Here is a 60,948-nt window from a genome sequence, read left to right as displayed (position 1 = left end):
TGGGTGTCTTTAGAAGGCTCATGATGCACTACAGTAATGTTATAGGTTGTAATTTCATATATATAGTTATGATGCTGAAAATATGTCCTCATGGCTTAAAATAAGCGCAGACAAAAACTCTCCAAGAGCAGAGAAGCAGTTCACACCTCATCAGGGCAGGTATGAGACAAACCCAGCCCAGCCTCACAGGAACAAAGGATGCTGGCCTAGGCAGCAACAAAAGGATCTGTTAGAGACTGAGTGAGTTACCTCCCTTCCTTTGGTCAGTTTTGGATTGCGATGAGGTAATGCTCACCTGACTCTGAAGGTGTGTGTGTGGGGGGGGGAGGGCAAAGCCAAGAGGGAAGAAAGAACATGATAAAAGGGAGAGATGTTTGCCATTTTCTTCCTCTCTCTTCCACTTCCATCTACAGACATCACCACCAAGTGACTGAAGCGCTGATCAAAGGGGAGAGCGTGGCTGAACCAGCCAGCCTATAGTGAGAAGCATCTAAGTTTGTAAGGGTACTGAAAATGTTAGATCAACTTAGAATGCATTTTGCTTTTATTTCATTAACCAAATCTGACTTCTTGTGCTTTGACTTATAATCACTTAAAATCTACCTTTATAGTTAATAAACCTGTTGGTTTATTCTACCTGAAGCAGTGTGTTTGGTTTGAAGCCTCAGAGACTCCCCTTGGGATATCAATTTTTTGTTAAATTGAAGAACTCATATAAGCTTGCAGCGTCCAGCGGGCATAACCGGACCCTGCAAGACGGAGGTTCTTAGGGTTGTGTTTTGGACCAGAGATATTGGCTAGTGTCATTCGGTTGCACAATCCAAGCAGCTTACCTGCTAGAGGCTGTGCGTGAACAGCCCAGGAGTGGGGGTTCTCCCAGCAGAGCAGGGTAAGGCTGGCTCCCACAGTCAAGGATTGCAGATCACCAGTTGAGATAACATCATAATGTCACAGTGGTGCGGCGAGCAGGGTGTATGTGCAGCTTGTTACTCCAAGTGAAGTTCACACTTTAAGCACTGATATTTGTGATTTTAAGTGAGTCTTAAGTGCAGTGGCTAAGAACAGCCAGGAGGAGGTCACAGTTTTGTTATTTTCTATTTGCTTATTCCGGGAAAGGGAAGTAGGAACAGGAAAACGACTGAAAGCAGTGAAGCGATGGCAAAGTTGGAGCTTTTTAGGCTGCAGGTTGTAGAAAAAGTGAGAGAGCACCAGAGATTATTGCAACTGAAAGAACTGGAGATAAAAGAAAGAGTGAGAGAAAAAAAGAGAGCGAGAGTGCAAAAACACCAACTGGACCTCCTAGAGAAGCAGAACCAGAACCCCCCGACCCCAATGACTCCCATCACTCCAAAAAATCCATAAGTGGGAACATTTACGTCCTGCATACAGCGAGGACGATGATATTGCTGCATATCTGACTACCTTTGAAAGGCTGTGTATAATACATGAAATCCCTGATAAGAGTTCCTACCCTGACTTCGAAATTAACTGGTAACGCTCGAAATGTTTGCAATGGAATGCCTATTGAAGATGCTTTAGGCCAGGGGTCAGCAACCTTTCAGAAGTGGTGTGCAGAGTCCTCATTTATTCACTCTAATTTAAGGTTTCGAGTGCCAGTAATACATTTTAACGTTTTTAGAAGGTCTCTTTCTATAAGTCTATAATACATAACTAAACTATTGTTGTATGTAAAGAAAATAAGATTTTTAAAATGTTTAAGACGCTTCATTTAAAATTAAATTAAAATGTAGAGCCCCCCAGACTGGTGGCCAGGACCCGGGCAGTGTGAGTGCCACTGAAAATCAGCTCGCGTGCCATAGGTTGCCTACCCCTGCTTTAGACTATTGTAAATCAGACTATTTAGACTATTGTAAATGTAAAGATACTGTTTAATTTTCACTGTAAACATTCAGGGAGAAGTCCTGGCTCTCTGAGATCAATGGCAACCCCCCACGGTTTCACTGGGGCCAGGATTTCCACCTTCACCAGATGCAGCTCAAGACTCCAGCGTTGAGACAATTCATGGATCCGAAGGGTGTGGAGGCTGGTGAATTCCCCATGCTCCAGGCTTGTCCCTCTCCTGTCAGAAGCTTCCCAGCAGAATGAACTCGCATCCTCCATGAAGTTTCAGACACAAAGAAACAGTGGAGCCCAGGCAGCTCCAGAGCTCTGGCCAGTGCAGGCTCTGCTCCCACAAGCCCAGCCAACGACTTGGGCTTCTCAGTCCTAGGAAAAGGGAGTGATGTCTGCTGCTGTCGGAGTAGAGCCAGGTCAATAGCCTTCATCAGCCCAGGTGACCGCATAGTCTGGATACTTGTCTTTCAGTATCTTTGTGGACACAGAGTGTTTTGCTCGACCAAAGCCCTGGAAGAGGAAAAAGGCAGCGCTGTGAACTGCGAAGGGCTCAGGAAGAGTCCTGGGGACAGAGCCCTGAGCACTAAGAGAAGCCGAGAGATGATCTGGGTATGGAAGAGGCCACCAGCGCTTTGCCTAAAACTCCCAAATGACCCCCATCTACACCTGGCAACAATCCACACTGAACACACTGCGGCTTGGCACCAGGTGCCCAGAACTGGAGCATCAAGGCAGGGCAGTCCTGGCCCAGCCTTGTCCCTGCTCCCAGAGGAGATTAGAGTTGGGAAGACTCTGGAGAGTGGTGGCATCTTTGGGCCACACAAGGTAGCTCTCTCTTACTGGGTTTATCTAGGGCAGGTCTGGGGCTCTAGAGTGTTTCTGGCAGAGGCAGTGAAGGGAGAAGGTGCAGAATAAGTTGCAAGAGGGAGATTAAACTATTTCCCAGAGCTGGGTGGGACCCATACAGTTCTCTCTGCTCCAAGAACAAACAGTGTCATGTGGTCACTGTTAGCCTTTTGAACTGCTCCTTGGCAACACCTACTGCTCTGTGCCCAGTGTGACGAGCAACAGTCTACGAATTTATTTCAATTCGGCTTCTTTCTTTGCCCGCTTGGCTTTTGCTCTCAAAATGGAAGCAGCCACAAGCACAAGCCTTAATTAGGTGGGTAGAGTTAAAGAAACACAATCCCCCAAGAGGAACACGGTCGCACCGGCATAGATGTGCTTGTACTGGGATAGCTATTCCCAGAGGGAAGGTGAATAAGCTATACAAGGATAAGGCACCTTTATACAGACATTTCTGCATTCACATCAGGGGGATTGTACTGCTTTAACTATACTAATGTAGTTAAAGCAATAAAGGGTGTACAAGCATAACTAGATCAGTAGAAAAGTTACACCCCTAACTGACACAGTTATACTGGTAGAAAAACGGTGTTTAGACCAGGCATTAGACTACAGCAGGTTAACAGGCAGCAGGTTTAACACACACACACACACACACACACACACACACACACACACACACACACACACACACACACACACACACACACACACACACACACACACACACACACACACACACACCTTCTCACAAGGCTCAGACAACCTGTGGAACTTCTTGCCATGGGCTGTGTGTAGTGAAGGCCAAAAGTATAAGTGGGTTCCCAAAAGGAGATAAGTTCATGGAGGATCGGTCCATCAATGCCTGTTGGCCATGACAGTCAGGGATGCAACCCCACACTTTGGATGTTTGTTTTGGTCTTACAGCCCCAGCCTTCAGGAAGGGCTATTGGTTACCAGCCTAACTAATAAGTCAATACCTTTACAGCTTCACTACCTTATACCCATTAGACAGTGGTAAGATGCCAGCTTCCATGTCAAAACTGCACGGGCTATGAGTGGTGGGGGTGGTTCCAGGCTGGTGCTGTTGCTCAGACAGCAAAGATACCAGCATAGGTGAAAAGAACCCCTCTCCACCCACTCCCTTCAAGACTGGTTACAAGTTTCTCAATCAAACCAAGAGCACCCTCCCATGGTCCTTGTTTACCACAGAATATCCATAAACGTGGATCTTCTTCTCCTTGCTCTGGTGGGAGATCCTGCCCCCGCCCAAGCACTCGCAGTCGTAGCCTTGCTTCTCGATTTCTGCCGCAGTCTTGTCATAAATATCAGCTAGGGTGGGAGACATTGTAGGATGAATATAAACAAAAGTCTATTAAAGTTCCTTCCCTGGGGAAATTCTTGGTCCATGTGTAATATATGGAACATAGAATTCACACATGTGCTACCTACCCCACACATACACTTGCAGGTTAAAGACATGCTCCAACTCTACCCACGGTTAAAGGGACCCAGGATTGGTAGGAACCACAATCTGATGGCTCACCACTATGGGTCCCGTTTCATCTCCAGACCCAGTTACTATGGATCCAGAACTGGACAGACTGCTCCTAGGATTTCCAATAGTTGGAAAGAATCCCAGCCCATCAAACTCGAGATGAACTTTCTGCTCGGTTATCAACAACACCATTTGCAACTATTTGTATTCAGCCGCAGTGATGGGGGATCCTCCATACACTAGGCAGGTCCCATTACAAGGCAAATCGTGACCCGTTTGCTGCACTCAGCTCTAAGTGCGGCCCTTTGGGAACCCTCAGCATTGAGCTACATCCCCTGTGCACCTACGTGGGGCCCTGGGGCATCCACTGTCCCCGCGGAGGAGAACACGGCTCATGGCCCGCGCTTGGCACAGCACTGAACGCAGCCTCCCAGGACCCAGGCACTCGCCCCACGTTACCAATGGGAACACAGCGGACAGGAGTGGCGGGAACAGGGCCAAGGGGAGCTCGAGGCGGAGCCAGGCGCGGAACCCAGGAGTCCTGGGTGACGGTGCCAGCTGCCCGCGCTACGCTGAGTGCCCCAGCCCCGGGGCCGGGCAACCGCCAAGCCGCAGCCAGGCTTCGCTAACCCCGAGGGCAGCCCCCAAGCAGGGCCCACCAGCTCCCTGACCGCCCCGCCCCGCCCCTCACCGTGGTACTCGGCCCAGGCGTGGCCCCGCACGATCTCCTTGGCGGGCCCCTGGCCCCCCGCCGGCCGCACGCGGATCAGCACGTACTTGAAGACGCCGTCGGGGTCGATGTCCACGCTAGAGATACCGCTCAACTGCTCCGCCGCCATCTTGCCGGCCCCGCACCCAACCAGCGGCGTCGCCCTGCCTCCGCCCAATGACTACAAGGGGGCGGGGACGGCACAGCGCCATGGCCAATCACGCTGCAGAGCCTTGAATCTCACCCAATTAGAGCAAAGGGCTCTTAAAGGGGACGCGAACAGGGTAATCCTTAAAGGTGAAGGCGGAGGGGTATGATTTTACCGACAGAAAATGCCGGTCGCTGGGCCGATTGGAAGGGGCCGGGCTCGGCGGCAAGGAGAGCGCGGGGAGCAGCCCCGCTCCCCGCCTGTCACCCACCGTGCCTGTCACCCAGCGCTACCTGACACCCGCCCCGCTCCCCGCCTGTCACCCAGCCCGCCTGTCCCCCAGCCCGCTCCCCGCCTGTCACCCAGCGCTACCTGACACCCGCCCCGCTCCTCGCCTGTCACCCAGCCCTGCACCCAGCCTGACACTCACCCCGCTCCCCGCCTGTCCCCCAGCCCGCTCCCCGCCTGTCACCCAGCGCTACCTGACACCCGCCCCGCTCCCCGCCTGTCCCCCAGCCCGCTCCCCGCCTGTCACCCAGCGCTACCTGACACCCGCCCCGCTCCTCGCCTGTCACCCAGCCCTGCACCCAGCCTGACACTCACCCCACTCCCCGCCTGTCCCCCAGCCCGCTCCCCGCCTGTCACCCAGCGCTACCTGACACCCGCCCCGCTCCCCGCCTGTCACCCAGCCCGCCTGTCCCCCAGCCCGCTCCTCGCCTGTCACCCAGCGCTACCTGACACCCGCCCCGCTCCCCGCCTGTCACCCAGCCCGCCTGTCCCCCAGCCCGCTCCCCGCCTGTCACCCAGCGCTACCTGACACCCGCCCCGCTCCCCGCCTGTCACCCACCGTGCCTGTCACCCAGCCCGCCTGTCACCCAGCCCGCTCCCTCCCTGTCACCCACCGTGCCTGTCACCCAGCCCTGCCTGATACCCGCCCCGCTCCCCGCCTGTCACCCACCCCGCTCCTCGCCTGTCACCCAGCCCGCCTGTCCCCCAGCCCGCTCCCCGCCTGTCACCCACCGTGCCTGTCACCCAGCGCTGCCTGACACCCGCCCCGCTCCCCGCCTGTCACCCAGCCCGCCTGTCCCCCAGCCCGCTCCTCGCCTGTCACCCAGCTCTGCCTGACACCCGCCCCGCTCCCTCTCTGTCACCCACCCCGCTCCTCGCCTGTCACCCAGCCCGCTCCCCGCCTGTCACCCAGCGCTACCTGACACCCGCCCCGCTCCCCGCCTGTCACCCACCGTGCCTGTCACCCAGCCCGCCTGTCACCCAGCCCGCTCCCTCCCTGTCACCCACCGTGCCTGTCACCCAGCCCTGCCTGATACCCGCCCCGCTCCCCGCCTGTCACCCACCCCGCTCCTCGCCTGTCACCCAGCCCGCCTGTCACCCAGCCCGCTCCCTCCCTGTCACCCACCGTGCCTATCACCCAGCCCGCTCCCCGCCTATCACCCAGCGCTGCCTGACACCCGCCCCGCTCCCCGCCTGTCACCCAGCCCCGCCTGTCACCCACCCCGCTCCCTGCCTGTCACCCAGTCCTGCCTGTCACCCACCCCGCTCCCCGCCTGCCACCCAGTCCTGCCTATCACCCACCCCACTCTCCGCCTGACACCCACCCCGCCTGTCACCCACTCCGCTCCCTGCCTGTCATCCAGCCCTGCCTGACACCCACCCCGCCTGTCACCCACTCCGCTCCCTGCCTGTCACCCAGCCCTGCGCCCGGTCTGTCACCCAGCCCCACCTGTCACCCAGCCCCGCTCCCTGCCTGTCACCCAGCCCCGCCTGACACCCACTCCGCTCCCTGCCTGACACCCAGCCCTACCTGTCACCCACCCCACTCCCTGCCTGTCACCCACCCCGCTCCCTGCCTGTCACCCAGCCCCGCCTGACACCCACTCTGCTCTCTGCCTGACACCTAGCCCTACCTGTCACCCAGCCCTGCGCCCGGCCTGACACTCACCCCGCTCCCTGCCTGTCACCCAGCCCTCCCTGTCACCCAGCCTTGTGCCCTACCTGTCACCCAGCCCCGCCTGACACCCACCCTGCTCCCGGCCTGACACCCAGCCCTGCTCCCTGACTATCACCCAGCCCCGCCTGACAGCCAGTCTGCTCCCTGCCTGACACCCAGCCCTACGCCCTGCCTGACACCCAGCCCTTCCCCCTGCCTGACACCCAGCCCCATTCCCTGCCTGACACCCAGCCCTGCCACCCTGCCTGACACCCAGCCCCATTCCCTGCCTGACACCCAGCCCTGTCACCCTGCCTGACACCCAGCCCTATGCACTGCCTCACACCCAGCCCCTCTCCCTGCCTGACACCCAGCCCTATGCCCTGCCTGACACCCAGCCCTGTCACCCTACCTGACACCCAGCCCTGCCACCCTGCCTAACACCCAGCCCTGCCACCCTGCCTGACACCCAGCCCCTCTCCCTGCCTCACACCCAGCCCTGCCACCCTGCCTGACACCCAGCCCCTCTCCCTGCCTGACACCCAGCCCCATTCCCTGCCTGACACCCAGCCCTATGCACTGCCTCACACCCAGCCCCTCTCCCTGACATGCAGCCCTGCCGCCTGGGAACTGCTGGTCGTGTTCTCTAGCAAGCTTAGCGGCTGCCTAGTGCCAGTGTCGTGCATCTTTATGTTTTTGCATTAATAACTTGGGCCTATAAAGCAAGTGCAGCCAGTGTAATGCAACCTGCTTCTGGCTGGGGCCTCCTGCTGCTGTCGTTCAAAGAATTAACAACAATCACAGAATGAGAACGAGGGAGCAGCAGGTGGGTGTGTCACATGCCAGGATTAGCTCTTATCATTTTCGTGCCATGGGGGCGGGGGGTCTCGACACTGGCGCCCCTCGCTGCCTCCTATTCACTCCCCGTGGCATAGAATGGTTTTGGATCTTGGGGGCTGTGATACTTTGGTCTAATTTTGGTAGTTGGCAGGGGCATGCACAAGAATTTAAATTTGACCCCTTTTGGGGGGGGCATGGAAGCTCACTGCCCCCCTGGCCCCAGGAGGAGCTCACTGCCCCCACTCCTCCCCTGGGAAGAATTTGCTTTCCCCGCTTCCCACCAGGTCCCGGCAGGAGATCGATCTTCTCTCCCTCCACCCTGCCCCAGCCCCAGCTCCAGCCCTGGCAGGAACTCGATCTTCCCTGCCTTTGCGGCCCCGGGTGGAAGTTCTGTGCCCCTCCCCCCGCGCACGCCTTTGGTAGTTGGGTTTAGTGTGCAGGTGCTGCGTGGTGTCTGTGGCCTGTGATCTTCTGGCCTGAAGCACTATGATAATATGGGAGGCTTGGGACAGCCTGAGAGGGCGAAAGGGTGATCTCAGCCTGGCCCCTTCCTGTTCCCCAGAACAGAGGGTCTGCGCCTCTGCTCAGCTGGGTAGCACAAACCTATTCACGCACTGAGGATGAACATCTCTCCTCTGCAATGGCCAACACATGGTTTGTACATTGCTTAAGCCTTCAGAATAGAACTGACGATGAACCTCCCTACTGGGGCATTTTCTTGACAAGTTCATGCTCTGGGGGGAGGGATAGCTCAGTGGTTTGAGCATTAGCCTGCTAAACCCAGTGTTGTGAGTTCAGTCCTTGAGGGGGCCACTTAGGGATCTGGGGCAAAATCAGTACTTGGTCTTGCTAGTGAAGGCAGGGGGCTGGACTTGATGACTTTTCAGGGTCCCTTCCAGCTCTATGAGATAGGTATATCTCCATAGTCACTGGCATCACCTATAAATGGGTAAGGATTTGGTGCTGTAGTGTACTGGCTTTTGGAGTCTGTATGGTGGATGCTGCCCTCTCGTGGCTGACTACCACTTCTGTCAGCTTTTGAAGTTGCCTCTCACACAAGTAGCAGAGGCTTAGATGTTTGGGGTGGATGGACCAGGGCTCTGATCCCCGCTCCCCAGGCATGTCGCTTATGTCTGCAGCACATCACTTTGTCACACTTACAAAGGGTCACTCACCCATCACTCCTCCAATGTCCCAGAGGTTCTAACAGTTCCTTTTCTTTGCATCTCATTCCATGTAAGTGTTTTTTGGCCCCAGGCGGACTCTGTCTTCATGTTAGCAGGAAAGGTTTCCCCTGCCTCCCTCACAAGATCAGTACCTTCCTCACAAAACTATTGTTGCCCAGTCAAGTCAGTAAAGGCAGATAACAGTGCTGTACATTCAAGTTATACTTTATGGATAGTCAAAGGAAATAGGTCTCTCATAATAAGTTTACCTCAGAAACTTTGCTGTGGGACACCGGCAGGAATGATACAACGAAACATGAGAAAATACAGACCTAGTTCTGCTCTGCACAAGAGGAGATGTGATCCGACTCTTCAATATGATGCATAATTTTAAAAAAGGAAATAAATAGAACATGCATTTATCAAAGAATTCTGTCCCGTTTAAGTAAAACCCTCCAGGGAGCCCAGCTGAGAAGATGCAGTTTCAGTCTTTTTATTTATTGTTTGTTAGATTAGGAGGCTGCAGCTATCAGGATCCACCATTACCTTGAAGTTGTGTAGTTGGAGGAGCTGTTTGGATCTCGGCCATGAAACATGGTTAAAGCATGGACAGGATCCCAGACAGTGCAAAGGAATGCCAAACCAGGACAAAGATGCTCCCAGTTTCCCCTGCTGCCACAAGAGGAGGAAGTCACAGCTCTGCAGGTGAAATGGGGGAGGGAACTTACGATGACTGGGATGGTGTAGAGGAGAAAAGCCCACCTGGCCTTATGATGAAAGGCAGGAAGTCCCACTGACCGCAGTGCTGCTGGGGAGGAACTCAGCTTAGCTGGCTGAGAGGCAGGAGTCCCTCACTTTTGCCCCAACTATTCAGCTTTTACAGAAGATGAACTCGCATCTACTCAGCTAATGGGCACTATCTAGCTGGTGCAGTGGGGCGGTAGCTGCCCACCACAGTGCTGTCATTGAGGGTGCTGCCTCCCAACGGTGGCATGGACACCCCTGGCTGACCCAGGCAGCCTGGCATAGGAACTGATGATTTCCATTCCAGTGCTAGTTAATAACTTCAAGTGTTTTTGACTTGATCCCTTGATGCTGGGCAGGCCCCAAATCACTGCTCGTGGCTCTGGCGCATTCAGATTAGTGCATGGTCCTCACCAAGGAAATGAAGTTCCCTGGCCAACAGGCAAAATCCTAGACTGATGCGCTCAGAGTGGAGAAGGGCGTGAACCAAAACCAGGGATCAGCATGCACAGCTGGATGTCTCTTTATAATGGGCATCACCTGAGCACCCTACCACCTGGGGAGGTTTCCATTCGGCTCTGCACGTGGAACCTCCATCATTGAATCAGGGGCTTGGGTTGCCCTGTTATAGAGATAGGATGTTTGGATCCAGGGATGTAGTTCTGGTCCATCTCTCTAGATGGCAGCAGCACTCGGTGGTTCCCTGTGGTCAAGGACAGAACATTCCCATCATCCTCCATAGCAAGGTCATTTTCTCCCTCTGCTCCCCCTATTGTAAGGTCGGAGGCCTTTTCTGCAGCCACAGTAGGACGGTCGCAGCCATGAGCTAAGACGCAGAGAGTCACATCCTCACATTGCCTCCAAATTACCTCAACACAGTGTCATACGGGGCTGTGAAGAATGTGCTCCTGTCCTAACAGTGGCCACCATCACCACATAACGAAACAGAACTTAAAATGTTTAAAGAAAATGTTGACCGCATTCTGCCTGGCAAGGAACCACTTTTCAACAGTTGTGCTTGTGAAATCTCTACTTCTATTGTTTTGTCTTTACAGACCCCACTTCTCTATTGTTTATCTGTAGGGTCTCTGTCTGGTTCTTTGATCGTTTCGGTCTGTGGCATAACTAATTTTGCAAGATTTAAATCAACTCAGGTGCTGGGGTCTGATTGGGTAAAGAATGGTTTTGTAATGGGCTAGGATGGGTGAAAAATACTGTCTTGCAGCACTTCAGTCTGCAATGGTTGGTGATGGTAGAGCTAAGCAGGACTCAAGTTTCACTACAGACGCTCCCCGACTTACGAAAGCGTTCTGTTCCGGAATGCCTTGCGGAAGTCGAATTTTGCGGAAGTTGGGGGACGTATACCCGACAATTACACACACACGCAAAAAAAAAGCTTACGGAACTTTTTCCGTAAGTGCGGGTTTGTGTAAGTTGGGTTTGCGTAACCCGGGAAGCATCTATATATAAAGTGGGGTCCAAAAGGAAGTTCTTTAGCACAGCACACAGCCCAAGATCAGAGCTGCCAGACCGCAACACCTGCCAATCAGACTGTGCAGAAGCTGGAGCCCCAAACGACCTGATCCTGCCTGGCCACCAGGAAAAGTTCCTCTGCCTTATTGGGAGTGGTGAGCATTGCCTGCTTAGCGAGTGTGTTCTGTTTTGGTAGCTGTTAATAAATAGAGGATATTACTGTGTAAGGCTCCTTCACTGGTAAAAGGCCCTGCAGACCCACAGAAGATTATGCCCTGAGCCCTAAGAACTGGGTAAAGGTGGGTGGGGGTGCCTATGTTACATCTTGAGCCCACGGAAGTGCCTAGAGTGTGTGGGTAACAGAATTGTCAAGGGGGAAAGGTCAGTTCTCAAACTCCCTTCTCCATTTCACATGGCCAGTAACACTTCAGCAAATGGGGCTTATGCCCCCAAGTCTACAACAACACTCCCCATTCACCTCAAGGGAGGCTCCAGACACAGGTCCAAGGCCACCTGTGGCTCCAAGATTCGGGGGTCAAACCCTAACAGCCCCAGCATGAACCCCAGGGAGTTGAAAGGGTCAGAGTCATCAGACTCGGCGGAGTCAAACTTGGCAGCAAAAGAAGGGCTGGTAAAAAATGAGCATTGATGAGATGGCAGAGGACTGGGCGGTCCCAGGAATGACAACAAAATGGACTGGTCTCTAAAGGCTGGCACATTCCCGTGGCAACCCAAACACAACAGCCCTCAGCTAGAGCATGGAAACTGACGCTGACTAGCACCAGGTGTGACACTGACCAGCAGGTTCCACAGCATGGAGAGTGAAAGCTTTATGAGTCCCTCTAGGTCAGCGTTTCTCAAACTGGGGTCCACGAGGGTACTCCAGTGGTCCGCTGGCCCTGCTGATCAACTCCTCCCCTCCTTCTCAGTGCCTCCTGCTGTTCTGTGGCATGGAGGAGGGCCTGGGAGGGAGGGGGAGGAGAGAGGGTGGAAAGGGGCAGGGAAGCGGAGGGGCGGGAGAGGAGCGGGGTTGGGAAGAGGTGGGGTGGGGCCTTGGGAGAAGGGGTGGAGTGGAGGTGGGGCCTGGGGCTGAGTGGGCGGTTTGGGGGGAGGGGTCCATAAAATTTTTTAAATCAAAATTGGGGCCCTTGGTTTGCTAAAGACTGGGAACCACTGCCTAGGTAAAACTCCCCACTGTGCCCTGTAACACAGTAGTGGGCACATGGTGTTCCCTGGGGCAGATCCTCATCTGGTGTAAGTCAGCGTCACTCACTTGACATGGAGCTGAACGGAGCCATGCTGACTTAGGGCAGCTGAGGGTATGGGCTGGGAATGCAGGAATTTGGTATCAGCGCCTTGTGTCCAGTGTTTGGCAGCCGATCAGCTTATCTGCACTGCTCTCCTCTTGCTGCTCTCACATCTCTTGCATTTTAAATGAGGCAGAATTTGGTGACCCCTTCTCTGTTGGCTGAGGCAGCACCAAAAGGCGGGGCTGCTCTCCTGCCCTTGCCCTAGGGACAAGAAGAATATTGCTAATACATATCACTAAGCAAACACAAACAGATCTTTGCAGCCTCCCCCACCCCTCAGGGATAGGTAGGTGATTTTACCTCCAATGTATGGGGGAAACTGAGGCACAAAGTGGTTAGGTGATTTGTCCAAGGTCATGCAGTGCATCAGTTTCAGTTCAGGACTTAGAACTCCAGAGCGCCTGATTGTCTCAGCTGCACTTTCCCGCGGCTCACCCGACCCCAGTCAGCAGCTTGACTAGGGGCAGCCCTGGGGCCACCGTGCAGGCCCCGTCTGCAGAGGGAAGAGCATGGGCTAGAGAGCAGACACGCTGTTCCCCTGGATCTGGGCCAGCAGCTCGCCCTAGAGCAGCAGCCTCGCGGAGTCGGCAGAGGCTCCCAGCCACAAAGGGGCAGCAGTTCCCATGCACTGGAACCTGCTCAACTCCTCTCTCCTTCCAGCTCACTCAGAGGCGTGGGCCAATCCACACCCAGGACAAGCGAGCTCAATGCCGCTGAAGGCGATGGACCTGCACCTGCCGCCAGCGGGGTTGAATCTGGCCCCTGGCTGAGTGTGCAACCATCATGTGGCAGTACCAGTGCTGCATAACGGGGCTCCTGCCCCTGGCTTTGCATGCCCACCTTGGGTGCTCACAGGGTGCCGATCCTTGGGCTCACCCACCCGGGTCAGGTTGGAGCAGAACACGAGCTGTTCTGTTCACAGGGCGCGCACTGTGCCTGGATCCGCCAGGGGGCTTGTCGGCAGCTCCCTTTTTGCTTCCAGCCTGCACCCAGAAGGAAGAGCTCTGAGGAGAGTGGCAAGAATGAACGATCCCAGGTCTGGGAACCCTGCTGCCAGTGTGGTTAGTCTGGATTTACCCCAGGCTGGCTTCCCTGTGCTCCCCAGTGGGGTGTGTATTTCCTTCTAGAGCAGCCAAGCAATGAGAAGAGGCAGGTTATGACTGGATGGGGCAGGGTCTTTACGACATGGGATTAGTGAGCTGAGCAGTCTTTCACCCCCTCTCCTCCCCAACACTGGGCGAAGGCAGCCCAAGCGCGAGGAGGCTGGACATGGCCACCACCTGGCTGCTGAGTGGTGTGAAATGGTCTTGCGGAGTCCCTGCTCCTAGCAGACAAAGCCAGCCACCTTTGCAAATCATTGGTGCCCTTGCCTGCTACCTTAGCAGAAGGAGGGAATGGCCAGTGGAAACCAACTGCACCTCTGCCCCCTAGAGAGGGGATCTGCAAATCAGGGCGATGCACTATGAGCACATATTGCTTGGAGTGCCCTCTAGTAGCAATTCTAAAAATATTACTATTGAGTACTGCAAATGCATGGTAAGACTACACTACCCAGAATCCTCCTGGGGAAGATTATTGTGACTGTGGGGACAATGAAAGCTAAAGCAAGGTGCAGTACTGGCAGCTCCCCTTGAGTTCTGGGGCGTTCCCTTGTGTAAACACATCCCCCTCTACTGACTGACCCACTAGAGGATAACAGTCTCCTACTGCTATCGGTAATGGAGTTACTCCTCCAGCTCAAGTGGGCAAGGCTTGTGGGTTGAATCTAAAGGGCCTGGGTTGGCCCCTGGCCACACCCCATGGCGGGGCGTGGGGGAGGGAGTCTGCATGGTCAGGGCCTCGCCTGGCCTGTGGAGGGTGGCTGCATTCACCAGGACTAGCAAGTGGCGCTTTCAGCAGCATGAACTGGTGGCTGTGCACCGTGGCCCAGTGGCTTGGCTTTGCCACGCAGGAGCTGGGCGCAGCATGCAGGGTCACTGTGTGCTGGGATGGGCAACAGCGCCTTTGGTGACTGGGACTGGTGAGTGCAGCCCAAGACAACATAAGCCCTGCCCGCTCAGTGAGGGGGCCCCAGGAGCCAGCCAGCCTTGTCACTGGGCAAAGAATGAAGAGCGAGGGCCCGCAGCCGACTGAAACCCCAGGGGGTGACAGCAACAAAAAGCCACCCCTGCTGGTGAGGTCAGGGCCCCAGAACTCAGCTGATACCGTGGGAGAACAAACAAACAAACGGGGGAGGCCATCCCAGCCTACCCACACCTCCGCCAAGGGGGCGGAGCCACAGAACATGGGCCAATGAATGAGCAACTGGGACACGCAGCGCACCAAGAGCGACAGCCCTGGAGGCTGCATCCCCAACCTGCAGGTGGATGCTGTGCCACAGGGCCCCCCCCGGGGTGGGGAGGGCAATTCAGCCGTGCTAGCAGAGGGATCCCTGGTGCTTTGGTTTTAAGCCCAGCTGAGGGTACACTGTAGCCAAACTCTGGACTTGGCATCACGTCCAGGTTGTTGGAGTCACACTGCATGAAAGAGATGACCCCCGGCCCCGCTTCTGCCGTTACGTTCCCATCCACCTGGAGAAGCGGAGATCGCCACAGAAAAGATGCCAGGGAGAGGGAAAGCTGCTGGCCTGGCCCCTGTGGCTTTGCTGGGTGATTGCACAGCTGAGATGTTTGGAATCCATGCCCCCTCCCACTGGCTCCACCTCAAATGCCCCCAGACAGGCGCTGCAGCAGGGGGCTGTTGCTAAGGTACATTGTCCTGGCCACGCTCGCTGGGCGGCTGGTATCTGACAGTTTTAGTGCACCCAAGAGACGCCAACACTCATAAAAGTCATTCGCCTTGTCCAATGGGATTAACCCCCCCGGAATCCGTACGTGGAGCTGCACCCGTCTTGGGCTCTGGCGTGATGGCGAGCCCCAAACCCAGCCGAGACCCCATCTAAAACACGGGTAGGGGGCAGACTAGTGACAGGATCCCACCAAAAGCAGGGGTGCGGAAGGCTCTCAGATGCGTCCAGCCAGGGGAGGGGCTCAGAGACAGCAAACCCACCATTTCACTTGGGCACTCTGGTGGAGGTGGGGCGTGGGGAGGGGCACCTGCTGCTTCCAGCCACATGGTGCAGCCCTGAGCTGATGGTGGAGCTCAGCTGAGCAACAGGGAGCGGGGAGAGGTGACAGCTCGTCCCTTGTAGTCCTTTGGGATGGGAGCACAGGGGAGGCGCTCCCTGCCCAGGAGCAACTGGGCCCAGAAGGGCTGGTGCGTAGGCAGAGCCACGGCTCCCCACTGCCCCATTCTGGGCCTGGCTGGCTGCAGGGCAGGGGCTGGCTGCACACCTTGTACAGTGGGGGAGCTGAGAGCTGTAAACGCTTTAGATGACGGAAACCACTTCAAGCCAGCAGCCCCAGCTCCAGCATACCTTGATCGGGCCCCCCAGATTCTTTTCCTCGCCCATGCTCAGGTAGCTCTGGGCAGCTCCATCCCTCCTGCTCGAATGCAGCGCTCAGCCACCAGCCAGCTGGGAGTTTGCCAGCCCCTGGGGCTTGGGCGTTTGGGGGTAGGGTGGGCACCATGGGGAGCGCCAGCCACGGGAGCGGGTTTGGGGCATTGGGGGCAGTGCTGGAGTCCGAAGGAAGTAGCTGGGCTGAGCAGAAGCTCCCTGGACTCCAGAGACCAAGACTCTTGTGTGGCCCCCGGCTCGGCCCGTCCCCAAGGGCAGGGCACTGCCACAGCCTGGGGTGCTTCACTGGGACCCCGAGGCTGGTGGCATGGACACGCTAGCACACGAGGGCCCCTGCAGGAAATCCCATGGCCCAGGCAGGGCGGGCACACCTTGGGAAGGTTAGGGAGCACCTGCTGCAATGGAGAAACAGGAGGGGAGCTAGCAGAGCACCTTGGGCTCTCAACTAAGATGCTGGGGGGGGGGGGGGGGGACGGGGGGGGACACACACTGCAGGCAGCTGGCTTCAAACAGCAAGTTGGCTGGACAGTGCCACAGCGGGGTAGGGGTGGAGGGTTAGAGCTGCTAGGCTGCAAGGAATTCATTAGTCCTAAGGCTGGCAAGGGATCCAATCCTGAGATACCTGCCCTGGCTGCAGTGAGGGGCCTCCCATGGCCCTCCATCCCCTCAGCCTTCCCTCCCCGACCCCCCGCATTACAAGGGGAGCACCCTGAGGAGAGGGTGCGTGTCTGTGCCAGAGGGAGGAAAGGCCCCTGGCCTGGAGAGCTCCTCCGGCACGCAGCCCTGCAGCATGTGCAGGGAGATGCTCCCAGGCAGGATTTGGCAGTAAGCCGAAGCTGGCAATCGTCCAAGCTTCTTTGCTGGGGCAGAGGAGAAACACGGATGGCAGCAGCTGTGAGCGTCCTCATGGGGCAGTCACCTGCTGCCTGGAACTGGCAGCAACTCCAGCACCAGAACAATGGCAGGGAGGGTGCTCATCACGCATCTTCCGTGCCCTGCACCTGCCCCCTCTGCGAGAGGCCGTTCTGCACCAGCTCACTGCTGCTCATGCCTGAGCTTTGGCCTCCCACCCCGCCAGCAGGGAGCACCGGGGATGCCCTCTGCATGGCAGGGCGGGGGGAGCTCCCACAGGATGCCTGGCTCCGGCCTGTGGGCAGGGGGCAGTCAGTAGGGCTGTATTTACACTAGGCCCAGCTGATTTCCAGCCCTGCGCACAAGCACAGCAGCCCCTCCAGAGAAACTGCATCCTGAACCCAGCCTCTGCCGTAAGGAGTGACCCAGCTGGGCGGCCCCTGGGAAACCCCCTTCAGCCCCCCTTCTTTAAAACACAGGCCACCCCTACCCCCACTCCTCAGAGCCAGTTTCCCCTGGCAGGGCTGAACCACGCCCACCCTGTGTGCAGGCACAAACACCCCTCCCACAAGCACACGTAATCCATGCCCACCCTGCCTGTACCTCGCCCGATCCCTGCCCCATGCACGTCCATGCCATGCCCCCTGCATGCCAGCGTTCACTCCCCTCCCCACTCAGCAGCTGCGCTGGACTTCGGCTAGAAGTGTAACCAGAAAACATTTGGCACTTTCCCTGAAAGCACCTGCCCCACCCCCCGCAGGTGTCTGCACCCCCCAAACAGACACCCCCCTTCACAACACAGCTTTAACCCCTTGGAAACCATGGGGTGGGTGCTGCAGAGCACCACCTGAGCGGCCATCCGATGCCAGGGAGGTGCAAAGGCATGTGATGGGGTTCATTTAACCCTGAACTTGCTGGACTGTTTGCAGCACCGGAAAGGCCCAGTCCAGCACTCCGGGATTGCTCTTTGGTGATCCCGCTTGTTTGGGGGCTGGGGCCCTGCAGTAAGCGGCTCCCGTCACTCAGGCGTGGGGCCAGGCTTAGGGCAGGAGCTCCTTGGCAAAGATCACAGCTCCCCCCCCCCCAAGCCAGAGCGAGCAGAGCTTTCCCTGCAGCAGGCTGTTGTGTAAGGTGCGGGTTGGGATGGGGAGCGCCTGCTCGCTCTCTGCAGGGCCCCACGAAGGAGCCTCCCCCAATAAACCCAAGGGCTGCTGGCGCGGTAAGTCCTGAAGCCAGAGCAAGGCCTGTGGGGCATTGCCATAACCAAGAGGCTGTTCCAGGAAGGTGGCCCCCTGGAGAGCCGCGGAGGATAAATCCTGGCTCAGGACACGCTGGTTCCCTTACCGAGGAGCTGGGCAGAGGGCGGCAATGTCTGGGCGGGGCGGGCTGTGGTCCTGCTTCCTGCCCCTTGCAGAGAGGCGCAGGGATGCCTGGCGGTGGCTATGTCTCCAGTGCAGAGCCCCCTCCCGTGGCGCTGCTTACCCCTCCCCAACTGACATTAGCTGGCCTGCGGACCCCCTCTTCCACCGCCACCGCTGCCTCTACAGGGCCGTGGCCGGGGCTCAGTCCCGCTTGAGCCATCCGAGAAAGAGTTACCGGGATTTGCAAAGCTCTGGGCTCATGCCCCGCCTCGGCCACTGTGGAGGAGGCTGAATGGCTGGGGAGCCTTGCACCAGGCTCCGGGCTAGTTACTACCGTCAGTGACGTTCAGGAGCGGGGAGCAGCAGCATGGCTTTGAATTCCACTGGGGACACCAATTTGGGCAAAACTCCAGATGGGTTTGAGCCTCCTGGGGGCCCAGGCGGCCTGGCACTGCCCGGAGAGGAGGAGCAGCATAGACGCTACCAGAAACAGTCACCCTTCTGCAGTGCACCCCCGCCCGGGGGCAGGAGGAGCTCTCCTGCTGGGCCTGGCTCAGGAGTTTTATTCTCGCTGAGAATCCACAGAGACCAACTTGGCTCTAGATCCTGCTGCAACATGGGCTGGAAAGCCCTAGGCCCCATGGCTTGCAGGGCCCCAGCTCCCCCAGCAGAGCGCAGCCCAGGATTCCTGCACTACGAGCAGCCAGCACCAGACCCCACCTGGGCCCGGGCTCCTCCATCCCCAGAGGAGCTGGCCACACACAACTCAGGAACGCAGCCCTCTTTGAGCTGTTCCTTGGCTTTGCACATAAGGCCAGGTTGGGTACCAGGCTCCCTGCCCAGTTATGCTGGGAGGGGTGGGAATGACCTGCTGCAATGGAGAAGAGGGAGGTGGGCTGGGGGGAGAACTGGGGGCTGTCGCTGCTGGCTTTGCCCTGGAAGTGGGTTATTGTCAGCCACAGATAAAGTGCATCAAGTGTCTTGGACCTTTTACCCCTCATGGCCTCCACCCTAAGTCAGGCACTGGCAGGCTCCCACGCTGGCCTGGCACAGCAGGAGCGTCCTGCCCCAGTCTACACGGCGCTCGCAGGGCCTGAGCACCCCACAGGATGGGGCCCTTGGCTGACTCAGCCCTTGGGAGGGGCTGGAGGGGGACCAGGGGGATTTTGGCAAGTGGAAGCAGCGTGTGGGGACAGCTGTGCACAGGCCTGAGGGGAGGGAATGCCTACAGCATAGAGACCACGTAGAGCCTCATACTGTATAGAGAGCTACAGCGTGCACCTGTATAGAGCCGCATACTGTACAGAGAGCTACAGCGTGCACCTGTATAGAGCCGCATGCTGTACAGAGAGCTACAGCGTGCACCTGTATAGAGCCGCATACTGTACAGAGAGCTACAGCGTGCACCTGTATAGAGCCGCATACTGTACAGAGAGCTACAGCGTGCACCTGTATAGAGCCGCATGCTGTACAGAGAGCTACAGCGTGCACCTGTATAGAGCCGCATGCTGTACAGAGAGCTACAGCGTGCACCTGTATAGAGCCGCATGCTGTACAGAGAGCTACAGCGTGCACCTGTATAGAGCCGCATACTGTACAGAGAGCTACAGCGTGCACCTGTATAGAGCCGCATGCTGTACAGAGAGCTACAGCGTGCACCTGTATAGAGCCGCATGCTGTACAGAGAGCTACAGCGTGCACCTGTATAGAGCCGCATGCTGTACAGAGAGCTACAGCGTGCACCTGTATAGAGCCGCATGCTGTACAGAGAGCTACAGCGTGCACCTGTATAGAGCCGCATGCTGTACAGAGAGCTACAGCGTGCACCTGTATAGAGCCGCATGCTGTACAGAGAGCTACAGCGTGCACCTGTATAGAGCCGCATGCTGTACAGAGAGCTACAGCGTGCACCTGTATAGAGCCGCATGCTGTACAGAGAGCTACAGCGTGCACCTGTATAGAGCCGCATGCTGTACAGAGAGCTACAGCGTGCACCTGTATAGAGCCGCATGCTGTACAGAGAGCTACAGCGTGCACCTGTATAGAGCCGCATGCTGTATAAAGACCACCTACAGGGCACACGGTAGAGACTCACTGTATAGACACTATATAGAGTGCTCTGTATTGAGCCTCATATTGTACAATGCCCATAATGAGCTCATTGTATGGAGACTCATATCGTATAGCCCCCACACTGTATAGCAGGGGTGTAGCCACGAGTGGGCCTGGGAGGGCCATGGCCCACCCCTCAGCCCCAGCTCTGCTCCGGCCCCAGCTTGCCCCACTTTGCCTGCCTGCCCGGCACTCCAGCCGCGGAGTGGGGTTGGGGCGTGGGGGCTTGCCCTGCTCCACCTGCCTGGGGCTCGTGTGGGCAGCGGGGGGCTTTCCCCCCTTTGCCCAGCTCGAGAGCCCTGTCAGGGGTTTACCTCACTCCAGCCGGGGAGCAGGGTTGGGCACTTGCCCAGCTCCATCCACTCACCCGGTGCTCCAGCCAGGGAGTGGGGTCGGGGCGCGGGGGCTTGCTCTGCTCCGTCCGACGCTGCAGCTGGGGAGCGGGGTTGGGGCAAGCCCCAGTGCCCCGTTCCCACTCCCTGGCTGGAGCACCAGGTGGGCAGAGCGGGGCAAGCCCCAACACCCCAATCCTGCTCCCCGGTGGTGGCGCCCTTTTTTCTGGGGCCCTCCAATTGGCTGGGGCCTCTGGGCACGCCCCTTTGGCCCAGTGGCTAATCCACCACTAGGAGGAGGACGAGCTTCAGGTGACCCAGCGAAGGCAGAGGAGTCCTCAAAAGAGGTAGGCCTGCCACTTGGGGGGCCAGGCCCGGCGAGGGGCGTGGGACGGGAGCCATTGCCGCTGGAGAGCGGGGTCTCCTCCCAGAGCTGGGTGTGCACCTGGGGCCCCTGGCCAGAGCGTCCACCACCCCCAGCAAGGTCCTCCCACCCCGTCATTACCCGCCCACCCAAAGTTGGAACCCACCCAAAATGTTCCATCCTGGCTACGCCACTGCAGTCTAGAGCCTCAGGCTGCATAGAGACGTCTAGTGTGCCCGCTGGGACTCATCCCATACAGAGCCCATGGGGGGGGCACTGTATACAGACTCATACCATATAACATGCTATATAGAGACTCAGACGCATAGGGCCAAATTTTCAAATGAGAGACACAAATGTGTCTGTAGAATCCAAAGCCCCTAGCATGCTCCCAAGCCCCCTCTGCACTCACCCCCATGTGCCAAGACATGGCCCTGAACCCCCACTGTACAGTTATGCAACCAGGCAGACAAATGGGCACCGCTGTGCTAAGACACTGGGGCTACTTGCAGAGGCCAGGTTGAAAACATGCCCCTTCCTGGCTATCTCCAGAATTAAACAAGGTGGAGACGGGAGGGGGGAGAGGAACTGTCCGCTTGGGAGCAGCTATGGGCAAGTTTGGTGTCTAGGCAGTGAGATGGAGTGGGCATGGCAGGGAACTTAAAATGATTGCTCTGGCCACACTTGCTTAGAGGTAGCCGTGTTGTCTAGTGGTTAGATTTAGGGAGTAGCAACAGGCAGGGTTCTACGCTGATCTGTTATTAGAACAGCTGCAGGCCAGTCGCTTGTCACCCTGTGCCTTGGCCAAGCCCACCTGGGAATCAGGTTAAACAAAGAGAAGGCAGTGAAAGAACCTCACTGGACCTGTGGCACTGGAGTTACCCTCCACAGAGCAGCCCTCTCCTCATGGCAAATCTCACGTGACAGGGCCAGCCCCACCCCTACCCCTCTCTCCCCACCAAGGCCAACCAGGATCTAGAGAGCTCAGCAAACCCTGCCCTGACTAGCCAGTGGCCACAGAGGCAGGTGGCCTGAGCCCCATGGAGTCCATGGATCTGCGCTGCCCCGTTAGGACAGCATCTTCCCAGGCCTCCCCGGGACCCACGCACCAACAGTTATCTGCTAGAAATGACAGGAAGATTCTGACTGACCAGTTTAGCGCGTCAATAATAAAATACCTGTCTACAAAGGGGACTAAACAGGCAGCGCTGGTCACATGAGGTCGTCCAGGAGGTTGGGGCTGGCGACCCAGTCCAGGGTCCGTGGCTCAGAGGCGGCCATGATCATACACATGAACTGCTTTCCAGTCCGCCTGTCAATGGGGTAGATGGTGGTGGGCGTGAACCTCTTGTTGCTCTCCACAAAGTCGCACAGCTGCTCGTAGATCTTGGGGAACTCATGGCGCAGGAAGACGCCTCGGATCCGCAGCTCCCGCTGGATGTTGATGAAGCAGACCTCCCGGGCCTTCCGCCCTTCCTCCCCCTCCTTGTCGATGTCCGCCGTACCAGGCGGGGGGGTCAGGATCAAGGTCTCCATGTCCCGCTCCTTCTTTATGATCTGTTTCTCGGGGCTGGAGGAGGCTAAGGCCACCTTGGCATATTTCCTGACTGTCGGCACCTGGACCTTAGGGGATGGCCTCACAGGCACTTTTTGTCCAACGGCCACGGTTACATTCAAGAGGAAACATTCCTCAGGGTCGTACTGGCTGCCAGACACCCCCAAATCCCGGGCATAATCCCCCAGGCTCTCCGCATAGCCCTCCAGCTCCCGCAGGGACAGGTAGGTGGGGGACATCAGCAGACTCTCCAAGCCAAACTGGAGGAAGTTCTCGGCCGAGCCTGAGCTGGGGAAACCCAGGAACAGCACCCCTCGCCCCCGGGAAAGGTACCCCACCTTGGCGATGCGCGAGAAGGCCTTGTGCACCTCGGCGTTCTCCCGGCAGAACTGCAGCACGTGCCGGCAGATGCTCCCAATACGCCCGTAGATGCAGCTCTCCTTGTGGGTGTCCCAGTCCTCGCGGCGGCAACTCCGGGAGCAGTAGTATGTATAGCAGCTGTGGCAGGACTTGAAGTAGAGGCAGGCATTGAACATGGTCTCCGTGCGCTTGCACTTGGCGTTTGAACACATCATCATGTCGTCCTCATCCGCGCTCAGCTCCGGGGAGCAGTCATCCTGCTGCTTCTCAAAGCTGCTGCTGGAGACAGACAGGGCGAGCGAGCGGCCACCCTGCTCCTTGCGTACGTCTCTGTGGAAGGAACTCGGGCCTGGCTGCTCCTTGGTGGGCCTGGGCTCCCCCACCAATAAAGGCAGCGGCTTCCTGGCCTCCGGCTTCCTGGCAGGCCCAGGAGCGTCGTTGTCGATCAGCCTCTTGAGCTGGTCTGTCAGGCTGTCCCCGTTGCTGGGGCGGCGGCTGGGCGGGGGCTTGGAGTCGATGACCAGGTCTGTGATCAACTCGTCCAACTGCTCCAGGCTGCGCTGGCGGGCGGAGCTGCTTTGGATGGTGTCTTTGGCAGTGGGATCCGAGTAGTAGTGAGCGGTGCGGGAGCGCTGTCCATCCCGCCCGGAATCCAGCATATCCCAGCTGGCCGAGCGCTTCTCGCTCTTGCTCAGCCCATTGGCTTTGATGTCGTTGTCGGTGATGGTGATTTCTGGGGTGACAAACCAGGAGCGGCCCAGGGGGCACCGCCCACCGTCTGCGTGCATCTTCTCCATGATGGAGTTCTCCGAGAGGGAGAGCGCTGCATAGCGCTTGGGGGAACTGGACAGATTGATCACCACGGGCTGCCGCCGGTCGTCAGGAGATAAGGCACGGTGCTGCTCCCGGGCGAGCAGGTTCTCATAGCTGCGCCCGCGGAACATGGGGTCTTCCCTGCGGACACTGGGCGCCAGGATGTTGTCCCAGGATTTGGAGTAATGCCGGGTGTCTGTGCCTAGGCGGGGCTGGTTGGCGCTGTAGCTGGCATGCCAAGAGGAAAGCAAGGCCTCCTGCCCAGAGGGATGAGGTGCAAAGCGGGACATCTGCAAGGTCTGGTAGGGCAGTGCACCCCGGTCCGGGCAGTACCAGTCGCTGAACTGCAAAGGCTGGGTGCTACGGGCATGAGGGTACGTCCGCGAAATGGATTCCCTCTCGTGGTATTTGCCATAATCCTCAGCATAGAACAACCGGGAGGAGGTGTTCAGAGCGGGGTACACCCTGGGGTCCTCTGTATAGAGGGGTTTGGTGGGCATGCCCCTGGAGGCATAGAATCGAGGGTCTTCTCTGTAGAAGGTGTGGGCAGGGGCTTCCTGGATGGGGTAGGTGCGAGCCTCTTCCACGTAGAAAGTCCTTGGTGGGATGGTGTGGATATTACCTTTGGCTGGGTCCTCTGTGTAGAAGGGCTGTGGAGGGAGGTGGCGCCCTAGGTATGGGCGAGGACACGCCTCGTAGCCAGAGCTTTTCAGTGGCATGCCGAGGCCAGGGCACCCGGCTGGTTCCTCTGTGTAGAAGAACTTGGTGGGCACGTTTGGAGTGGAGAAGGTCACACAGCCCCTCTCGGGATAGTCCTGCGGGGAGGGCACGGCCTGGTAAACCTGGCCTCGGGGGTCACCTTCGTAGTACTCGTTGGGATAGGGCAGCCTGTGCTCCCCGCTGTAGGATTCGCTGGGTGTGGGAGTGCGGGACATGGACACCTGCCTGCTGCTTGGGATGGTCAGGCTCCGGATAGCGCCGGGCGGCCTCGGCCAGTATGGCATCTCCATCCTGCTCTGGGCCTTCAGGCTGCGTGCCGCGTGCACCAGCACCGCCTCGTCTGGCTTCATGTCCATCCGGCACTTGACATGCAGGCTTGTGGCCGGCCTCCCACCAGGGGCCTCCTCCGGGCAGTTGCTGCTGACACATAGTGGGGAGATGCGGCTGGTGCTGCTCCGTTGGGGCTGCAGCTTGATGGGGTGTACCTCATTCATTGGGGCCTTCATTGGGGCATATCCGCTCCCCCTGCGCGGGGACGTCTCCGTCCTCGCAGGCTCCCTGGAGAGGCGCAGAGCCTCCCGTCCCCGCCTGGCCGGCATGGGGGGAGACGAGGATGACATCTGGATGGGAATGGGAGTGAAGGTGGATTTCACCCGAGGGGCGCTCTTGGACCTCGCTCGCCTCTTTGGCTCCGCCCGAGCCAATGGCTCCTTGGAGCCTTCCCTGCCATGAGGGGGTGGCCTGGTGTTCTGAACGTCCGGCCTGGGAGGAGCCTTCCTGCCTCCGGAGCCTGAGGAAGGCTCGGGGGTGCCCGGGTGCCGGCAGGGGCGCTCCATAGCAGGAGCAGGGGCCAGCTGGTCGTCGAGCAACTCAAGAAAGTCAAAGCTCCTACAGTGGCGCTTGTTGAAGGGCTGCGGGTCGCGCGGCAAAGACGCAGACATGAAGGCGTCACATTGTGTCAGTGGCTGGCAGATGATGGAATCCCTGGGTGCTGGGCACTTCACCTCTAGGTCTTGATACACCATAGACACCAGTATGTCAGGTGGGTCGGTTCGTGTCATCTTAAACAAGCTCTTCCTTCTCCAGCTCCTCTTCAGATCATCTCAGGGAAAGCCAGCCAGCCCTGCAACAGGAGAGAGAAGGGGCCTTGAGTCTCATTCTGCAGAGGCCCGCTCAAGACAGGTTATTTTTGAAAGCTCCTGATTTTTAGCCAATGTCATGATTTTGGGGGCTTGACTCATGATCCCGCAATGCTTGGGGTTGGCAATGCTGGTGGGTCTAGTAGGCATATGTGCAAAGGTGTTCATGCTGGGGTAAGAACTGGAGCTGGCCGAATGGTGGAGAGACAGTGATGGGGAATTCCAAACAGCCACGGCCTGGTTCAGAATTGGTGAGAACAAGGCTTATTCACATGCATGTTTTGGGGGGGCTGTTCCTCTAGGAGTGCCCAGTCTGCTTGTGACCAAGGGCATCCAGTGCTCAGATACTACAGTGCCAGAGGCCAGGGCCATACCAGAGATACCATGAGCAGGCATGGCCCAGGATTTACAGAGAGGGTCGAAAATCTGAATTTTCATTATGCAGGAAACTTCACTATTCCCACATTTGTTTCATTCAGAATCGGGCCACAGCAAAGTTGATGTATCAACATCTTTTGCCAAATGGAAAGTTTTGATTCAGAAATGTTGCCACATTTTGTTTCAGCTTAGTTTGACCTTAATCTGTGTCTATCTGAGGCGTCACAGTGCAGTTCAATCGGAGGGAGGCTGTGATGCATCATGGATGATGTACTCCAGCCAGAGAGCTTAACCCATAGAGAAGAAGTGGGAGGGCATGAGACACCACAACAGCTCCGGTGGACAAAGATTAATATCAAACTGATCCAAAAGGAATTATTTTATTTTGATTTTTCTGAAGGCAAATTGGAAAGTTTCAGCAAAATTGAGATTTTCTTGTGGAAAATTTCAATATTTCAGAAAGTGCAGTTTTCATAAGAAAGAAAGAAAGAAAATTCCCAGCCAGGTGAATTTATCAGTGCCCGTTCATTCCCTGCTGCCAACCCACCAGGAGGGAGTTGATAACAGAACACCCAGAGCAAAGAGAATCATGGAAACAGAGAGACCATGTCCTGGTTGCTCCCTCTCTGGCTTCCGGCCAGCCTGCTTTGAACCCAATCCTCCTCTCGTTTGTACCGCAGAATGGCATGGACCGCAGTGGGATTACTCCTGATTTACACCCGTCTGCGTCCCAGCTGGACCAGCCTTGTGCTGATCTGATTGCGCCCAGGGGCTCTGGGGCAGGGAGTGGATCTGGTGCCCTATACAGCACCAAGCCCTTCTTGTACAAGTGCAGCAATTCCTCATTCTCCTTTTTGTAAGTCTCAGTCGCCCACTGAGGAAGCGAACACAGCACCGTGTGACTTACGCAACCAATGGTACATCCCAGATAAACAGTGGCAAGTATGCAGACAACCCCTGCCAGCTGAACAGAGGGCAGGGATCCATTACATCAACTCGCCAAATTCCACACATCGTGTCTCTGCAACCAGTAATCTGACCAGCTCTACACAGACCCACACTGGCACGTGTAAACCAGCACCTGCATGCATGGGATAAACAAGCACAGCTGTATCGGGGATGGGCGTGGCTAATTACAAGGATGCTTGCAGTGAAGCTGTGTCGGAGAGCTCAGCTCTAGGGGACACAGGTCAGACCCCCCACAAGATCTAAGCGCTCTGTCTAGGGCCTGTCAAAGCAATGATCTGCTGCTTGGGATGCAGGGCTGGTGGTGTAATCAGAAGTCCCGCCCACTTGGTCTGGGCTTAGAGAGATCTGTCTGGTGGCACTAGGCAGCACAGATTGTGTTTGTCTGGAAGCTAAGAGCCAGAGAGAACCACAGGGACCGGCTGTGTCCAGCAGCCTCAATCAAGAATCACCTTTATGGTCCTTGTGTAACCCACACACCTTCTGGGTGTGGGATTCTGTCCCATCTAGTGGCACTGAGACCAAGTAGCGAGAGAGAGAGAGAGAGTTAAATGAGTCTGCTCTACAGCCTTAGCTACCAGCCAGGTGGCTTTTAGCTCCTGTGGTAGGGTAGAGGCTCATGCATGAAGCGCCTGAGGTCCCCAGTTCAATCCCGCCCACCAACGACCGGGGTCTGTCAGCATTCCACTTGCAGCCCTGTCCTACCTCTCCCAAGAATCACCCCCCAGGGCTGACAAGAAGAGCACTGCAGGGTGGTCTGTACACAGCACGGTCGAGGGATGTCCCAGATTTGTCTTGTGCACCTCACTTAAAAACTACTTGCTTACAAATCAGACACAAAAAAGGACCACAGCACACTATTGCTGACTTTCTCATTTTACCATATAATTATAAACTATCCATTGGAATATAAATGTTGTACTTACATTTCAGTGTATAGTCTCTGGAGCAGTATAAACAAGTCATTGTCTGCATGAAATTTTAATGTTACTGACTTCACTAGTCCTTTTCTGTAGCCTGTTGTAAAACTAGACAAATCTCTAGATGAGCTGATGTACCCCTGGAAGACCTCTGCGTACCTTTGGGAGTACACATACCCCTGATTGAGAACCACTGTCCCAGGCACCATGTGCATAGAAACCTTCCATTACAGTGCAGGTCCCTGAACCAGGCAGGATGAGAGCTTGCCACACACTCACAAGAGTTGTATTTCTGCAGGGTTGTTTTTGGCAGGGATACCACTGGACGCAGACGTTCTCCTGGCTAGAATTCTCCCCCGCCACAGGGAATCTCTCTCCACGCATGCCTGGGGCCAGATTTTCAGACCCAGGTGCCTGAATGGAGAATGCATGTGCAAAGATGTGGTTATGTGTGCAAAATAGGGGCACCGCACTGCAGATTTTGCTCAGGCAGTCACCTGCTTTGCACACCCAGCTGTGTGGTTTGCACACCCAGTTACATGCCTGCGTCCATGTGTTTTGCATGAATGGCAGCATTTCTGCATGTGCAGACACTCTCTGGGCCTGTGCACACAGCATGGCTCAAGGGTGGCAGTGGTACTTGGCACTTTAAGCACAGGCATTTGTGTCTAAAATCTGGTCCCTGAGGATGTAGTAGGACTTCTAGAGAATCAGCAGGGGTCCCAATGCAGCTGGGAGCTCTGCTCCCTCCGGGGAGCAGGGTCAATGCACCATACACTGGTATGCTGTGGGCGTAGGCCTTGCTCTAGTGACTGGCCCCTGCAGCTACTGCCCACAGCCTGCTCCTTACAGCTAGTTCTCGCTCAGCTCACGGGTCAGAGGCCGGTGCTTTGGATGCTGAAGAGCCCCGGTTTGACCCCATTGCGGACGGGAGTGCTGTGGGCAGATGGCCGTGGTTTGTAAGGCCATACCCGTGTGAGGGGCAGGGGCAGGCAGCCAGCTTGTGTTAGACTACAGAGAACGTATCTGGTCTGAAGCCCTGGTAAAGGTTTGACTCATACGTTCAGTCCTGCTCTCCCCATTATTACGGTGTTGGGGAGCAGGGCAGTCTGCGACCAGGAGGACTAAAAAAATCAAAACTCGCCTCAGCCGCCTGAGGCTGGGGAGGTTTCTGGAGCAGGAAGGGAGTTTGGGCAGCTTGTTTGTTCCTACCTGGTCTGATGGCAGTGGGGTGTATTTGGGTGGGCAAAGCTGGCACAGGCTGCTGTGTCAGCTCCATGCCGGGATCCGCTCTGGGGCTGGAAAATAAAACACATCAAATGAATCCAGGAAGTTACTGCTCAGCCTCCTGAGGGCAGGAGCTGGGCCTTCCCTGCGCCGCCCTGCTGAGCCCAGCTCCAGCCCCGTTCAGCCCTGGGGTCCCTCCCCTGGGCAGGGCCACACGGCATCTCCCTGGGGAGCTCCAGACAGACACTGAGATCTTGTGGGACGGAGAGAGGACCAAGCAGGTCAAAGTGACATGGCCACGATCCTGCCAGGAGTAAGAGCCTCTGCTCCAGAGTCCTGGGAAAGTGGAGAGAGCATGTCTCCCTCGAGGGGCCACAGCCAGCATCGAGGATATCAGCCGACTACTTGGTCACAGTGAGAAGAGTTTTCCCAGCCTCTGAAGGGGCAGTGGCTTGTGCCTTTGGTGTTGGAAAGCCCAGGTTCTTATCCTGGCTAGTGTCGCATGGTGGGTTATCAAAGACCTTTCCTGATGGGGGCAAATCACTACAGCATGGCTTCCCCGGGGTGGGGTCAGAGCTGAGGCTAGACACTAGACACCCCCTTTTTCCTTTTCCAGGCAGTGAATTAAGATAGTGGCCCTCTCCCCTCATCTCTGGGCTGTGACTGGCTTCAAGAGAGCTGCTGCTTGCACCCCTTTGTCCTTCCTGCCACATCTATGCTGGATCTCTCCGTGGTGACTAGTGCTTCATTTGTAATGAAAGAGGAACCAGCCCAGAGGGGCCAGGGCTCTCAACTGCCAGGCCCCAGCACAAATTAAGCACTGGTGGTGACGCTGCTGGGGAAAATAGTTCCCATTGACAAAATCTTTCCTTCTTGCACCTCCCAGAGCGTTTTGCAAACTATACACCATCAGCTGTCAGGTCAGCCAGCACGAGCAGGCAGTCCCCTCTGGAACAGAACACCAGAGCTGTTTCCCAGCTGTGCCATGGTGCATTCTAAGCAGCTGTCCAACTGGAAGTGCAGGGGAACTTTACGAAGAGGGAAGCTAAGGGAGCTGAATTTGGAAGATTGCTGGGAGAAGTGCCAGGAGGAGTTTTCTGGTGACTGGCCCTTGATCTCGTGAAAGACAGCACGAGGAGAATGCCACCGACAGAATCACCATCATCTCACGTTAGCTTTCCCTGGAAGTCTCCCAGCCAAGTGCTAACAAGGGTGACTCTGCGTAGTGAGGAGAATTAGTCGGTGGCTAGTTGTAGAGACTAGCACTGCAGCATGTGAGCCCTCATACAACACACCTGAGAAAGGGCTGATGAGTGGTGGAGTCAGAGCACGTGGCACAGCCCCTCAGCACCCAAGGCCAGCGAGTGCCCATGACTCAACCCCCTGCCCTCTGCTCTCCAGGTACGTGTGCCAGTGGCCCCTACAGATCACCCCGCTTGCTCAGCCCCGGGGCTTGGATGGAGTTAAGAGGAACCCTCCCCCACCCAGCAGCACCTCTGCTGTGATGCACTGAAGCCCCCGAGGCTCTGAGCTCCCCTGCCCAGGGGCTGAGCAGAGCAAGCTGCCTGGCGAAGGCCAGTGAGTGGCACCCGGCCCAGCCGGGGCCTGGGGTCCTCTTGGGAGCAGGTACTGAGCTCATGGTGCTGGCATCCCCGCTGGAGCACACAGTTGCCATGGTTTCGCTGTGCTATTTCTCTCTGTGGAGGAGCAGTATGTGCGGGGGAGGCACAGGAGGAGGGCCGGGGCGTTGCAAGGGGAGGTTAATGTTGCTCACAAGTGCCGCATTGATGTGGGGGGAGGCAAGGTCGGATTAACTCTCCTGTGGGCCCATGGCTATTAGATTTTGTGGGGCCCTTGTATACATATCTTTTTCCTAATTGAAAACAAAATTATCACAATTATGACATCGAGGCTATTAATGCTATACTAAACTTGCCTTTTAATTAACATAAAGACGTACCGTGGTTACATTTCAGTTTTAAAACATGTAGAATATAGTTAAGTTCATTCACAATAGCCTCCTTCTTACCTTAGAACAGCTGTTATATTAGTTTCTTTCTGGGAGGGAGTTGGGTGCAGGAGGGGGCTCCAGACTGGGGCAGAGTGTTGGGGTGCAGGAGGGGGTGAGGGGTACAGGCTCTGGGAGGGAGTTTGGTGCAGGAGGGGATTCTGACCTGGGGCAGAGGGTTGGGGTGCAGGAGGGGGTGAGGGGTACAGGCTCTGGGAGGGAGTTTGGTGCAGGAGGGGATTCTGACCTGGGGCAGAGGGTTGGGGTGCAGGAGGGGGTGTGAGGTGCAGGCTCCGGCCAGCAGCGCAGCAGGGCTCAGGCTGCCTGCCTGCATGCCATGGCCCCACGCTGCTCCCAGAAGCAGCCGGCTGCTAGCATGTCTCTGCGCACCCCTGGGGGGAGAGGGACAGTGTGTCTCCTTGTGCTGCCCACGCCTGCAAGCACCACCCCCACAGCTCCCATTGGCCAGTTTCCGGCCAATGAGAGTTGCGGGGATGATACTGGGGGCGGAGGCAGCGTGTGGAGCTGCCTCCCTCCCCCCAACCAGGGGCCGCAGAGACGTGCCAGCAGCTAGCTGCTTCCAGGAGTGGCGTGGGGCCATGGCATGCAGGTAGCCTGCCTGAGCCCTGCTGCGCCGGGCCCCCCCCCTTGCCCGGGGCCCTGGGCTGCAGCCCCTAAAGCCCCTGCGTTAATCCGGCCCTGGGGGGAGGCTCTGTGTTCACTGAGCAATGGGGATGGCATGGGCAGGGCCACAGGTGTGCCCCCTACACAAGCAGCAGCCATGCTACTGCCCCGGGGCCAGGACTGGAAGCTGTGCTAAACCTGCCCATGGTTTGGGGCTTAGATTGGGCAGATGCCCAAGTGCTGGGCTGGGATCTGCTGACTCGGGACACCAGGCCACTGAACAGAACGTCTCTCACCAGCCTGCCGGGGCAGTGGGCACTGGCGGGGGCAGGCTCTGTGGCTCATCCCCAAGCTTGCCAGGCCCCATGGGAATGATCAATAAACTCAACTGCTCAGAGAGGACACCCAGCTGTGGTGCCAGGCCCAATCGGACCTGGGTGCCCATGTGGGAGAAGAGGGCCACATCCCTGGGAGGGACGGAGCTCATTATGCCCTCACCATACAGGGGCCATCAGGGAACTTTCCCTGCCGTGGCCATGAGTTCGAGTGACCCTGAGTCTGGCTGGCAAAGGCTTTGCTGTGATTGCTATCGGCACGGCAACAGCTTTACACTTCCCGTGTTGAGTGGAGTGCGGGCAAAGGGAAGCACAGATGCCAGCTGGGGCACTGTGAACCTGCCACGCTGCAGCCTGTCCCAAAGGGACACTAACCCTGTTCTACCGACGGGGAGGGGAGCAATGTGCTCAGAGCCGCCCAGAACAAAACACAGGCACCTGGGGCACAGCCTCCTCCAGCAGCCCAAAGGTCTCCCCTGGTGCCTGAAATGGCACCCAGCACCACAAAGGGCTCCCACCAGCTCCCTCCTCCCCTCAAGGCCAGCACAACCCCCAACCTGCCAGCCCCCCAGCACCCCCCAGCACAACCCCCAACCTGCCAACCCCCCAGCACCCCACAGCACAACCCCCAACCTGCCAGCCCCCCAGCACCCCGCAGCACAACCCCCAACCTGCCAGCTGCGAGCAGCGGCACCGGAGGCAGCAAACAGGGCGGCTAACAGGGGAGTTTGAGAGGGAGTTTGCAGGGGGAGGTAAGGGGGGAGGCAGGAGGGCGCGGCGTGGCGTGTGCTCTGAGTCCACAGGTGCCGTGGGCAGAGATTGCAGCAGCCATGAGCCCAGCAGCAGCAGCAGCAGACAGAATGCAGATGGCTGCATGTGGAAGCTGTGGTATGTATATGGTCCTAGCAGGGGAGCCGGAACACAGGTATGTGTGTATGAAGTGTCGCCTGATAGTGTTACTGGAGGAAAAGATTAAGGGGCTGCAGATGCAGGTAGATACCCTGGTGGAGTTTAGGCGGGGGTTTGAGAAGCTGATGGAGGACAGGCAAGGGGGGGCTGAAGGAGAATGCCCTATGGTGGAGGTAGAGGCAGAGGGAGAGGATGGTGAGAGGGGAATGGAAGGGGGAGAACATGGGAGGTGGAAGCATGTGACTGTGAGAAGCAGGCCAAGGAAAAGAAGGGCCAGTGAGGGGGGAATAGAACTCAGGAATAGGTTCGAGTGTTTGGATACCGAGCTGGAGGGGCAGCAGGTGGCGACTGAAGGTGGAAGGGTGAGGAAGAAGAGAAGAGCTGCTAGTCCAAGAGAGAGGGGGGAGGACTTGATGGAGACAGCACCAATTCTGGGCCCCGTGAGGATTCAGGAAGGCATAAGGGAAGATAGGAATAGGCACAGGTCAGGACTAGAGGGATCGGAGACTAGATTACTAGATCACACTGTTGCCAGGCGACGGCAGGTGTATGTAATTGGAGACTCTTTACTGAGGAGATTGGATAGGCCTGTGACCAGGGCGGACCCGGAGAACAGAAGGGTGTGCTGTCTACCGGGCGCAAAGATACGCGATGTGGACCTGCGATTGAAAAGGATCCTACAAGGAGCAGGTAAGAACCCCCTGATAATCCTTCATGTAGGAACGAATGATACGGCTAGGTTCTCGTTAGAGAGGATCAAGGGAGATTATGCCAGGCTGGGGAAGACGCTCAAGGAGATAGAGGCTCAGATTATCTTTAGTGGGATTCTGCCCGTTCCGAGGGAAGGGCAGCAAAGGGCTGATAGGATTGTGAGAATAAATAGTTGGCTAAGGGAGTGGTGCTATAAGGAGGGCTTTGGGATGTATGGCCACTGGGAGGCTTTCGGGGACAGACACCTGTTCTCGCGGGATGGGCTTCACCTGAGTAGGGAAGGAAATAGACTTTTGGGAGGGAGGCTGGCTCATCTTATCAAAAGAGCTTTAAACTAGCAAGTTTGGGGAGACGGTTGGGAGATGCACAGTTAATCTCCACGCCAGATTCCAGTATGGAGAAGGTGAGTAAAATGAGAGGAGAGATAGCTGTGGAGATGAGATTGGACATAGGAAGGACAGGAGGGACGGACACTAGGAGGCCCGCAACATATAGTGCTGCTAATGGGAGACGGGCTAAACGACATACATTAGGGTGTCTATACACCAATGCCAGAAGCCTAGGTAATAAAATGGAGGAATTGGAACTCCTGGTCCAAGAGCTGAAACCAGATATCGTAGGAATAACGGAAACGTGGTGGAATGACAGTCACGACTGGAACACAGGTATGGAGGGGTATGTGCTGTTTAGGAAAGACCGGAACAGAGGTAAAGGTGGGGGGGTGGCATTGTATGTCAATAGTGAAATAAACTGTAAAGAAATAATAGTGGATGGATTAGACAACTCAGAGTCCGTCTGGGCAATACTTACAATGGGTAATAGGACTTCTAGAGCCTCTCCGGGGATAGTGCTTGGAGTGTGCTATAGACCGCCGGGATCGACCCAGGATATGGATAAGGAACTATTTAATGTGCTTAGAGAAGTAATTAGCAATAGAAACTGTGTAATTATGGGGGACTTTAATTTCCCGGAAATAGATTGGGGAACAAACGCTAGTAGCAATAATAGGGCTCAGATGTTCCTAGATGTGCTTGATGATCAATTCCTCCATCAAGTGGTAGCTGAACCGACGAGGGGGGAGGCCATTTTAGATTTGATTCTGGTAAGTAGTGAGGACCTCGTTGAGGAAGTGGTAGTAGGGGACAATTTGGGCTCCAGTGATCATGAGCTAATTCGGTTTAAAATACAGGTAAGGAGTAACAGAATTAAGTCAAAGACTAGGGTTTATAATTTTAAAAAGGCCAATTTTAACAAATTAAGGGGACTGGTAAGGGAAGTGGATTGGGCAAACGTATTAATGGATTTAAAGGCAGAAGAAGCCTGGGATTACTTTAAGTTAAAGATGCATGAGCTGTCGGAGGCCTGTATTCCCAAAAAGGGAAAAAGATTACCAAGCAAGAGATTTAGACCGAGCTGGATGAGCGACCGACTCAAAGGGGCGATTAGGAAAAAACAGAAAGCGTACAAAGAGTGGAAGAGGGGAGGGATCAGTAAGGAAATGTACCAAAGTGAAGTCAGAGAATGTAGAGATAGAGTGAGAAAGGCCAAAGGCCGTGTAGAATTGGACCTAGCGAGGGGAATTAAAAGCAATAGTAAGAGGTTTTACAGCCACATAAACAGGAAGAAAGCAAAGAAAGAAGAAGTGGGACCGCTGAAGACTATTGCCGGAGAGGAGATTAAAGACAATCTAGGCATGGCGCAATATCTCAATGAATATTTTGCGTCGGTGTTTAATGAGGCCAATGAAGGGATTAGGGATACTAGCACCATTACAGAGGGGCGTTCGGGATGGGGGATTACCGTATCCGAGGTAGAAACAAAACTTGAACGCCTTAATGGGGCTAAGTCGGGAGGACCGGACGATCTTCATCCGAGAATATTGAAGGAATTGGCGCGGGAAATAGCGGGCCCGTTAGCGATAATATTTAATGAATCTGTAAACTCGGGGGTGGTCCCGTTAGACTGGAGAATAGCTAATGTGGTTCCTATTTTCAAAAAAGGGAAAAAAAGTGATCCGGGTAACTACAGGCCTGTTAGTTTAACATCTGTAGTGTGCAAGGTGTTAGAGAAAATTTTGAAGGAGAAATTAGTTGAGGACCTGGAGGGTAGTGGCAATTGCGATAATTTACAACATGGTTTTACGAAGGGCAGATCGTGCCAAACGAATCTGATCTCCTTCTTTGAGAAGGTAACGGATTTATTAGATAAGGGAAATGCGGTGGACCTAATATACCTGGATTTCAGTAAAGCGTTTGATACTGTACCCCATGAGGAATTATTGGTTAAACTAAAAAACATGGGGATCGATTTGAAAATCCAGAGATGGATAAGTAATTGGTTAATGGGGAGAATGCAGCGGGTCGTATTGAAGGGTGAACTGTCAGGTTGGAGGGAGGTTACCAGTGGAGTTCCCCAAGGTTCGGTTTTGGGACCCATTTTATTTAATCTATTTATAACTGACCTCGGAACCGATTGCAGGAGTAGGCTGGTAAAGTTTGCGGATGATACGAAGGTGGGAGGCGTTGTAAATTCGGAAGAGGATAGGGATATCCTGCAGGGAGACTTGAATGAGCTTGTGAATTGGAGTGTCAGAAATAGGATGAAATTTAATAGTGAAAAGTGTAAGGTGATGCATTTGGGGATGACCAATAACAATTTTAGTTACAAGATGGGGACGCATTGGTTAGAAGTAACGGAAGAGGAGAAGGACCTAGGGGTCCTTGTAGACCGCAGGATGACTATGAGTCGACAGTGTGACGTGGCGGTGAAAAAAGCCAATGCTGTCTTGGGATGCATTAGGCGAGGTATATCTAGTAGGGATAAGGAGGTCCTGCTTCCGTTGTACAGGGCGCTGGTGAGACCTCATTTGGAGTACTGTGTGCAGTTCTGGTCTCCCATGTTTAAAAAAGATGAACTCAAACTGGAACGGGTGCAGAGAAGGGCCACTAGGATGATCAGAGGAATGGAAAACCTGTCGTATGAAAGGAGACTAGAGGAGCTTGGATTGTTTAGTCTGACCAAGCGAAGGCTGAGGGGTGATATGATTGCTATCTTTAAATATATTAGAGGGATTAATACAAGGGAGGGAGATGAATTATTCCAGCTTAGTACTAACGTGGATACAAGAACAAATGGATATAAACTGGCCGTGGGGAAGTTCAGGCTTGAAATTAGACGAAGGTTTCTGACCGTTAGAGGGGTGAAATATTGGAACGGCCTTCCGAGGGAAACGGTGGGGGCGAGGGACTTGTCTGGCTTTAAGATTAAGTTAGATAAGTTTATGGAGGGAATGGTTTAATGGTAAAACATAGTTGTCAAGAAAAACCAAGCAATGGTAGGTAAATAGCATAATGGCTAAAAGGGGTCAGGATGGAGACTCTTGCCTATATGCTCGGGGTCTTACTGATCGCCATATTTGGGGTCGGGAAGGAATTTTCCTCCAGGGCAGATTGGCTGAGCCTCTGGAGGTTTTTCGCCTTCCTCCGCAGCATGGGGCAGGGATCTCTAGCAGGAGGGTCTCTGCCGATTGAAGTCACTAATAACAGGATTGGGGACTTCAGCAGCAGAGTCCAGGGAAGGGGCGGGGATGGTTTTATGGCCTGCAGCGTGCAGGGGGTCAGACCAGATGATCATAATGGTCCCTTCTGACCTTAAAGTCTATGAGTCTATGAGTCTATGAGCCCCCCAACACAACCCCCAACCTGCCAACCCCCCAGCACCCCACAGCACAACCCCCAACCTGCCAGCCCCCCAGCACCCCGCAGCACAACCCCCAACCTGCCAGCCCCCCAGCACAACCCCCAACCTGCCAACCCCCCAGCACCCCACAGCACAACCCCCAACCTGCCAGCCCCCCAGCACCTCGCAGCACAACCCCCAACCTGCCAGCCCCCCTGCACCCCCCAGCACAACCCCCAACCTGCCAGCCCCCCTGCACCCCCCAGCACAACCCCCAACCTGCCCCTGAAACTGCCAACCCCCCAGCACCCCCAACCTGCCAACCCCCCAGCACCCTCCAGCACAACCCCCAACCTGCCCCTGAAACTGCCAACCTCCCAACACAACCCCCAACCTGCCAACCCCCCAGCACAACTCCTAACCTGTCCCCGAAACTGCCAACCTCACAGCACAACTCCCAACCTGCCAACCTCCCAGCACAACCCCCAACCTGCCAACCCCCCAGCACAACTCCTAACCTGTCCCCGAAACTGCCAACCTCCCAGCACAACTCCCAACCTGCCAACCTCCCAGCACAACCCCCAACCTGCCAACCCCCCAGCACAACTCCTAACTTGTCCCCGAAACTGCCAACCTCACAGCACAACTCCCAACCTGCCAACCCCGCAGCACAACCCCCAACCTGCCCCTGAAACTGCCAACCCCCAACCTGCCAACCCCCCCAGCACAACCCCCAACCTGCCCCTGAAACTGCCAACCCCCAACCTGCCAACCCCCCCAGCACAACCCCCAACCTGCCCCTGAAACTGCCAACCCCCAACCTGCCAACCCCCCCAGCACAACCCCCAACCTGCCAACCTCCCAGCACCCCCCAGCACAACCCCCAACCTGCCAACCCCCCAGCACAACCCCCAACCTGCCCCCAAAACTGCCAACCCCCCAGCACAACCCCCAACCTGCCCCCAAAACTGCCAACCTCACAGCACAACCCCCAACCTGCCAACCCCCAGCACAACCCCCAACCTGCCAACCCCCCAGTACCCCTCAGCACAACCCCCAACCTGCCCCCGAAACTGCCAACCCCCAGGATCCCATAGCACAGTTCCTGACCTGCCAACTCCCCTGCACCCCACAGCACTGCCCCGCCCTGCCAACCCCTCAGCACAACCCCAAAACTGCCTCCGACCTGCCAACTCCCCATCTAGGGTGACCAGACATCCGAATTTTATAGGGACAATCCCGATATTCAGGGCTTTGTCTTATAGGTGCCTATTGCAGATGACACTAAACTAGGAGGCGTGGTAGATACACTAGAGGGTAGGGATCGGATACAGAGGGACCTAGACAAATTAGAGGATTGGGCCAAAAAAAACCCTGATGAGGTTCAACAAGGACAAGTGCAGAGTCCTGCACTTAGGACGGAAGAATCCCATGCACTGCTACAGACTAGGGACCGAATGGCTAGGAAGCAGTTCTGCAGAAAAGGACCTAGGGGTCACAGTGGACGAGAAGCTGGATATGAGTCAACAGTGTGCTCTTGTTGCCAAGAAGGCTAATGGCATTTTGGGCTGTATAAGTAGGGGCATTGCCAGCAGATCGAGGAACGTGATCGTTCCCCTTTATTCGACATTGGTGAGGCCTCATCTGGAATACTGTGTCCAGTTTTGGGCCCCACACTACAAGAAGGATGTGGAAAAATTGGAAAGAGTCCAGCGGAGGGCAACAAAAATGATTAGGGGTCTGGAGCACATGACTTATGAGGAGAGGCTGAGGGAACTGGGATTGTTTAGTCTCCAGAAGAGAAGAATGAGGGGGGATTTGATAGCAGCCTTCAACTACCTGAAGGGAGGTTCCAAAGAGGATGGAGCTCGGCTGTTCTCAGAGGTGGCAGATGACAGAACAAGGAGCAATGGTCTCAAGTTGCGGTGGGGGAGGTCCAGGTTGGATATTAGGAAACACTATTTCACTAGGAGGGTGGTGAAGCACTGGAATGCGTTACCTAGGGAGGTGGTGGAGTCTCCTTCCTTGGAGGTTTTTAAGGCCCGGCTTGACAAAGCCCTGGCTGGGATGATTTAGTTGGGAATTGGTCCTGCTTTGAGCAAGGGGTTGGACTAGATGACCTCTTGAGGTCCCTTCCAACCCTGATATTCTATGATTGCTCCCACCCCATCCCAATTTTTCACATTTCCTATTTGGTCACCCTGCCCCCAGAACCCCACAGCACAACCCTCAACCTGCCAACAGGGCCGTCCCTAGCTATTTTCTGGGGCCCTATGCAGCTCCCCCACCGGGTGCGGGGGGAGGCCTCTGCAAGGGGGGGGCTGGCTTGGGGGGAACCACCCCCCAGCACTCACTGGCGGCGCGGCTGGGGTCGGGTCCCTGCACTTCCTACCACCGGTGAGTGCAGGCCCGGCCCTGCTGCAGTCCTCAGGGGCGGGGCTGGGGCAGAGCAGGGGTGGGAAGAGGTGGGGCAGGGGCGGGGGCCATGGGAAAGAGGCGGGGCAGGGGCTGGAGCAGCGTACTTTGCGTATGGATAAAGCTGCGTACTTTGCGTATGGATAAGGACGGCCCAGCCTGCCAACCCCCAGCGCTCCCCATAACACGAGCTCCAACCTGCCCCCTGACTCGAGTTGGCCCACCTTCCCGTGGGAAACGGGCCTGCCCATTCCACCTGCTCCAGCACAAAAGCAAAGGCTAGCGAGCCCTGGAAGCAGGGCTTTAATTACAGGGGCCTGTCCTGCAGTACTTGAATGCATCTCACCCACGGGGAGGGCAAAGCGGCCCAATGAGTCCAGCCCCCCAGTACGGCCACTGTGCCTTTTGCTGACAACCACCACAGCCCACTCACCTTCTGGCTCATGTTATGGGATGCAGGGGGTTGGCAGTGCAGGGGCAGGTCGGGACTAGTGTTATGGGGGGTGGGGTGGGAAGGTCAGGGCTACTATTTGGGGGGGTTGGGATTAGTGTTACAGGGGTGGGGGAGACGGGTTGGCAGGGGCAGGCCGGGGCTTGTGTTACAAGTAGGTTGATAGGGCAGGGGCAGAGCAGAGGCTAGTTTTATGGGCGGTGGCGGGGGGGGGGGGGGCGGGAGGATGGCTGGGCAGGAGCAGGCCAGGGCTAGTGTTATGGGAGTGCAGGGGTAGGCTGGCAGCTTGAGGGGCAGATTAGGGCTGGGCATTTGACCAATCCAAAAAGAATTGGTCAATTGACCTGTCAAATCACGTCATAAATGGTCACAGATTTTAAAGTGCTAATTTCTTAGAACAGTGACCAGAAAGACCAAGACACTCTGGGCTCTTGCAGGCTCAGCTGTAGATAGGTCCTTCCGCCTCATTACAAAGGAACAAATTACTTCTGGAGTGACTGTAACTCAACAATGCAAAACAAGACTAAGGAAGCTGCAGAGCCCGAAAGAACCCCGCCCAGTGTGATCAGAGCCCGAGGCTGCCGCCGGCAGCATCAGCCCATTCCTTTGGATTCGTCCTGGGACACTGGACAATGTCTGACCATGGACAAATAATAAACTGTCAAGAGACGTTATTTGACCAGTCAATTTAGTGACCTGCCAAGCCTAGGGCAGGTAGGATTGGTAATAACTTGGTAATATTGGGTACAAATAACTTGGTAATACAGTAACTCCTCACTTAAAGTCGTCCCAGTTAACATTGTTTCATTATTAGGTTGCTGATCTATTAGAGAACATATTTGTTTAAAGTTGTGCAATGTTCCGTTATAAGGTTGTTTGGCTTGCCCCATTCCACCTGCCTGGCACTCCTGCCGGGGAGCGGGGTCTGGGGCTTGCCTGCTTCCTGGCTGGAATGCCGGGTGGGCGGAGTGGGGTAAGGCCCCGCACCAAGACCCCGACCCCACTCCCTGGCTGGAACGCTGGGTGGGCGGAGCGGGACAAGCCCCCACGCCCCGACCCCACTACACTCCTGCCTCAACCAAGCTTCACAATCATCATTGATGAGTACAGTATTAAATTGTTTGTTTAAAATTATTTAAAACGTATACTGTATATGTACATAATGTCCTTTGTCTGGCGAAAAAAATTTCCCTGGAACCTAACCCCCCCCTTTTACATTAATTCTTATGAGGAAATTGGATTTGCTTAACATCATTTCACTTAAAGTAGCATTTTTCGGGAACATAACTACAACGTTAAGCGAGGAGTTCCTGTATTTAAAAACCTGACATACAGTGCTGAAACCTCCCCTGCCCCGCCTCTTCCCCCTGAGGCCCCACCTCTGCCCCACCTCTTCTTCCAAGGCCCCACTCCCACCCACTCCTCTTCACCTGTCCTCCCATTGCCAGTGGTGCTGGAACAATTTGTAGAGTGGAGGTCCTGAGAACCATTGAACCAAACTGTAAACCCTGCATATGATGGAAACCACTTCATGCCAGGGGGTGCTGCAGCAGCCCCTACACCTCTAGTTCCAGGACATGTGCCCTGCAGCAAGGACTAGCGGAGCGGGTTCGAGGGCACAGTGGGCAGAACCTCCCGGACACAGAGAACAAGGCTCCCTGGGCAGGAGCCCAGGGAGCAAGGCCAACCTGACTCCCCGCACAATGCGACGCGTCCCTGGGCCCTGAGGCAGGACCTGCTGGGAAGAGCCAGCACCTGGGGCTGTGTGTGGAGAGCGAGTGCCCAGGGTCACCGGCGGGGCCGGACCTCACAGCAAAGCTGCCTGCGACTCCCCTGTCTGCTCTCCTGGAACCTCTGCAGCCCGGGCACAAGGCGGGGGGCGGAGAGTGGCACCTACTGCTCCAGGGGAGACGCCCTGCAGCTTAGAGCTCCCCAGCAGGGCCCTAGGCACAGTCCCACACCCACCGCCCTCCCTTCAACCCCTGCTGAGCTGACACGAATGCTATCCCAGAGCCCAGCAGACTCCAGGCCAGCTCTTCTATGGAGCCCAGTACTGGCAAGCCTCGAGACCTTGATTTAAGGGGCTCCTGTTCACCTGGGTACACTGCCCCCCCCCACTGCCCTCCATCCCCTCACTGTTCCCTCCACGCTCCCTCACTGACACCCAGACACCCACTCCTCACTGCCCCCCTACCCCCTTGCTGCCCCCACACTCCCTTCACTGCTCCCCCCATACCCCCACTGCCCCTACCCCTTACTGCTCTCCTGCCTGCCTCCACACTCCCCTCACTGCTCCCCATACCCCCTCACTGCTCCCTCCAAACACCCCTATTGACCACACCCCCTCACTGCTCCCACACTCCCCTCACTACTGTCTCCACACCCCCTCGCTGCCCCCCAACCCGACCCCTCATTGCCCCCCTGCCTCCACACTCCCCTCACTGCTTCCTCCACACACCCCATTACCCCCACCCCCGCACTGTCCCCTCCACACTCCCTCACTGACACCCACCCCCATTGTCCCCCTACCCCAGCTTCTTCATTGCTCCCACACTCCCCTCACTACTCTCTCCACACCTCCTCGCTGCTCCCACCCCTGCCCCTTCACTCCCCTCACTGCTCCCTCCACACCTTCTCACTGCCACCCAACCCCTGCCCCATCACAGCTCCCACCCCCACTCTCCCATTGCTCCCACCCTCACTGCACCCCCTCACTGCTTTCCCACTCCCCTCACTGCTCCGCCCACACCCCCTTGCTCCCCCTGCCCCCACACCTCCTCACTGCTCCCCCCCACTCACAGGCATTGTGACATCCCCAGGGCGTAGCTCACCGCCCACATTCCTCCAGTGCTCCTCTTACCCACTAATGCACACACATCTCACACCTCTGGTCTCCCACAGGCACAACCTTGTTGCCCCCGTGCTCCCCACACCTATCCACTGCAAAAAGACACATGAGACTCCTCTCACCTTGGCAGGGCAGATCCAGATAGCCCAATGTAACTGCCAGGCCCGGCCCCACACCAGCACAGTGCTCCCTTCCCTGGCCTGCTTGCTAAGCACGATTCCACTTGGATCCAGCCCCCCATGTCCTGTGCCCGCTGCCACTAGGTGCCATCTCCTCCTTGCAAGGCAGCTGTTCTGACAGTTGCACTGTGTCACTCTGAGGCCAGCTTCAAGGCTGGGACAAGAGTTTCAGGGGAAATCTCTATTGATAATCAGGAATTCGGGGCTTGTCCCAGGTTCTCCGGCAGCTGATTTGTTACAGGCCCTGTCACTTTGAAGGTGTTCCTGGCGCTATCGATTCTGTTCCAGATGTCCTGGCTTGTTCCACCATCCTGGCTGATGGTGCTGCCCAAGTATGTGACCTTTTCTACATTGGTGAGCACATGATCCTTTATCCATATTGGTGTGGTGAGGCAATATTAAGGGTCACGATAGCTGTCTTATTGCAGCTGATTTAAATACAGTCTGGAAATCATCAATATACAGAACCAAAACCAAACTCAAGCTTTATCAGAGCTGTGTACTTTCAACGCTACTTTATAGTGCAGGATGCTGGGGAAGGAGAAAGTCCAACATGTCCAAACTGTCTTCATTCCGTACAACCTGCCGCAGAAAATTCCTCTGGATCTTTTGGCCCAGAACAATCTCAAACCAAGACCTAGTCACACAGTGCAGCCAAGAGGATCTGAGCACCATCATTACTAGGAGGCGTTGGAGACGGATTGGCCATGTGCTTTGGATGGAAACTGATCACCAGAGTAGCAATAAGATGGACACCTGAAGGCAAGCGAAAACAAGGCTGCCCGAAAGCAACACAGCGACGAGCTGTGGAAGCCGAGCTGAAAAACCTGGGGCACAGCTGGGGAACCATTGAAAGACTTGCCAGAAACAGACAGGAGTGGAGGAGCTTCGTCGCTGCCCTAAATGCCAGAGGCATAATGGGCACTAACTCACTAACTGCCACTTCTCCCCAGGTTACCAGCTTCAGTCTCAGCCTGCTCCTCGGGGGGCTGGGGCAAAACCAGACCAGAGGCACAAGAGTTCACACCAATCTCTCCCTCCCTAGTGTAAATGTACACACAAGAATATGCCCCCCCCCCACACACACCCAAACACGTACTCCCCTCCCAGACACAAATACACACACACACATAAGGACAGCCAGACTGGGTCAGACCAAAGGTCCATCTAGCCCAGTATCCTGTCTTCTGACAGTGGCCAATGCCAGGTGCCCCAGGGGGAATGAACAGAACAGAAAATCATCAAGTGATCCATCCCCTGTCGCCCATTCCCAGCTTCTGGCAAACAGAGGCTAGGGACACCATCCCTACCCATCCTGGCTAATAGCCATTGATTGACCTATTGTCCATGAACTTACCTCTACCAACACCTGTATTCTGACACATGGGCCTCCTCCTCGCTACCAAATCCATACGCACACAGCTGAACACACAAACCCTCCCCTGCCCCCCACTCCCACAGCCCAATTCTAGGCACACAAGAAGGAACAGTGATGGGTGGGGGAATTCCACAGAACTCGGAGAGCTGGGCTTTCCGCCTCCTGTGGGTGGGCAGGGAAATATGAGGAGCAAGGATCCAACAGGGATTCTGGTCTCTCATGCTCTGTCCTGTCTCACGGGGGCTCAGACGGACAGACAGACTGAAGCCCTTTCCACCACTTTGAGACACAGCCCCTGCAAAGGGCCCAAACTAGCTATGGGGCTCAAAGCTGCAAACTTCTGAGCCCAGTTTCAACCCCTCCCCTGTCCCCCTTCAAGTTCAGGGGCATCGGATCTGGGCTTCCATCAATGACTGGCTGCTCCACAGAGAGGGGACACCACAGGGCAGGGCCACACTGCCATGGAGGGGGTGCCACCGGTGGGTGCCACAGAGGGGGCAGTGGCACAGTAGGAGGGGCTGACACTGCTGGGCAGGACCTCAGAGGTCACAGACAAGCTTTATGTCCTCAACTCTTCGCAGAACCCAGGCTGGCACTGACAAGCCCCCTGCTCCCAGCCATGCTAGCCTCTGCTGAACTGCTCCTAAACCAAACACTGCAACCTCTGGCCTTGCTCTCCCCACCTGCCTGCAGGGAGCACTGAAGCCAGGCAGCAGACAGCCCGTCCATAAAGGGAAGATGCAGCAGAGCTGGCTGAGCTGGGCTTGGCACAGGGACAGGGTGGGCTGGGTAGAGAGGCCACCTTTGTGCGTCCCGTTCAGCCTCTGGCACAAGTTAGAGCAGCCAAGGGGCTGCTCTATAGCTGAGAAAAGCAGGCGTACAGCAGGCTCTGGCCATGCCCCTTCCCCCCACTGCACCCCAGTCCCTGCACCAGGGGCACACCACCAGCCTGGCAGCTCTCTGACATAAGAGGGATGGTTCCCAGAAGCATTTCTGCCCCTTTCACCCCACTGGAGCAGCACAAAGGGGATGGGGGAATGGAGCACTGGCCCCACAGGCCCTTGGAAAGGGCTTTGTACCTAGACACCCCAACCATGGTCATTCAAGCGAAGGGCCCTTCCAGGCACAGCTGAGCCCCAGAACATCCTGGGTCTCTGGGGAACGGGCCCGGCTCAGAATGCTCCTGAGTGCTGGGCAGCGAGCTGGGAGCCCCCAGACCCAGGCTGGCAGCACCCCTGCAGGGCTTGGCCCCAAACAGGGCCTGCCTTTCTGGCCTGGGTAACGAGAGCTCAGTGCTAGGGTCCCTTCTCAGCAGGCTCCTTCCTCGCAGCCAGGCCAGTCGCCTTTCCCTGTCTCTGCAGCTGCCCAGAGCTGGCCCACCACTTCCTGCCCTCAGCCCCCCACCAAAACCTAGTGCCAGGCCCCTGCCACAATCAGGACACTCTCACGAGGTAGCTGGCCCAGCACCACTCTGGAGGTGAGAGCTGCCTGTGGGGGCCTAACGAGAGGGGAGGGTGGTAAAGGCTGGGGAGGGGTCTGCTGTGTGGCTGGTGCCATGGAAACACTCAATGCTCAGATCCTGCCAGCCGGCACCAGCACCGACCCCAGATTCCATCCCCAGAGAGCCCCCTCCCTGTCTGACCCAGCACCGACCCCAGATCCCACCCCCAGAGAGCCCCCTCCCCGTCTGACCCAGCACTGACCCCGGATCCCACCCCCAGAGAGCCCCCTCCCTGTCTGACTCATTACCAATGCCAGATCCTACCCCCAGAGAGCCCCCTCCCCGTCTGACCCAGTACCAATGCCAGATCCCAGCCCCAGAGAGCCCCCCGTCTGTCTGACTCAGCATCCCACTGACCCCGGATCCCACCCCCAGGGGCCTCATGCCCATTTGACCCAGCACCAACCCCGCTACCCGGCCTCAGGGAGCCCCATCCCCATCTGACCTAGCACTGACCCTGTATCCCACCCCAGGGAGCCCCCTCTCCATCTGACCCAGCACCGACCCTGTTACCCTGGCGCCAGGGAGCCCTCTCTCTATGTGAACCTGGCATGGACCCCATTACTTCTGGGGACCTGCCCTCGGAGAGCAGAGAACCCCACAGTCCAAATGGGCCTAGTACAATGGGGACAGAGAGACGTAGCACCCAGCTGTGCCAATGGACTACATGCCCAGCCCCCAGGCACTCACCCCCTCATAGCTCCCCTCCCTGCATTGAGCCCTCCACCTCCACACGCCTCATCCCCCTCACACTCCCTATATCCCCCCAATACACTCACCCCGTCCCCTACACAGTCACCCCCACAGACACCCGCATGCACTCACCCCCACCCTATGCACTCACTCCCCTGCACCAGTTCTCTCACACACATGCCCTATGCTGGGACACACACAAACTCCACACACACACACACACACACACCCATAGACACACACACACCTGCTCGGTCTGCTCTCGCTCATACACACACATACACGCACTCCACACACACACACATCCATAGACACGCACTCACCTGCTCTGTCTGCTCTCGCTCATACACACACATACACGCACACTCCTAACACATAGGCAGGCATCCAGCACGTGCCCAGCCCTTCCCTCCCTCCATGCATACCTCACCACAGACCCCAGAAGTCACTGTCACACTCACAGCCACACTGGGAGAATTTTGTTCTGTTCAGCAGATAATACCCCAGATGACTCGGTTTCCCTGCTCACCCTGTCTCTCCCCATTGAATGCTGACCCTGGCCCTGGGGGAGGTTATCATTCCCTGCACACAATTAGGGGGGAGACACAATGAAACTGATCAGAGCTCAGAGGAGTTCTCCCCTAATTGAATTTCTGGCACTTTCCTGCTTCCGGAACGTGAGGAGCTGCCTGGGGATGGGGTGCCCAGAGCCAAAGAGCACATTTGGGGTCAGCGTTGTCACAAGGCACATGGGGACTCAGAGGCCCATTCTAGTCAGAGGACAGTGGCCACAGGCCTGGGCCATGGTTCTTCCCCTCCCCGTGCTGACTCAGCAGTTCATGGCAGGCCTTCAGCAGGGGGAGCAGAAGGGGTGAGACACTCACCTCCGAGCCCCCTCAGCCTGGTAGCTTGGGGTCTGACGAATGGGGCAGCGGAGTCTGTGTTAACCTGGAGGAGCATGTGACAGGCATGGGGCTGTGGGGTGGCAGGTCCTGCCCAGAGCCTGGGGGGAGGGTGACTAGAGAACTGACTTCTCCAGGAGAGGTGGATGGGTAGATCCAAGAGATGGGAGGCAAACAGCTCCCTCCAAGGGTAGGGGGCAGAGCTCCACCAAGATGCAGAGGAAGGGGATGAAAGCCCATCTGCACAGGGTGGTGGAGGTGGTGAGAGGGGACAGAGGAGTTGTGAAAGCTCCCGTTAGACCCCTCCATGCAATTCAGTCCATTCATTTCTGTAGCTGGTTATCACCCCAGTCATCTCCATCACCCCAGAGCCTCGCATGGCACTGTGCACGCAGACCCCTCCCTGCCCAAACAGCTGTGGGTGTCACTTGTCCCTACACCCCGTGAGCTCCAGTCCATCTGTCCTTCAGCCCAGCAACACTCAAAGACCCCAGGCCAGGGGAACCCAGAGAAGTAACAGCGCAGGCGGCTTGTGGTGAGGGAAAGTCCATCCCCTTAGCACAGATACCACCCGCCACACAGCTCGGCCCAGCCCTAGCTTGGGATTTAAGCTGACATGCTGCAGGCCACATAATAAATCCTCCTCCTCCTCCCTGGAAATGGCCAGGGAATGGGGCAGGCTCCTCTCGGGCTGGGCAGCCTTGCCAGGAAGCTGCCAAGCAGACGGGGGGAGAAGCCCCGTTCATTTATTGGCAGCATCCTCTGGGAAGTGGCCCCCACCTGCCCCCCAGGTCCAGGGGGCTGGGCACTCGGGGGGAAAGGCAGGAGCCGCGTCTCTCTCTCTCTCTCTCTCTCACATACACACACATTTTTGGATCCCCCTAATATTGGCCATCGTCCCTCCCCGCCACCAGCCGCCGGAATCACGGCCCGGTCCTCCTGCCAAGCTTAACCCGTCTGCGGGAGCCTGGCTTCCCGGCGATGGCACAAACATGGCCCGGCTGCCTGAAGGGAGGCCGGGCGGGGGCCCCCCGGAGTGCACCCGGGGGCCCGTCTCCGGGCCGTGCCCTCCCCCACCCGGGCTGCAGGGTCAACTCCGCACTGAGCAGTGTCCTCCCGCTCCCTGCAGCTCCCAGCCCGGACCCTGCAGCCCCCAGCCCGGATCCCCCCCCCCGCACCCTGCAGCCCCCACCCCGGACCCCCCAGGTTCCTGCAGCCCCCACCCCGGACCCCCCAGGTTCCTGCAGCCCCCACCCCGGAACCCCTCCCCGCTCGCTCCCTGCAGCCCCCAGCCCGGACCCCCCCCCCGCTCCCTGCAGCCCCCAGCCTGGACACCACCCCCCCGGTTCCTGCAGCCCCCAGCCCGGACCCCCCCCCGGTTCCTGCAGCCCCCAGCCCGGACCCCCCCCCCGCTCCCTGCAGCCCCCAGCCTGGACACCACCCCCCCGGTTCCTGCAGCCCCCAGCCCGGACCCCCCCCCGGTTCCTGCAGCCCCCAGCCCGGACCCCTCGTGCCCTCCGGCCGGGCATGCCCGCAGGTGGCCGGAGCTTCCTCCCCGCACGCAGATGCGCCCGGCGCAGCCAGGGCAGGGGCTCCCCGTACCTCCGCCTCCTGCCGCCGCGCCCGCTCCATCCCCAGCCCGAGGCCGGGGGGCCACACTGCAGCCAGCTCCATCCAGCGCCGGCCTGGCAAGGATCGGGCCCGGCTCCCCGCCTACCTGTCGGGCTGCGCCTGGCTCCTCGGCCGCTTCCAGCTCCTCATCGCCCCCAGCGGGCAGGAGCAGCCTTAAAGGGGCCGCGCCCGAGTGCCCAGCTTCTTCCCTGGCGAGGCGCCCGCGTCCGTCCGGGGCTGAGCAACGCGCATCTCAGGTGGAGCCTGGCCCTGGATGACCCCCCCGCCCCCAGCTCCCTCGCTCTGCCATCAGCCCCTCCAATGGCGGGGCCCCCAGCCCAGGGGGTCCCCCGCCCCCGCCCCTTCACGCACCAGCCCCCGCATTTTCCCCGGCAGGATTTTTCTGACGAGCCTCCCGCTTTTCGCAGGATGTTGCAGAGGCTGGTTTTCGCCTGTCCCCCCCCGTGCCGTACTCAGAGCAGCTTCCTCAGGGCGGGGCCTTTTACAGCCCATCCCTCCCACTCCCCTTTCCTGGAGGCTAGACAGCGGGGGGAGGGAGCTACATTATAGTTGAGCTTTGGGGATTGGGACACTTCTGTCCATTGCAATAGAATCAATGTGTTTAAATCCCCTAGAATGCTTTGAACATGGCCCCAGTTTCCCCCCGGCCCCTTGCTCTCTCTGGATGCAGAGCGGGGCCGTTGTTCGCATAAGGGAAGTATCTGGGATTTAGGTCTGGCTGGTGGTCTTGAGCCTGGTGGCCTTGGGAAAATGGGATGGGCCAAAATGTTCGAATTTGGCTGTGACACTGCACCCCATATTCTTCACAGTGATATTATTATGATATGATTATGGCATAATTATGATGCATTTTGTACAAGATGGGGCATGTGGGGTGTCATTGGAAAAGTTATGATTTGCTGAATACGATTATCCTATTTGTGGGCATGTCTCATTTTTGTATCTAAAGTTGTGACTATTGTCTATGTGTCTGTATTTCACATGTGGTCACACTTGAGTGACACTCACTAGGCAAGATGCTTCCAGTCTAGAGAGGTGGTTGGGAAGGGCCCATTCAGGGTAATGGGCCATTAGGGGAAACAATAGGCCTTAGGAGAAGCTTATCCCCGGCCTGGGAGCCTGCCTGTGGACATTTCAGACAGCCTGTAAGGAGTGGCCGCTATGACTCTGCAAGAGCGTGTGACCAGGGACTCCATTTTGGGGATCTGTATTTTTCCACAAACTGGGCTGGGAGCTGTTTTTGAACCAGGGGTTCCCGCCATACGGTAAAGCTATATAAGGCAGGGCGTGACATCATCTGTTGTGCTTCCCTCCCCACTCAATAGAACTCCTGGAAACACCCGAGGAAGAAAAACTGAACTGGGGAAAGTGCTGGACCCAGGCTAAAGGGATGTCTAGCCTGATATGGAAACCTGGGGATCACAAGCTGCAAAGCAAATGCAGTTTGTCCCTTAAGACTCTGCAGCCTGCTTGTATCATCAGGCAGGGTGAGAATTTGCTAATTCATATCTTATTTTTCTAGTGTCTCAGGCTTAGTTTGAGGTTTTGTTTATTTATTAGGTAATCTGCTTGATCTGCTTGCTATCATTTATAATAACTTAAAATTTACCTTTTGTGTAGCTAATAAACTTGTTTTATATTTTAACCTTAACCAGTGTGCCTTTAAGTGAAGGGTCTGGGGAAAAATCTTAGCTTGTTTACCAGAAGTGTGCATATTCCTCTCCACATTGAGGGAGGGGTGAACATATTAATGAGTGTACTGTACAGATCACTGTGCAGTGCAAGATGATATCATTTTGGGTTTATTCTCCAGTAGGGGTGGGAGGAGGGGCATGCCTGGGGAGCTGGGAAATTGGCTGGTGTCTGATGTTGGCACTCAAGTAGCCTAGTTTGGGTGAGTGGCGCCACCTGCTGTCGTGTTGGGTGATAATAGGACATGAGTGAGGCTGGCTGTGTCCCCAACGCAGTTGTGTGTCTAAGGGCTTGGTTACACTTGCAAGTTACAGTGCATTAAAGGAGCCCCGAGCGCACTAGCTCACTCCTCATCCACACCGGCAAGGCACATAAAGCGCTCTGACTCCGCGGGTAGAGCGCTGCTGGTTCTCCACCTTGGCGAGTGGAATGACGTTTGCTGCGCCCCCGCTGGAGCGCCGCAGCGCCAGTGTGGACGAGGTGTTGCATTACTGCACTCTGATCAGTCTCTGGGAATGACCCATAATCCCCTTAAGTCAAGTGGCCACTCTTCCATTGTTTTGAACTCGCTGTAGGAATGCGGATATGCCGTTTGAAAGCTCCGTTTCTGACAGCCGGCTGCTTATCTGCTCCGAGACAGATTAGTGTGCAATGCTGTGTGTGAGAGAGAGAGAGGCGGGGGGGGGGGGGTCTGCTGCTGTCTGAACTTACAAGACAGCATGCTGACATGCTCTCAGCCCCACAAAAACCCACTCTCTCTCCCCCCACATACACACAACACACTCCCTGTCACACTCCACCCCACCACCACTCCCATTTGAAAAGCACGTTGCAGTCACTTGCATGCTGGGATAGCTGCCCATAATGCACTGCTCCCAATGCCGCTGCAAGTGCCGCAAATGTGGCCACACCAGTGCGCAAGCAGCGGTCAGTGTGGACAGACTGCAGCGCTTTCCCTACTGCGCTCTCCAAAGGCGAGTTTAACTCACAGCGCTCTACATCGGCAAGTGTAGCCATGCCCTTAGAGAGGCACAGCAGTTCCCACAGCTCCCAGTCTGCACCCCGGGGGTGACAACCCGTCACACCACTGACTATCTCCAATCAGGCACCTAAATGCACCCGGAAGTTCCCTGCTAAACAGGACCTGACTTCAGAGCTGCAGAGCACTGGCAGAGCACCTTCAGTGAGGTTTGTGGGTGCTGAGCACCCTCAGCTACCAGGCTGCTTTTATTTAGATGGCCCCAGCTTGGGAGATGTTGGCCTTACCCTCTCTGGCCCAGATCCTCAAAGGCATTTAGACACCTCGCTCCCATTGATTTCACTGGAAGAGAAGAGCCCAAATAATTGTGAGGATCTGGAGGACCTTTGTGCCTTTAGTTCCCCCTTTGTGAAACAGAGCTAGTAATCCTCACAGCTTGGTGGTGAAGTTCAGTTCACTAGAGCTTGTGAAGAACATTACAGTCCATTGGCGAACGGGCTGTAGGATTCTTAGGTGCAAAGGATTCTTTTCCATAGTTTTATTTTAAAGAGACACCATTGGGTTAACAATGATATGTTACAAAAATATCTTTGTGTTTTATTAATAATACCTTCAATTATTAACAATGAAAAAATCAACCCTTTCCTGTCCATAACTATTCCTGTGTTTTTGATTATTATGGGCCATTGAGTTTCAGTTTTGTTGGTAACCAGTTTCACTTCCGGGCTCACTCCACAAGGTTTGGGTTGCAGACAATGCCGGGGAATGTTTACCTCTAAACAAAGGCTGTTTTCAATGGACTGGAAGAGGGGGGAAAATAATTCTCGTGCTCTTTGATTGGGTAAAACCTTGTTGTTAAAATGTTGGTCTTAAGGCAACCTGACAGTTGCTCCACCGTTGTTGCTGCTCCCTGAGTGGTTGGAATGGGGGTCAGAAATGTTATTAATGATTCAGCGGTTTTCAGAATGTGACCTCCCAGCACCAGGCTGTGCCATCTTGGCTCCCCTAAGCTCCTGACAGATTGAGAGAGACACGTGCAAAAAAGATTCCTTGCCCATGCTGCAGCCTAGCAGGCCGATCTCACATCAGTGCTTCCTTTGGAGAGCTCAGTTCATGCTAGAAACAGTTTTGTGCACCTCAGTATCCAAAGCCGAAATTATAACGTATTCCAGGGATCCAACTTCTCTTATTAAGAGGCTGAAGTTGGCTTCTTTTATTCTAGAATTCAAATGATTCATTTTAAAACACTGATCACCCTGCAGTGGCGTAGGATATTTATACTGTGTTCTTGGGCCTGATCCAAAGCCCACTGAAATCAATGAGAGTCCAGCTTCCATGGGCTTTGGGTCACGCTCCATGTTGGCAAGGACACAGCTCTGAGACTAATCTGTACAATGTCTTGAGTGAGTTGGGGGGAGGGGACTATTAACAAAGTGTGATGAACTAGCTCCTTTCATTCCTCTTTGCATGGTGCATGCTTAAGAGGATCATGTCAATTTAAAAAATCATCTTTTGTTAACAAACATATCTTTACCACCTGATATGATACCAAGAATACCTTTTAACTGCCTCTCTGCATTTATAGCACACAGAGCAGAGGAATGGCTACTTAAAACAATGTTTTTCACTGGAATAATACTAAAATAATACTAAAATGGAAATGTTAATTTCATAAAAGTTTGGGCTGCAGACTTTTAAAGCTCCCCAGAGGAATTTGGATGTCCAATTTGCATCACAATTAATTGGAATTAAGTGTGCAAATCCCAGACGGGTCTTTGAAAATCTCCATTATGGTCTGCACATAATTTCAGCGTAAATTGACAGTGGTCAGAGCTAGGCTTTGGGGTAAGCCTCCAGCCTCTGTTTCTGAGCAAGGCCCCAATTAAAGAACTGGGAGCTGGAAACAAATAACCAGCTTCAGTCACCTTCTTAATGGCAAACAATCCCTGGCTCCATTAGATGCCAGTGGAGTGTCTAATGCCATCAGATAAATTAATGGAGATATCCATCTCCTAGAGCTGGAAGGGACCATGAAAGGTCAATCAAGTCCAGCCCCCTGCCTTCACTAGCAGGACTAAGTACTGATTTTGCCCCAGATCCCCAAGTGGCCCCCTCAAGGATTGAACTCACAACCCTGGGTTTAGCCAGCTAATGCTCAAACCACTGAGCTATCCCTCCCCCAGATGGGCTGTCTCAGCCTTGTGATTCTCCGAGGGGGGGTTAGACTGGGGTATGAGGTGCTCATGAGAAATCCTGTTGGCCAGCTCCCAAGTAACATACATTGCTGAAGGCAAACAGAAGCTAGTAGCCACCAGAATGCCTAGCTGGGTCCCCTTGGAATAGCTTGGAGGCTTGCCTTGCTCAGGGACACGTGGTCCCTGGGGTGTTACTAAATCCACCAATAGTCCAATCGTGGTTAAATTAACACCGTCTTTCAAATGAGCTTGTTGCTTTAAAGTAGCTAAGTCTGTATGGTGGGCTCTGTTGTGCGAGATTGAGAGCTCTCTGAGAAAATGCAATGATGTTCAACTTTGCTAACTGAGAGAGAAACTCCCTGAGCAGCTCTCCAGCAGGGAGAGACCCAGGGCAGTGTTTGCTTTCAGAACTAGGGTGACCAGATGTCCTGATTTTATAGGGACAGTCCCGATATTTGGGGGTTTGTTTTATGTAGGCGTCTGTTATCCCCCTACCCCTGTCCCAATTTTTCACACTTGCTGTCTGGTCACCCTATTCAGAACTGCTGGTTCTCTTGGTAAGGAAAAAGCTGTATTGGTGCAGAGAATCCTGCAGAACGGAGCGATCTCAGGACTTGAACAGTGCAGCAGATTCGTACTGACCAATACTAATCAATTGGAACGTCCGGAGAGTTCTGTGGCTGGGATAACTCGACCATTCCATGTGTGTTAGACTAATTGCTCAGGTAGAGCCAGGCATAGTGTAAACTTCCACTCCACCACTCCGCCGCTGCATCTCACTCCTAATCTGTTGAAGCCGCTGCAATTCCAATCCCACGTGGCTATACCAGTGCACCCTGGTAATCTTGTTTTGCGCCCCAATCCAGCTCTCTCAAGGCATTTCAGTCCTGACCTGCACCACCCCCTGCTATTCCAGTCCTGGGTTCCCCAGGCATAGCTCTGCTGATGCCCCTGTCCTAGATCACTCTAGAGATGACTATGGATCTGGCTACACTGCAATGTAAGCCCACACTTAGCAGAACTCAAGTTATCAGACCCTGGTTTGTTCACCTAGGACTTGAGCGTCTATACTCATTTGTAACCCCAGGTTAGGAATTGTTGAACCTTGGGTCCCAACCTGGGATTCCAGCATGTATACTGCATTATGTAGGCCCAGGCCCAACCACCTGTACCCCAGACTTCCTAGCGCCCTTCCAAAATATGGCCACTCTAGCCCTTTGTTCATGGTGCAGTGTGGAAAAACTTGACTGTCCACCAAACCTGACTGTCCAGAGGACAAAGAAAGTCAGCCCATGGGATTATGGGATACTTTTAGCTAAAGGGGACACCTGGGGGGGGGCATGTGGGGTCACGTGCCCCCCAGATTTTCTGCTTAGCTTGTACTGAGCATGCTCAGTAACACTGCTTGCCCTCACTTTGCTCCCCCACTGTTGGCAGGCAGTCTGCTTTTAGCAGACTCCCAGAGCATGAGTCCAGTGGAGCTGTGTCTACACTGCAAAGCAACAGGGCTTGAACCCTGGGTCCTGGCTTGACTCAGGCTCAGACCTCTACCACTGTGGGGTCCTGGGACCCTGCATCTGAGCCCTGAGTTAGTGTGATTTGTGTGTATACAGAAGTGGTGTTAGGCTTGAACCTGAGTTTGCACCCTGGGTATACATTGCATTGTAGAGACACCCTAAGTGTGCTGATGTGCGTGGCAGTTTCCTGACATGGACAGATAGCCCCTGGGGACTGGATGGAGATCCTTAAACTCATTTCAATTGTATCCTAAGAGAAATACCCAGGGCCCTAGCAGAGAAAGGTGAGGGCATTGGGCCCACCTCGCCAGCTGGTAACCTGCAGTACAAGCCAGGGACAGGGAGGGAGCTCTGCTATCAGTTATTTTCCTTCGTACAAAATCTACAAACAAGCTCCTTTTCCGAAGCAAAGGGGCCGAGGATTTCCCTACTGCCCTGGGGCACTGCACAGGGGCAACGATCCTGCCCCATCTCACAGGCTGTGAGGCCCTTTGTGAAGACTGTACAGTGTGGGCAATATTCAGAGAGCCAAGGAGCCTCCAGCCAGACTCCTGGCTCTCATTTGCTTTCCCCTTGGAAGCACTGGTCCCACTGCCAGCAAGGTCATCCCTGCTGCTCAGCCTTCTCACTGCTTCCTGTTCCTGTAACCCATGCTGCTCTGATCCATCTGTCCTGCCTGCTGCCGCTCCCAGGTGCAGCCTTCCCAGCACAATGTCCAGGAGCTGAGTGCCAAGGGGGCATGGGTCAAGCTGTCCTCAGAGTGAGCAGGTTGTGCTGTTCCGGTGGTCTCGGGTGCTGCTGAAACACCATGGAGAAGGGCCCTGTGTCTGCTAATGGAAATTCACAGCCGAATGGGCTGGGTTCCAGCCTCGTGTACCAGGTGCTGTACGGAGGGAACCTGCATCCCCAAGGCTGCCTTATGTCCCAGGTGCATTGTCTTTGGAGCATCTCTGACATATTCTGTTGCTGCTCAGAGGCTGCAGCAGAAAGTAACGGTAAAGGAGTTACATTTGCTCTGGAGTGTGTAGGACGATCCTGTGAGGATCTCAACAGAGAGAGGTTCTGAATAGGAAGAGGGATGAACAGAGGGGTGCTGCCCCACCCAGGGGTTTGTGTGGGGCTGATGGACTTTTGCAGTCTGTTAAAAATACAAATCAATCACTGGAGCACCTGCAAGAGCCAGAAGAGATTTAATAGCGCACACCAGTCTCAGGCCTTGTCTACACTACACAGTTTTGTCAACCAAAGTCAGCTTTCGTTGACAAAACAATGAAGGTGCACACACCACCATGCTCCTTCCACCAACAAAACTCTCCCTGCTTTGCCGACAAAATAGGTGACGAGAGGTGCAGAGCTTTTTTGTGGCAAAGTTATACCAACAAAGTGTCAGTGTAGACACTGCGCTTGGTTATGTTGCTGTAAATGGCCTCCAGGAGGTGTCCCACAGTGCCCATGCTGACCGCTCTGGTCAGCAGTTCGAATTCTGCTGCCCTGCACCCAGGTACACAGGCTTCTTCCCCCTTCCCCCCGCCCCACTTTAAATGACCAGGGATTTTTCTAATTCCACTTCCTGTTTGCTCAGCATGGACTGCTCACATCACATCTTCCCAGCTGACCATGCGGCTCCACGCAGCAAACGCTCTCCCGCTTGGATCAGACCTGAGCTGCTGGGTCTGTGAGGAGAGGCGGCTGGGCAGTCCCAGCTCTGCTCCAGCCATAGGAACTTCAATACCTAGGGGCAGATTTCCCGTGGCAGGCTGGCGAAGGGCTATGAACAGGACACGAAGATAAAGGAGCTGAGCCATGCATACCAGAAGGCAGGGAGTCGAACCATCATTCTGGTGCTGTGCCAAAAGCCTGCCACTTCTATAAGGAGCTGGATACCATCCTTGGCAGCAACCCCACTTCCACCACCAAGAGCCCTGTGAATACTTCGGCGGGACTGGAGGCAGCAGACAGTATCATCAACCTCAAGGATGAAGTCGTGGATGAGGAGATCAAGTTGGAGAATGACATGGGACAGGTGACAGGGTCGTCTGGTATTGTGGTGAGCCACGACCTCTTCTCGATCCAGAAGGGTTTGAGCCAGTCCCAGCACTCCGTCTCTGGCGCGCATGATGCAGGAGAGGGGAGCTTTGGTAAGTGATTTTTTTTTTGCGTTGATGCTGCTTTGTGACATGAGGTAGAGCTGTCCGTTGCTTTGTGACATGAGGTAGAGCTGTCCGTTGCTTTGTGACATGAGGTAGAGCTGTCCGTTGCTTTGTGACATGAGGTAGAGCTGTCCGTTGCTTTGTGACATGAGGTAGAGCTGTCCGTTGCTTTGTGACATGAGGTAGAGCTGTCCGTTGCTTTGTGACATGAGGTAGAGCTGTCTGTTGCTTTGTGACATGAGGTAGAGCTGTCCGTTGCTTTGTGATATTCTAGAAGTGAGTGAAGGAATAGAAATGTGCAAAACTAGCTGTGTTTGTGTGTGCTTCATGTTCCCCTGTACCAGGGGCATAGCCACAGGTGGGCCTGGGAGGGCCATGGCCAACCCACTTAGCATCCTGGCCCATCCCCCATCCCCGGCTCTGCTCCGGCCCCAGCTTGCCCCGCTCTGCCGCCTGCCAGGCACTCCAGCCACGGAATGGGGTCAGAGCGCGGGCGCTTGTCCCGCTCCGTCGTCCGCCTGGCGCACCAGCCGGGGAGCAGGGTTGGGCGTTTGCCCAGCTCCGTCCACCTGCCCGGTGCTCCAGCCAGGGAGTGGGGTCGGGACGCAGGAGCTTGCCCCACTCCATCTGGCACTGTAGCTGGGGAGTGGGGTCTGGGGCTGGCCCCACTCTGCCTGCCCAGTGATCCAGCCGGGGAGTGGGTTCAGGGAAAGCCCCCGTGCCCCACTTTCACTCACTTGGGGGGCCAGGCCCAGCGTGGGGCGTGGGACGGGAGCCATTGCCGCTGGAGAGCAGAGTGTCCTCCCCCCCAGGGGGCCCCTGGCCAGAGCATCCGTCACCTCCACCAAGGCCGGCTAAATGGGGTAGGGGAGAGGTGGGTCCTGATCCCTCCTCCCCCCGATCATTGCCTACCCACCCAAAGTCGGGGCCCACCCAAATGTCTCATCCTGACTACACCACTGCCCTGTAGCAGCTAAGCAGAGCGGCAGAACAATGTGTTAATGCACAATGAGATTTCATGGGAGTCCTCCAGAGAGATATCTAGATTTCTTCATCCTCCTCCTATATTTTAAGTAATAGGAAGTAAATGAAAATAAAGTGAGGTACCTTGATTGTTTTTGTAGTCTAACTTTTTTTTCACAGGCTACTTGAAAATTGTTGAGGGACTCACCGGACCACTTAATGATCTTTCCAAATGTTGTTTGTACCGTTAGCTAACTATTGCAAAGTGCTTTGGATAAGAGCACTTTATAAAAAAAAACGTAATACCCTTTCCCCGGTCCACCTGAATGGAGTTATAGGACCACAGCTGAGAACTTCTGGTCTAGATGAAAGCTTGTATTTGCATTATGCTAATGTAAAAAATGTGTCAAAATAAAAAGTATAAATGATGCATGCATGGAAAAATAAAAGTTAACTTCCTCTGAAGAAACTTATTCAATCTGAAAAAAAATATATTTATTCAGATAGCTTTTTTTTCTACATTTTTTTCTTTACAAAATCATCAATTAAGTCATTGTAAGTAATATTTTGTAAAGAGGCACTTTCAATTGTCAATATTGCCGACCTTGTCAAATGTTCCTGACTCATCGTATTTTGCAAATAATTTTTAACTCGTTTCCATACAGAAAAAGAATGTTCACCAGAAGCATTTGTGACAGGTTGTGATCCGTGTCAGCCCACCTACCCGCTAGGGGGCGGTGGGGAACTACGAGGTCGCTGGCCAGCCTGGGTCACGCCTCCGTCAGCGGGGAATTAGCGGCGGGGCGGCCGCCAGCCAGAGTCTGTAATGCGCCCCTCAGGCAGGGGAGCGCCGGCAAAGGTCAGTAGCGCGCCCCTCAGGCAGGGGAGCGCCGGCAAAGGTCCGTAGCGCGCCCCTCAGGCAGGGGAGCGCCGGCAAAGGTCCGCAGCGCGCCCCTCAGGCAGGGGAGCGCCGGCAAAGGTCCGCAGCGCGCCCCTCAGGCAGGGGAGCGCCGGCAAAGGTCAGCAGCGCGCCCCTCAGGCAGGGGAGCGCCAGCAAAGGTCAGCAGCGCGCCCCTCAGGCAGGGGAGCGCCGGCAAAGGTCCGTAGCGCGCCCCTCAGGCAGGGGAGCGCCGGCAAAGGTCCGTAGCGCGCCCCTCAGGCAGGGGAGCGCCGGCAAAGGTCAGTAGCCCGCCCCTCAGGCAGGGGAGCGCCGGCAAAGGTCCGCAGCGCGCCCCTCAGGCAGGGGAGCGCCGGCAAAGGTCAGCAGCGCGCCCCTCAGGCAGGGGAGCGCCGGCAAAGGTCCGTAGCGTGGCTCGGCCGGGTAGGGGAACGCAGGCCCACCCTACACCACTGCGTTCCAGCCCAGGGCCCTGACAGTAGCAGGACGAGGGTCCCGCCCCTGGATCGGCGGGGGCCCTTCCGCAATACAGACTCACCACTGTGCAGCTCTGTCCCTGGGCTACTTCCTACCCGATTGCTCGCCCGAATCCCTCTGGTCCCGTAAGTGTGTCGGGGTAGTCCGCTGCTGGCAGCTCCAGCTCCCCCTCAGGCTCAGGCTCAGGCTCCTCCAGCTACTCGGGGTCCCTGGCTGTTGGCAGCTCCAGCTCCCGCTCCGGCTCCTCCAGTTCCTCGGGGTATTCAGCAGCGGGCAGTTCTGGCAGCCCTAGTCCGTCCTCCAGGTGAGGTTTCCACTGGTCCAGGGCCTCCCCTGGTGTGGCAGCAGGCTCTGAAGGGAGCAGCCCGCGGTCTGTGTCTGCCTCCCTCCCTGGTGCTGCCCTAACTGAGCTAAGGGCCCCGCCCTTTATACTTCCTGTTCCACCCCTCCCCTTCCAGGGGGTGGAGCGAGCTTGGGCTGGCCCCGCCCACTCAGGCTGAGGGAAAGGCCCTTTACCCTCAGGTTCGGAGGGCAGCCACCCTGGCTCCCTACACAGGTATTGTTAAAAATATTTTCAGAATGGTTTCTACATTTGGAAAGGTTGCCTGCAAACCGTCACATACAAATCTATACAAATCAACTGATGATCTCGAAGCACAGACCTTATCATTTTCGATAAAATGAATGAAATGTTTCATTTCATCTTCAAAAAGATATACGTCTA

The 60,948-nt window shown here is 55.9% G+C and overlaps 2 protein-coding genes across 12 annotated transcripts; both read right to left on the bottom strand.

Annotated features, from left to right (window-relative positions):
• Positions 1-1,868: 1,868 nt before the first annotated feature.
• On the bottom strand, positions 1,869-5,192 carry PHPT1 (phosphohistidine phosphatase 1). Its single transcript, XM_005295600.4, has 3 exons — positions 4,890-5,192; positions 3,908-4,032; positions 1,869-2,364 (listed from the first exon to the last, which is right to left on the bottom strand). The coding sequence occupies exons 1-3, from the start codon at positions 5,035-5,037 to the stop codon at positions 2,272-2,274; spliced, it is 366 nt and encodes a 121-aa protein (XP_005295657.1). The 5' UTR covers positions 5,038-5,192; the 3' UTR covers positions 1,869-2,271.
• A 2,996-nt stretch (positions 5,193-8,188) lies between these two features.
• On the bottom strand, positions 8,189-49,809 carry AJM1 (apical junction component 1 homolog). Of its 11 annotated transcripts, none has more exons than XM_065572020.1 (4): positions 49,439-49,636; positions 29,075-29,160; positions 22,190-25,582; positions 8,189-12,734 (listed from the first exon to the last, which is right to left on the bottom strand). In XM_065572020.1, the coding sequence occupies exon 3, from the start codon at positions 25,518-25,520 to the stop codon at positions 22,224-22,226; it is 3,297 nt and encodes a 1,098-aa protein (XP_065428092.1). In that variant the 5' UTR covers positions 25,521-25,582; positions 29,075-29,160; positions 49,439-49,636; the 3' UTR covers positions 8,189-12,734; positions 22,190-22,223. The 11 variants fall into 11 exon arrangements, with proteins under 11 accessions (XP_065428092.1, XP_065428096.1, XP_065428093.1 ...); XM_065572024.1 differs by lacking the exons at positions 8,189-12,734; positions 49,439-49,636 and adding exons at positions 28,142-28,276; positions 49,705-49,809 and having other exon boundaries at positions 22,152-25,582; XM_065572021.1 differs by lacking the exon at positions 8,189-12,734 and adding an exon at positions 28,142-28,276 and having other exon boundaries at positions 22,152-25,582; positions 49,324-49,636.
• Between the last annotated feature and the right edge of the window lie 11,139 nt (positions 49,810-60,948).

Source organism: Chrysemys picta, chromosome 18 (genome assembly GCF_011386835.1).
Source record: "Chrysemys picta bellii isolate R12L10 chromosome 18, ASM1138683v2, whole genome shotgun sequence".
Taxonomy (NCBI): Eukaryota; Metazoa; Chordata; order Testudines; family Emydidae; genus Chrysemys; species Chrysemys picta.
This window is presented reverse-complemented; position numbering and strand designations above follow the sequence as displayed.

Coding starts and splice junctions, on each gene's coding strand:
- PHPT1 (XM_005295600.4), bottom strand. CDS start 5,037: ATGGCGGCGGAGCAGTTGAGCGGTATCTCTAGCGTGGACATCGACCCC. Junction 4,033..4,889: donor CGCCTGGGCCGAGTACCACG/GTGAGGGGCGGG, acceptor CTCCCACCCTAG/CTGATATTTATGACAAGACT. Junction 2,365..3,907: donor ACGTTTATGGATATTCTGTG/GTAAACAAGGAC, acceptor TTCCTCTTCCAG/GGCTTTGGTCGAGCAAAACA.
- AJM1 (XM_065572024.1), bottom strand. CDS start 25,520: ATGACACGAACCGACCCACCTGACATACTGGTGTCTATGGTGTATCAA.